This window comes from Dreissena polymorpha, chromosome 6 (assembly GCF_020536995.1).
Source record: "Dreissena polymorpha isolate Duluth1 chromosome 6, UMN_Dpol_1.0, whole genome shotgun sequence".
NCBI lineage: Eukaryota > Metazoa > Mollusca > Bivalvia > Myida > Dreissenidae > Dreissena > Dreissena polymorpha.
Window position 1 is genome coordinate 11,271,694 of NC_068360.1, and position 72,089 is coordinate 11,343,782.

Consider the following 72,089-nt stretch of genomic DNA (forward strand, 5'->3'; position numbering starts at 1 on the left):
AAGATAGGGTCATAGTATGTATTGATAACTTAAGGACTAACTATTATATTTAGAGGTGTAACATAAATGAAAAACAACAACCCGATTATAATTCATAATCTACAATAATAATATACTAATGCACCTTACAACACTTATCAATGCATTCATTTTTAGAATTTTCATGGAGATACAAAACACTCAATATTCACACTGGTTTGAATTTCTTGCAAGCACTTTGGGCGTGCTACCTGACCTCCCATAGGAAGAGAATCTGCCTTATTGGCGTCCTTGATATGTGTCTGTAGGTCTGTGACTCTTCTTGACATCTGTTGAAGCCTTGATGCATTTCATGCCTTTTCAGATAGTATTTTTGGCTTTTGAATGCTTGGGACGGCCAAGACTGTAGCATCTACAGGATTGGCACCTGCTTGTCTGCTTGCACAGGGTTGAAAGAAAAACTAATTGATGACAAATGTTGTAAAATCATTGATGTTTTAAAATAGCTAATAATGCAATCTGCAAACAGATATATGTTTAATGTTTATATATTGCGACCCAAAACAATAAAATAAAACTGAGATGCTTGATTTATTTAGAGCTTTGATTAAGAGACAAATATTCAGAAAAATACAATACCAAGTCTCTAAACTGATGAAAATGTACTTGTTCTTAGTGATAAACCAAAAATAGGTACACACTGTATAAGAAACAACTGCACACTGTCGAATTAGGATACTGTCAATTTTATAACTGAAATAGTATGACGCAATAGAATTCATTTTTCAATTCAGCGTTCAATACATTCTTAAGTAAGTCAGTTTCTGTCAACTTTCAGCCTTCAAACTTACATCTTTGTCAAACACTTCCTCAAGTCCCATAGCATATTTGACAACAAGGTTATTCTCCTGCAGGGTTCTCAATAGGCCAAAATGTGAAACCAACAGGCCTTCTAGGCTCCCCCGTAAAGTTTTAAAATTGAGCACTTGATTTTCTGCACTTTGGGCCATTTTATGGCTAATTTAATGGTCAACCAGGCACTTTAATTTGTGCATTTTTGTGTGCATTTTATGAATTTTAACTTTTTTAACTAACAAAAGATAAAGAAATGTATTGCTTTTGTAAAATTTTAACTCTAATTGAGAACCCTGTCCTGTTGTTGACATTGGTACAATTTCCTATAACTACTGCATCTGAATTCAATGCTCGCATAAGTATTCTCTAATTTCAATTAAATCTTGCCTTGGGCTGCCTCTGGAGCCTACCATATTTTTCGAGGTATAAGTCCCGACTTTTTTACAGGCAAAAGTAACATGCGTCGTATGCTCCGGAGCGTCTTATGTATGTACAAATTCAATTTTTCCAAAGTCAGAATGTCAAATGTTAAAGTCAGAATTGCATAAATCCGCGAGTTTGATAACCATTTCTGGTAATTTCTTTCGCTGTTTTTGTAACATAATTTTATTGACACCGAGTCGGTTACACACTACTAGCGATACTATTGGGGTACTATACAGTACTGAAATGTAAATTAAACAACGCAACAAAAAAATAGTCGTCTGCTAAATTTATTTTACGAGCTAACTTTACGATTTTTACAACAATTTGTAACAAAAAATAACAAAGTACAGCAAACAAACACAATATCAATGAGAAGCAGAGTATACAATTATACAATAATATACGGCACAATAACAGTTCACATCATTTATTGGTCGTCGACATCGGAGAATCTGTCAAACTCTTCATCCTCTGTGTCAGAGTTGAAGAGTTCGGCCAATGATGACGGAATTGTTTTCGCGATGGTGGCCAGAGGTATATTGTCCTCGTCGTCCTCGTCATCATCAGTATCATCATCAATGGGTTTGGCGGCAGGTGGCAGTATCTCCGCCTTTCTAAAACCATTGACGATACAAGGCACGCTTACTGCACCCCAGGCCTTCAAGACCCAAGCGCTGACTTCCGCAAGTGTAGCTTGCCGCAATCGGCCAGTGTTTGTGAACGAATGTTCCCCGGAGGACATCCACTGCTCCCAGCACTCCCGCATCACCATTTTGAAACAGTGATTAAGCTGATGTCGAGAGGCTGAAGGAGCTTCGTCAGTCCTCCAGGGATGATGGCCGGGATGGCGGTTTTTTGTGAGGACGCACTTCTTTACTTCATCAGTGATGTGTGCCCTCATGCTGTCCATCACAAGGAGCGCATTCCTTTGATGAAAAAATACGTCTGTACGCTTCACAAAGCACTCACGGAGCCATGCTTTCATTTTTTCCGTGTCCAACCAGCCCTTCTTGTTCACAGTTATGACAATGCCGGCCGGGAACTTTTCTTTCGGCATTGTCTTACGCTTAAATATAAGCATCGGTGGCAGTTTTGTCCGAGCCCCAGTCTCCACACACCATCAGCTGCACTGCCTTCTAAGGCTCTTTGAAGCCATAATATGGGTTGGTCATTTGTAAAATGTTTTACTTCTTATCTGCATTGCTATCATTTGAAAGAATTATAATTCACTTTGCTGCTCATTACGTCTTCTCAAAATAATATTGATATTCGTAGAAATTGATGATCTCCAGCCTTATCAGAACCTGTTTGTGGTCTAGACCTGGTGCCCCAAGGTAAGGGATGCAGATATCTGCATAGTCACACATGGCCAATCTGTTACCTGAGACCTGTACTGTCTTGCCCTGGTCGACAAATTCAAGGGCAATATATTTCTTGCTATAAACACACAATACTGCACGCTGAACAGGTACATTCCATAGACAGAGGCACTCGTCTCTAGATTTGCCACTGATTTCCACCAAATGCCACCGTTTGCCATGTAAAAGTGTGGCAAACGGTGAAAATTTTATGGAAAATGGTGAAATGCCATCGTTTTCCACTAATCGATGGAAATCAACCGTGGCATTTGATGTTAAACAGTAGAAATTTGATGGTAAATGGTGAAAAATAGGACTTAGTAATTTTTTGAAGTGGAAAATGTACATTTTGAATAGGAGAAAATGATCCCTCTTCAAAGCTTTAGTGAAGGATGAGGGACATTATTTGAGTAAAGCCGGAGGCTTTAGCATGTTTACTAAGCATATCGGGATGACGATATCGAGTGATCCGCATTTTAAATTACGCGCTTAAAACACCACGAGACTCACCTACATACCCTGATATTCAACCAGATTTTACCATTCTTTAAAACTGTTTTGTTGCTTCAAAATCGTACAAAAGCACAAAGGGAAAGGAAAAGATCAGTTGATCAAACTTCAATCAACCAAATAACCATATATTAAATTATATTCTCAGAATAGATAATATAATTTCATAAAGAAGGGTGGGAGTATACATGCTCAAGCCTCCGGCTTTACTCAAATAATGTCCCTCATCCTTCAGCTCCCACAACATGTCTTTTTATAGAGGTATACATTCACCACACAAAGTTCAGTTAAATAAGAATTATAATTATTACAACTCTCAACAGATATCTGATACAACTAATTCCCTTGCACAGAGTTTGGAAATTCTGCAATTTTGTACTGCCTTCTACTCTAAAACTCATCAGTACTTGTTGAATGTTAATTGCCTTTTCCACTGTTTGTTCAGCACGGAAACAAACAAAAAATGACAAAATGTGTTTAAATGGACAAGGGAACAAACATTTTAACACAAAACCAGGCAACTGGAAACAGGTTGACAATTTGTAATGTTAGTAATTTTTTTAGAGTACACATTGTGGTTTCGTTTTGACTGTATTGGTTGATCTATATACATTTTCCAGTTATGATTTATATATCATTTTGAAGACATTTATAGACAGAATATTATTATTTTTTCATAAAATTTCCGCCTTTGGGGATTCTAACTGCTATAGTACCTTTCAAATGCAACATTTTGGCAATTTATGATTGGGAAATAGTTTAACTCAAGTATTATCTAATCAAGCACTATATATATATACACTTGTATTCAACAATCTGCAGATGTGGAACGTTGTCTTGAAGAAGCTTTTTTTCACTTTGAGTTGTCTCCCTACTGCTAGAACATGAGACGTTTCAGTGTTTTGAGGAAAGAAATCAACTTCCAGAAACCGTTTGTTGACCCTGGTTTGGCTTACCATGACAGTATGTGAATTTCTCTTCCTTACTTTGATCCAACTTTTGCTTGACACTTGAATACCATTTACAACTATTTTCTTTACAAGTTTGTAGTGACTGTCAATTGAATGCCAATTGCCATTTTATTGATTTGAATTTTCAAGTTTACAAATAAATGTCCGTCAAGCTTATATTGTTTTTTCACTATACATGGTTGGTGAACTTTCCAGTTGTTGGATCATAACCTTGACCTTCGTTGACTTCCACTATTGGGAAGACTACGTCTTTGTTGATAAATCTGTGGAGCTCGTAATGCGCGCACAGAAGTAAATTGTTGGGATTTTTAAATGGTCTAAAATAAAGAGAATATGTTCTTTACACAAACTGTAAACTTTAAGGTACATGTCATTTAAAGTTTGAATGGGGGTTTTGAAAATTATGTTATTATATATAGCTCTAAAATTTACATTTTGATTTTTACAGTGAAATAATTTTTCGCTAAAAATATATGATATTGATTATGTTATAATAAATGATTAAAAAAAGTTTTTGCTTGTAAACAGCCATTTTTATTCATTTATTTTTCTTAAGCATTCGGTGATTGATCGAATATTTTAGTTGTGGTTGCAGATAAATGATCTATTTTCACTCCAATTGTTATCAATATTTATTTTATTTTACCACTCATAAAATAAAATAAAATGTGATCATACAACAAACACAAGAAACAAATTTCATCTCTTTGAACATTACAATTTAATTTAAAAACTGGTATATGTACCTTTGAGAATGTGGACTTCATCTACAAGTTTTGCACCGTAACTGTTGTATTTGCTTTAACGTCTGAAGTAGCTTCAACCATTTCGCACACACTTGCAGCCAATGTCGAGTTCATATTGTAAGAAGAATTTTTAATAAAATCACTCAGTCTAGATTCGATCTAGATTTTTTTTCTTTTCCATTTCTCACATATTTGCAGCCAATATCGAGTTTATATTGTTAGAAGCATTGTTAATAAAGTCACCGAGTCTTAATTCCATTTCGCTTTGTTTCTTTTAAAAAACTACCAAGGTAGACTCCACTTTTGCTTTTTCATCTTCTAACTGTGTTAGCACATGCATAACTTTGGCGTTAGTTTTTATTATTTCACTAAGTGTGGTTTCTGGAGCAAGTTCGTTTTTTTAAACATTTTCTAGTAACTGTTCCATGTAGTGGATCTCGAGCAAAACTGACTCGATGGCTCTCGTGCACACATGGCGACAAGCACGTTTAAAAGCAAATATAAACTCTTCTTCTGAGGGTGCATAGTGAGTATGTGCTACTTTGTTCAACAAACACTGAACAGCTGACTTTAAGCGTAAAACAGTTTGGTACTTCTTGGTCTGTTAAACTGATGAGTAAAATACAAAATCAAAGACTTTTGCCAGAGTATTTAAAATACTCCCGCAAAAGTCTTTGATTTTGTATTTTTATAAAATTAATAATAAAGAACATCTACTCTTGTTTACATAAACATGCATTTTGAAATGGCTCATCAAATAATCCGAATTTGGGCACTGTTGGTCCAACTGATAATTGCACAAGATGTGGATACCAATTTTTATGCCCCCCTTCGAAGAAGAGGGGGTATATTGCTTTGCACATGTCGGTCGGTCCGTCCACCAGGTGGTTTCCGGATAATAACTCAAGAACGCTTGGAGCTAGGATCATGAAACTTCATAGGTACATTGATCATGACTTGCAGATGACCCCTATTGATTTTGAGGTCACTAGGTCAAAGGTCAAGGTCACGGTGACCCGAAATAGTAAAATGGTTTCCGGATGATAACTCAAGAACGCATACGCCTAGGATCATGAAACTTCATGGGTAGATTGATCATGACTTGCAGATGACCCCTATTGATTTTGAGGTCACTAGGTCAAAGGTCAAGGTCACGGTGACCCGAAATAGTAAAATGGTTTCCGGACGATAACTCAAGAACGCATACGTCTAGGATCATGAAACTTCATGGGTAGATTGATCATGACTCGCAGATGACCCCTATTGATTTTGAGGTCACTGGGTCAAAGGTCAAGGTCATGGTGACCCGAAATAGTAAAATGGTTTTCGGATGATAACTCAAGAACGCATACGCCTAGGATCATGAAACTTCATATGTAGATTGATCATGACTCGCAGATGACCCCTATTGATTGTGAGGTCACAAGGTCAAAGGTCAAGGTCACGGTGACCCGAAATAGTAAAATGATTTTCGGATGATAAATCAAGAACGCTATTGCCTAAGATAATGACACTTCATAACATGTACATTGATCGTGACTCACAGATGACCCCTTTTGATTTTCAGGTCACTAGGACAAAGGTCAAGGTCACAGTGACAAAAATGGTATTCACACAATGGCTGCCACTACAACGGACAGCCCATATGGGGGGCATGCATGTTTTACAAACAGCCCTTGTTATGAATTTTTTCACTTGTGAAATATTATTTGTGCATATTTGGAAATTTTTCTTGAGTATTTGACGCAAATACGCATCGTTTTTGGATCTCTGACCACACATGATATAAACTTGGGATCAAAATTAACAGAGTTCCACTTACCAAGGGCCCGTTTATATCTGAGAAAACCTTTATGTCATAATATAATAGTTCTACATGTATAAATATAGATTTATAACGTATTTAAAATCATTACCTTTTTTTAACCTTCCATTATGTTAAACTATAGTAATCCAGGTTTTACTATGTTTATTCACACCTAGAAATTTGTTTCTGTACACGTCTTAACCCTAGCCGCTGAAGCCTCGTTATGGATTACCTGGCCGCTGCGAGCTGCATCCTTCATCTGTGGGGTCCTTAAGGGAGTTTATGTGTTGGATGAAATATTGAAGTTTTCACACGGCCAACAGTATTCATTAACCAACCAATCCAGTTAGCTCAATTTGCCGCAATAGTGAAACATAAGATTACTATAAGATTTTCCTAAGAAGACAATTAAAAACAACAAATAAAATGCTTTCGGTCTCCCCAGGACCGCCACAAAAAATCCATTATATATATTTTTAACACAGAAAATGGCTTACACAGGCCTAGGAAACAATCTTTTGATTCCACCAATGCCTACAACGATAATTTCCAGTTTTCGTTACCTATATTGGACAAGTGTGTACCAGCTGACCTTAACAAATCAGCCTCATCTACCATTATATAACTGTCATTATCCCCACGTTTTTCGGAGAAAAAGTGGGGATATTGTGATGTGCGTCTGTCAGTCCGTCCGTCCATGCCATCTGCTCCTCAGCACTAGAACCTTGAAACTTACATACATGGTAGCTATGAGCATATGTGCGACGGTGACAGTGGCGGAATTTTGATCTGACCCCTGGGTTAAAAGTTATGGGGGTTGGGGCGGGGCCGGGTCAGAGATTTTCACTCATTTTTTAATGTTATTTTACATTAACTTCTTCATTTCTGCACCGATTTACTTCAGATTGATGCTGAGCCTTTCTTATGACAATACGGTCAATCTCAACTATGCATGGCCCCATTACCAACCCTGGGGCACCCCGGCCATATAGGCCACGCCCACCAAACATTGCCTTTTACTATAATTTCTTCATTTCTACACCGATTCACTTCAAATTGATACTGAACCTCTTTTATGACAATATGGTCAATCTCAGCTATACATGGGCCCATTACCAACCCTAGGGCACCCCGCCCACATAGGCCACGCCCACCCAAAATTGCCTTTTACTATAATTTCTTCATTTCGACACCGATTCACTTCAAATTGATAACTGAACCTCTCTTATAACAATACGGTCAATCTCAGCTATGCATTCCCCCATTACCAACCCTGGGGCGCTCCGCCCACATAGGCCACGCCCACCCAAAATTGCCTTTTACTATTATTTCTTCATTTCTACACCGGTTCACTTCAAATTGATACTGAACCTCTCTTATGACAATACAGTTAATCTCAACTATGCATGGTTCCATTACCAATCCTGGGGCGCCCCGCCAACAAGGCCACGCCCACCCAAAATTGCCTTTTACTATAATTTCTTCATTTCTTCATCGATTCACTTCAAATTGATACTGAACCTCTTTTATGCTAATACAGTCAATCTCAACTATGCATGTCGCCATTACCAACCCTGGGGCGCCCCGCCAACAAAGGCCACGCCCACCCAAAATTGCCTTTTACTATTATTTCTTCATTTCTACACTGATTTACTTCAAATTGATACTGAACATCTCTTATGACAATACGGTCAATCTCAGCTATGCATGGCCCCATTACCAAATCTGGGGCGCCTCGCCCACATAGGCCACGCCCACCCAAAATTGCCTTTTACTATAATTTCTTCATTTCTACACTGATTTACTTCAAATTGATACGGAACATCTCTTATGACATTTCGGTCAATCTCAACTATGTATGGCCCCATTACCAACCCTTGGGCGTCCCGCCCATTATAGGCCACACCCACACAAAATTGTCTTTTACTATAATTTCTTCATTTCTACACCGATTCACTTCTAATTGATACTGAACTTCTCGTATGACAAACCGGCCAGTCTCAACTATGCATGGCCCCATTACCAACCCTGGGGCGCCCCTGGGTCAAACATGCGGCGTGGGGATACGTGTCGGCCTCTGCCGCGCCATTTCTAGTTCAATATATAACTTTTCTCCCTACTTCGAGTTTGAAATTTCTTTTAGCAATATTTACCTTTTTTCTCTTCTTGTCCATTAAGGGACCAGAATTAGAGAGGAAAAATGCCAATATCTCCTTGGCAATGTTGACGACCAGATGAACATTGTATCTAATACCCGCAATGTATTAAACACATATTTGGTAAATTAAACGTCCCCTTTTAATTAGTGTTTTACCCAGGAGGGCAAAGGGGCATGGCGCATTACTTTCAAAAAGGGCATTTTAGCGCAGTTTAGGCAAAAAAGGGCAAAAACGTTCCATGTTATTTGCTCCACGAAGCAGTTGTGGCAAAAATAACATATAAACAAGCACATTTAATGGTAATAGATGTATTTAACTTACTATGATTTATATTAATATATTAACCTTGCAATGAACATTTAAGTTCCATGCTGTTTCAATAAACTGTACAGCACGACAAACATAATAAAGCAATATATGCATATGAATCTGATTATACACAGATCCACTAACATATAAATGAAACCATGTTTGTCTTATCCCATTTTCTAACAATAATCTCGACAGATGTTTAAAATAACATTGCGAGTAAATTGATCTCTAACAATATGCAAACACTCGTTTCCGTGACATACATCCACCGAGTAGATTACAAATAAATAAATTATGTTGTTGCTATCTAAAACATTTTTATGCATCGTTAATTATCACAGACATTTCATTTATTCCTTCTTAATGTATAATCTCCATCGTTAGTTCGATCGTTTACGACGTTATTTGCCATTTTTGCCGAGTCACAATTTAATTCTGTATAATCCGCCATGTTGATAAAATGTCAAATGATGTAAGCGACAGGTGCGCATAGCAACGTTAAATTGTATACGCGATTAGTATTTTGTTAAATTGGTATACGTCTCGGTAATTATTTCAATAATTAGATCTAATTATCTTAAAGACGAAATCGATAAAGAATAAATTTGTTTGTGAATTTAAAAGTAATTATGCGTAAAAAAATATGTTTTGATATAACTGAATAATGCATGCAAAGCACAATTGCCACAAGAATAACATCGAGTTTTTCATCAAATGTCTCCGAAGTAATGATTATATCGTGGAGGAGTACACATTGCCGAGCGAAAAGTGCGCTTGGTATAACATAGCCTCCGGCATTATCGATTGATACTGACACGGGGTTATTCACGCATGACTAATTCACAGCTTTGGGGCAGCCAGTAAGACCTAATCGAGCACTGTTATAGATTAAATCTGCTCAATTAAATATAGTCGATTAGACGTTGACGCCTCTCGAGTAAATCAAGCACAGTCGGAGCGTCACAGACAATCAAGGAAGCTGATTTTGCGGATCAAGTTAGATCGTAAGGCAAATTTCGTGGCGAAATTTGCCTTTGAAAAAAGGGCGCGTGGCGAAATTTGCCTTTAAAAAGGGCAGCGTGGCGATCCGGGAGGGCGGCGTGGCTTTTCGCCACGCTAAAATGGCCTGGGAAAAACACTACTTTTTGTATTCGTTTGTCAAACTCGCATCAAGTTTGTTGAGCGTTTGACCTCTCTCCTCTCTCTAGCAGATTTGCACCCTCAAGCCTAGGTTTGGGTGCCTTCATTTCATGATATTGTGTCCAACCAATGCACTAGGGAATCCCCCACAATTCATAGTCTAGTTCCTGCAAAATACTTTAAACAGTTTCTAGTTCCTGCAAAATACTTTAAAACAGTTTGTTTTTTTGACAATTCTTTATAGTAGTATGTATTTTGATACGCTAGGGATTTAGATCTGCCTGCTTCCATATTTGTGCCCTCCGCTGTTCCTTATTCTGCCAGGTGGGTGGCGCCACCTATAATGAGTATTGTATTAGCAATTGGAATTGTTTACCTCACATTGGAATTGTTTACCTCACATGGGGCATTGTATGTGATTTTTAGCTTGGTTGTTTTCGGAGAAAACTCGAGGTATTGTCATAGCTAGCTCGTCCGCCGTCCATGTCGTGCTAAAACCTTAACATTGGCTCTAAAATCAAAGTGCTTCCACCTACAACTTTGAAACTTCATATGTAGCTGCAACTTGATGAGTTCCACATGCCACACCCGTTTTTGGTTCATTAGGTCAAAGGTCAAGGTCGATGTGACCTCTGATATAAAACTTAAATATATGCTCTAAAATCAAAGTGCTTCCACCTACAACTTTGAAACTTCATTTGTATATGCACCTTGATGAGTTCTAAGTGCCAAACCCATTTTTGGGTCACTATTTCGAAGGTCAAGGTCACTTACCTTTCTTCAGTTTCTTCTGGCAAGCTTTCATTAATTCAAATCTGCACCCACAGCTGAGCGTTGGCACCCGCTATGCGGTGCTCTTGTTTAGTTTATATAACTTGTTATCAGTTACCTGTTATAACAGACACTATGCATTCTGTGTAGGGACTTTATTCTAGGTAAACTTTTGTGTATTTTTTAAAGTGGTTTGTAAATTGTTTATTGTATTGTTGATATTTGTTCAAACATTATCAATGCAGTATGCAGGAAGCATTGTTCAGAAAATGGGAATAATCTTATGATGTTAGTTTACATGATGTTTTGATATAACTTGATTGGAGCATAGCTCGATCAAATCCTGTCTCTGTTACACAGCTTATAATGATGGTCAATTCAAAAATTTACTCAAATCTGCAGCTGTTACACTGAATGGTGTTTGGTTTCCATGTAGTTATAATTTTATGCAATATGTCAATATGTATTACAGTCAATAGTTGTGCGCTATTTTCTGATATTGTAAGTTATTTATCATCTTTGTATGCATGCCAATACAATAACATTTATGTAAGCAATATTTAAATGTTTTCAAATTTGTATGTCTGTCATATTTAGTGTCACTTATAATTAGTCATACACAAAAATTATAAGTTGATTAATGAATGTTTTACATTGCACGCATGGTATTTTGTGTCACAATGATATTAATATACATGTTATATGTTGTATTTTTGTGGAAGAATATGTCTTTTTTTGCAGATTAATCTATAACATGTTGCTTTTCTTTGTATGTATAATTTGCAGCTCGTTTAAAATAATTTAATTTGTTAATTTATGAACCAATGAATTATTTTAAAGACACATCTGGCAAGTGTATTTCAGTTGTTGCATTCTTTAAATGGTATATACTACTTGTTAAGTAATAAATCAAAGTAAAAAAAGTACCAATATTGGTTTAGTTTTTGTTATTACCCCTTGTATATTTAAACTGGCAGCATTTTGAACAGTGATTTTTTCTTTAATCAATGTAGCCTTGAATCTAGCCCTGATTTGAAGGAAAATTAACTTCAGAACAAATGTTCACTTCATGAGTCTCGGAGTGTCCTGCAAGAAACACATGGCTTACTTCAAGGTTATATGTTAATGTCAAAGTTAAAAATATCACTCTATTATCAGATCAGAAATGTTATATGCAGTGAAAGATTTGACAAGAAAGATCTTTAAACAAGAGGACCATAGGCCCTAAAGAGCTCCACTGAGCAACGAAGGAACTAAACTATTCTGACTTGAAATGTGACTTCTAGATGTAAACAATCTATTTCATTCATCCATGTGACATAAATATTCAGTTGACCCTATGTTCAACTCAGCTGAAATTTCATTTAATTTATGTTTTGACTTACCTTCATGAAGATTGAACAAAAAATGTGACTTTTAGATTGTTAACTAGGTTTCCTTGTAGTCATATATGGAAAACTGACAAGCAACCTGTTGGTCATGTTTTTTAACAGACCAGACACATTTTCGAACTGGGTCCAGATATATTACAAAAATGCTCTGACGAATTTAATGAAAATTGGATTAAAATAGTAACTTCTAGAGTATTAACAAGCTTTTTATCCAACCATATAAGAATACTGCCCTAGCCGTCTGGTGGCCATGTTTTTCAACAGAACCATTTTCAAACTCTACCCAGATATCATTAGAACAAATGTTCTGACTAAGGTTTATGAAGATTGGACTAAACATGTCGGTGCTTACGGGGTTTTACGACAGCCATTTAAGAAAAAGTGCCCTGCCCCCATGCGGCTAATTTTCACAAGGGACCAAAACCATTTTTTGAACTCGTTAAAGCTGTTTTGAAAATAAATGTTCCGACCATGTTTCATGAAGATTTGACAATGAATGTGTCTAATAGAGTGTTAACAATATTTTACTATTGCCATGTAAGGAAAACCGCCGCGCCCCCTGGCAGCCATGTTGTTCAATGAACCAGATACATTGTTGAACTCCCATACTGATATCATTCGGACAAATGTTCTGACCAAGTTTCATCATCATTGTACTATAAGATTGTACTATAAATAAGACTTTAGCTAGAGTGTACCCGAGCTTTGTCTTTAATTTAACCTAGCGACCTAGTTATGTACTTTACTTGACCCAGTTTTGAACTTGGCCCATATATCATTTGGACAAATCTTCGGACAAAGTTTCATGAAGATCTGACACTACCTATGGCATCTACAGTGTTAACAAGAAAAATAATTATGAAAATGAAAGGCGACCCAAATTGCTCAACGAGAGCATGTTGTGCTGAGGTGAGCTTCACAGATATACTGTGTTGATTTTAATTGATTTTGGTTGTTGCAAATGATCATTAATAAAATCAAAGTGTTATTACTAATACTGCGGTTGTTTTTATTATCATTTGAAAGCCACTTTACATACATGTATATTCAGATAAAATACTAACAAAAAGTTTACAATCTTTATAGGAGACCCTGATCAGAAAATTGTCATGCACAAAAATCATAACCCTACACTATCTTTAATAAGATTTGTTGCCCTTGGTTTTTTGTATGATGAATTTTTCCAGGGCAATACCTAAGATACCATGCAAGATTTCAACATGAAACTTCATGGGTGGGTTGATATTTATGAGGAAAAGTGCAATTCTTAAGACCCTTTATCCTTCACTGTCTTAAATAGGAGTTATTGCCCTTTGTTGTTTTTGTATGATGTTACTTTTCAGAGCTATATCTCGGATATAATACAATATTTCAACATGAAACTTCATGGGTGTGTAGATATTAATGGGAAAAAGGTCCGTGTGCAAGAACCATAACTAAGAGTAATATTGCGCTTTGATGTTTTTGAATGATATAACTTTTCAAGGATATATCTCAGATTCCCTACAAGATTTCAACATAAAACTTCATGGTGTGTAAATATCAATAAGGAGGATTGCAATTCATAAAAACAATAACCCTACTCTTAATTATGACCTATTAATATTTACGCTACAATAAATGATTATACTATAAATCAAGAGATTTGCACCGATCCATAAACATTTTTTTTCGGGTAAGGGGGGGGGGTAGAGTGATTTCAAATCAACGCATTGTTTTGTTAATTGAAAATTGGTTTAGCGACTTGACAAGTAATCATGTTGCTGGATGAATATAATCCGTCTAACGTCTAACTTAATGTCTCATATTGACATCTTTCATATCTGAAATTGAATTTGAAAATGCATATTTTACATGCAATACGTTTCTTTGGAAACTTGAATACAGGATTTTGCGAACTGGCTCCAATAATAACATGTTAACCATTTAACTTTAAGTTATTATGAGCACAAATCTGAAACCAACACGTTTACTCGCTATAAGATGCACAACCAAAATTGTGATGATGCAGGTTACAATACACTAAATACTTTTGGTGTTCAATGCTATACCCTCTAAAAACAAAATCTTCATTTATTTGAAGACACAATTCTCTGTACGGGCACTTGCCATGACTATTTTTGAATATTTCTGTGTTCATGTGGTAGGGAAAACATTGTTGTATACTACAAATTCCCTGTTTTGCTTTAAGTTGGAGACTACATAAGACTTTGACAGTTGGCGGGAAACCATCATCAACTGGAGAGATGCCGGTAAAAAGATGGCCATAAAACAGTGACCGCTGATTCGCATTGAGTTCTTTCTTACATATTGGATGACCTATGTTTTTTATTGTTTAAATCATTGCGGCTTGGAATGCTCTTTAAAAAAAAGGTATGGTTATGGGGGTGTCTACGCGCAAAAGTTTGACTTTATTTTTTGTTAAAGTTATTGCTTTTACATTGAATTTGTGCATGAAATCTTTTGGTATGTTGTGACCTGCATGAAATAGTGGGGGATTCACAAATGCGTTCATGCTTTACGCTTTACTGAAAACGAAAGATAGTCAACCAGTTTTTCATGTCGTAATTAAACACAATTTGAAGGCGAAACGAGACTAAGGTCTTAAATTTTGCCACGTGAAGAGTTTTTTAACAAATGCAAAATTTTCAGTTATTCATTTCAGCTTACTGGCGGTAAATTTCTCAAACATATAATTTGCTATTCTTAAGGTCTTTAATGTGACTCGACACAAACGCCGAAAGATTTCTAAGCACATATGTTCACCCTTATCATGATCAATGTGTATGTTGCATCAAAGGTAATACTACAGCAGGTTTTTTTTTGTAGAAATAAATATTATCTGCTCTGTAACTTTACAATGAATGGAAGGATGTCAAACATGGCGTAAATTTCCCACTATGGTATACAAGATAGGTTTTCCTGCTCAAGAACCCAATTCACCATTGTCCACGATATATCTAGTTGAACTAGCCTATTGATATTGAAGTTGTTTCTGTTTTGTTTAGAACAAATGTCAATTACTTTAAAATGTGGATGTACATAGTATTTGCTGATATGATTCCATATTCCACATTTCACCCAACGTGACGAATTGGTAACAATCCTATGTTAACAAAGTATAATGGGCTGAAATATTGCAATGTAATAATTAATCTTTTACACCAAGACCATCAGCGGACAGTCCTATCTGCACATGTGTACCCCTCAACGAAAGGCGCAGGGAAATAGAAATGGTAGGCGTCATTTCATCCCTGTATACGAATTATATCGTAATTAAACGATTACAAGATTTACGATCTCTAAAACTAATGCATGTGAAAGATATAAAAAGGTAATGGTTATGAGGCGACAAAAAAATGTTTGTTACTACTTATTAACTCGTAAAAAATAGGTAAGCTATGTATGTTAATTGATGTTGGCGTTAAACATTTTGCGATGTACCTTTAATTTCCATTTTTATTTAACACGCTTTAAAACGTTTTCGTTAATTAAGCGAATATGATGGAATGTATTCGTTGTATAAAACAAATATTACTGGAGATTCATGACGGGCACAAGCAAAGAACATTATGATTTGTAAAAAAAACATTTTTGTCGGTCGGGTTCGTGGAAACAAAGTAATTTCAAACCTAGAATCACTCTTTCACGAACTTACAAAATATATAACCGGTATTATCGTTTCGGTGGGTTTTCGTCTTCATAACACAACACCAGGCCAATACTTCAGAACAATTGATGCCAGAATTACCGTTCGGGGGCATATACAATTATATCGATTTGCCATGTTGGCGTTTATTCGCCTTTAAAACACGCAAACACGACAATTAAGAGGAACAAAGAGGCAAAATAAAAATAAAAAGAAAGACATATATATGTAATGTGGTCGTTCGGTACATCGGATGGATACTTGTCACGGGGTCTCTGAATTGTCGTTTTGGCTGTTGGCGAGTTTGAAAGGCGTAAAAACTCGTCAAGTCGACGAGGGCGTCAGTTTTACGTTTTTGCGGGTATACTCGTCGCTCTAGTGCGTTGTCAGGCTATTTCTCTTTAAAAAAAAACATGTCAGAACGATATGGCAGCGATAAGTCCCATAGTTAACACTGCAACATTGTATAGTTGCCATATTTTTGCAAATTGGAAAAAGCCGCCGTTTTTTAAATTGAATTGTTTTGAAAACATACCATTTGAGTATTTCCTATCGAAATTTACTTAACGTTGATTAAAAGAGTACAACTTGTCTTGAAAAATATACGTTTGCTAAGAACCCGAGAATCAAAATATTGGTATACTCATACTATGTTGTGATATCTGTGCCGAAGGATTCAAACAAGTCAATAATTAATGCGGGTCGGGTTGCGGTTCAAAGTGGAAAAATAAACTACCGGAATTTCGGATCGGGTCAGGATTAAAGGGACCTTTTTACGCTTTGGTGAATTGACAAAATTAAAAAACGTTGTTTAAGATTCGCAAATGTTCGTTTTAATTATGATATTTGTGAGGAAACAGTATTACTGAACATTTACTATGCTCTAAAATAGCCATTATATGCATCTTTCGACGATTTAAAAACCTGAAAATTATAAAGAGTCGCAACGCGAAACGATTGAAAAATTTGGAGAGTTCTGTTGCTGTCGTTATATTTTGTGAAACTACGAGAATTGCTTATATAAAGTATAAAATACGTCCTTTCATGCATGTGGTCTAAACGGTAGACTTGAACTCCAGGGGCCAGTGGTTCAAGCCCTGTTGAGGGTTTCTTTTTTTAAATAATTTTATTATTAATTTTTTACTGGAGCATTGAGATCCAATTTTTACATTTATCAATGTAAAGCATTTAATGACAAACTGCAATACACGTCAGAATCTGTGAAATGGCCCCTTTAAATGAATTTATTTAAAATGAAATAATTACGCGTTTTTTTTAAGCGGGTAACATTTTGAACTAATCACCAAGTCAAAAATATAGATAGTTTATCTTTAAAGAAGAAGAAGCATAATAAATTCAATGCATTCATCTTTTGACTTAGTAATTACTATTTAAAATTTATAATATATGTAAGTATTGTATTAAACGACTAAGGTCGTTCTTTTTTACATCATTTACTGGCTAGCACGATAAAAACACCAGAAGAAAACAATATGTGTTCAGCCTTAATTAAATCTTATCTTACTTTAAGTTGGATACAACGAATAATCTCTTTAATGTAAGCTTTATATTTCAAAGAGATAAGCCAAGAACTAAAGGAAAGAAATAAAATATTCAAAAGGCAAATTAATTTTTTTACTTCAAGCGGTCATTTTGTTCAATGGAGCAGAACCTTTTCATTTTTTGTTGGATGGATCATCCAATGAACATTTGTACATTTGTATGATAATATTTACAATTCGAACGAGTGTGTAAGAACAAATACTGTTTAGACATTTTGCTGTTTATAAATTAATATTATGCGGGGAAGCAGAACTTAGTTGTCGTGTTTTTGACCCCACACGATCCGGCTGCAGTATTTAACAGTGATAATAACAAGGTCGTTAGAGGTAGGCTTCAAAAGGTCCGATAATAAAAAGACGTATTGCTTGTGTATTTTTATACTTAACAATTTTAGAATCTAGATGGATCCGACAACCATTTTATCTTTAACAGATCCTCTCAAAATGCATAATTGTTAAAATTTTACCGAAGATTTATTTTAAGACCTTTGACTTATCCAGTTCCTTTAGACGATATAGGGTTTCATGATTGAAATCATTTCGGTCTAGTTATTGTGAATCCCTACACCAGAATAACTCATGTTAATTAAACATATTTGACCTTAGTTTATCTTCGCAGTTAAGATAAGATGATGAGGTTCAATATGTGGTTCAAAAACTTGTTAAGTTGATAAGAATGTTTTAGTGAGATGAATTTATGTTCTATCGTATATAGTCGGCCTTATTGTTTACGCCAAAACGCACGCTTGTCGTATTGGCCTATACTTCACATAAAAATTGCGTGCCTAGTGGCCATTTAGCGACTGGCATATGCGATTATTTATTAACGGTACAAACAGGGTTACACACATCTGGAAGACAGATACAATTATGATGTTCAGCACTGGGACAATATTTTTGGCAGCGTCTACAATCGCGCTGTTGCTCTGTGTGGTCGACAATGCTGTTTCTGGCAAGAAAGGTGTTTGCGCCTATGCACCATATATCCTGTGCGATGACTTTCGGGTACTGAATAACATATCGTGGTGGTAAGTGTTACATTTATTGTATGGAAAATCCAGATATACCAGGCTATTGCTTATAAAACAGTCAGCTATGAAATAACATTTTTACTGAATAATATTTAAAAATCATTTTTGCGAGGAGCTAAGAAGTTAAGATTATTTTCTAGTTTCAATTTGCAATTTTGGAATTATTATAGTGCCAACCAATAGCACATTCTTAAACGGTGACCTGTCCGTGTGTTTTTGTGTAAAACACCAAACTACTGAGAATATTTTACATTTAAAAAAACATTACACACATGTCCATGTATTCTGAGTTTACCTGTATTTTAGCTTTCAGTGTGTACATACATGTATATATAAGTGATACGATGATCATATTCATGTTTAAATGTCTACGCACAACAACACATTCATTTTTTATCTACTTTCATAAAATAGCAAGAACACACTTATTCTAGGTACGGATGGCGTGACGCCTACCGACTTTATGATCAGCACGTGACTCAAAAATGTCCATCCCCTCACGCGCAGATGCCAGAATTCGTACCTATGGTTTGGTCGATCCACAGCAATGAAAGTTCCCGCTGGATCCATATTCCGCGAGGCTCGCAGTTCGTGCTCGGATACAACGCCCGACCATGTCCCCCAAGCTCACATGACGCCCCAGGAAGCCGCCATGTACTGGCCTATGATCGAGAAGGCGGCCGTTGGCATTCCGCTTGTTGCTCCTGCGCCGGCGAGTCACGGCTTTCACTGGCTTGATCAGTTTTTCCACCTGTGTAATTCATGTCGGATCGACTACGTCGCTGCACATTCGTACTTGTGCAATGCTGATCAAACCATGGCTTATCTAAAGGTAGGAACCGAAATGTGTTTCTTTTACATGATGCTTATAGTTGTAGTCAATAGAACCTATGGTGCCATAGAACTGCATTAATTTCGCAACAACATTTCGCAAACAAAATCACGTGAACTACGTATATTTTTTTCAGTAGCTTTAATATTTCTGATATAATTAAATTACTTTTTACTTAATCAAGGTATCAGTTTTGGCAACCTGAACAGATAATTAACTGATAAAAATATAATGTGAACATCATCATGAAAACAGATAAATAACGCGATACTTAATTTGCAATACATATCGCGAAACTTAGGTAGTTTTTCACAATGTCGTTTTATGCTGCTAAAAAGAACCGGAGTGTTTTCATTGAAGGACACGGGGAATTCGCGGATCGATAACTTGACCCAGGATTATACTGTATATGATTTAAACAGAACTGTATTGAAATGGTTGTCGATTTAATGCAAGTTGGCCGAATACCGCCCTACTAAATGAGGGTCCCGACGCTTGTATATGCACGACCCGGTACTCTAACACCGTTTAAACGTCAGTGATATGCCAGAGCAATGTTCTATAACTGCTCGGTTGAACTAAAAACCGTCCGGCTGTAGGTCGAGCTTTTGACTTTTACCAAAATATTCGCTTGGCGCCCTTAAAGTTTAAGTATTTGATAAACTTCTTGCGCCATCCGAAATGAAAACGAGTAAGCTCTCATTCCTTGATCGAAACTGCTGCCCGACTAGCAACAGCCGAATTTGAGTATAACAGACGCTGTTTTGCGGAAGCTTAATTACTTATTTCAGCATATTTTATTTTCAAAATAAAGTATATATTGTAATGACATGAATACATGTTGAAGTTATACTACGGAGGCATTAGTTTGAAGATCTATCAACATTATAAATGTTTTTTTCCTGATAGGTAAATTTACTTATTAAAGCGATTGACGTGGCTTTGTCAAAAGTATAGTTTATACAAGTAAATCTAACAAACACGGAAACGCCTGTCGTCCTGTAAAATTGTTAATCATTATTTAATTAGAAATATTCATGTATTGTGACTAGGGCAAATAATTTTGAAAGCAATTCATTTGGTAGCAATTGAGTTCTGACGCAACATATATTGTCCCACAGTTAAACATAGTTATATTTTAAATTAACGGGATATTAAACTATATGCATCACTTCAAATATATTTCACTTTAACAGGCGATGTACAACCGCTACCACAAGAAGGTATGGCTGACCGAGTTCGCCTGCGCTCATACTCCCGACGACCACGTGCAGTTGGGTCTCATGAGAACACTGTTGCCAAAACTGGAAGCGGCTGAATTCGTTTATCGGTAAACAGTAAGCACGTATTTACGTCTCGCAAACGTCGGCTGAGGTCGGTTTTTCTGATTGAAGGCTGACTGAGAGGTCAAGGTATGCCGTTCCGATGCTTGTTATCAAACCACTCGGGCTTCGCCCTCGTGGTTTAATTCCTGCGCATCGGAACTCCATACCGTTGGTTATTACCGCAATAACCAACTATTACCCGTCGATTATTTCTTAAAAAACCACTGATTAACAAAACTGGGTCTTCTCTAATCTGCATCAGTACTAAAAAAGAAATCAAAATGGTATGACTGGTTACTTTAATCTTTTTCAACAAATAAGTTGTCTTTTTCTAAACGAATTTCAGAAAAATATTACACTTAAGGCTTCATTAAGACTCTATAACCACAAACTACTGGCCCTATGGTGTCAACGTCCTTAACAATGTAAACCAGGACTTCGAAGAAAAAAGATAACTTATTTGCCCATTATATGCTCACTATCTGTCACAGTTGATGGACATTAAACGTTAACGTGCACCTGAACATATCTTATAATGTTTGAAATGCATTATAACAACTGTTTGAGAGTAGGAAACTCCTCGTGTCAAGTTTGACATAATTAAAACATTGTGGAAAGTTATGTATGTGGAGCAGAACAGATGCCATTACGTGTTGGTAAACTGCAAAAAAAGTACATTGCTTTGTAGAAATGATTTGTTTTGTTGTCATTCAGCAACAAAATAAGCCTGTCTTAGGTAAAGCTGATATTTTTGTTGCTGAAAAACCATTTAGGGGATCCGAAAATGGTTTTTCGGGGATATAACAGAAAGACAATGCAGTCTGTCGAAAATGCTGTGCGCAATGTGTAATTGTTATAAGGTGTGGCTTCATCATGTTGTTATGATATCTTTTAAAGTTATGGCTTTAACAGACATTAATAACGATGACAAAAGTTACAAACAATCATTTAGTATCAAATATCTATAAATAAGTATCCATTTTATACGGATTAGAGTGACAGGTTAATAATTATGCATTATACAGAGAACAAATTTACATTTATAACAAAGATTCAATTCAATTTTGCGGGGACAGGCTTCCTAGATCTTCTCTAATTTTGCTGTCAAAACTTCTGTTGATTTCAACAATTCTACGGTAAAAAAATGTAAATAAAAATCAAGCGCTATCTTGAGAATGACTTAATCGAGAAATTAATAATATGGTGACTTGTCGGTTGCATATTTAATTCAACAATATTTTAACGCTTAAATACGAAGTCTCACTTGGGTCCTGGAACAAAATAATAAAAAACTTTTTGCGTCAAATAAAGTTGGTTGCAACTTATAGTACACTGTTTTTACTCGTCAAAAAAGATTGGTTGCGAACGCACCCAACGCACCCCACTGGCTACGGGTATGTGGCATTTATTTGCGGTTTGCTGCACCAAATTTCCACACAGCCTGTATCTCAAAAAGTGACCAGTTTGTGTTAACTTATAGTCAAAATCTGTAAATACTGATTTTCTTTTCAAGCTACTCCTGGTTCAACGGTAGAATAAAGAGCGATGACCCGACCAAGTTTGTTCGCCAATCTGCCAGTCTATTCCATAGCAATGCCTCCACTTTGACGATGATTGGTCAATTCTATAACGCCTTCCAGCCGGATAGTCACGGATCTTCCCTCGTTGGATAAAGCAATCGATGATACGCACTTAACTTAAATGTTCAATTTCACATGTCAAGGCAGATTGATGATTAAACGCCCTTTGATAAGAAGGGATATCTTCTTATTCAGTTGTTTACTTATATGTCTATTTCGCTTGTAATGGGCTCATTTTTACTACGCGTTTAACGACGTGTAAATTGAGTGCTTTATAATCAGGGAGGAAAACATAAATATTTCGCAATAATTTGTTACATACTTATTACAAATGCATTTAAAGAACTGCTCATGGTAGTGTTTTAATATAAAACGTTGACGATGTTTTACGTGTTCAAATGGAATCTTCAATCGGTAACACATGGCACCAGGACATGTGTCCCGTCAGTCAACGAGTCAACGAAAATTTGATATAGTTACCTTGCTATTACTGCTCCAAACTTTAAAATAAAACGGCGCTATCTAAGTGCGAGGTCGTTTCGTCTAAACGATAGACGTTTGTCTCCTGTAAAACCGATATAAACTTAATGTTTTGCTTTGGTCGTACCCAGGCGATAACCCCGGTGTGTGCATTTCATTTGTTCTACGTCGTTTTGAGTAATTATTGGTCACGTGGTAACGTGTCATACATAAATGACCTCGTTCTGAAAGATTCCTCTCCTGTTGGCGCAACTTGAAATTCAAAGATATACTTTGTATGTGTTATCATTTATGATTAAAGTAGTTTTTTTATGCCTCTTTGTTTCGTGGACATTTCGGTTTATGTCGAAAACATTTCGACGGTTTGGCAAAGTCTCTGAATGCACTTATTGTGTTGTCCATTTCGGACGCCCGTGAAAACCAGTATATATGTACCAAAACTTGTGCATAAAGCCGGGCACGTGCTTGAAAGGTATCATCCAGCCACGTTTATTTAAATTTTGTTATGGTTCAACTTTGAACTTCATAAATGAAATGTCAGTCATTAACCTGAAAACGCATGTACAATTTAGCATTAAAGAAGTCATAGTGTAGATATGAAGTGCTTTGTTGTTACGTTTTTTTTATTGCTAAGCAAGTCAGCTGTTGGACTCAGTTTGCGTTTTCAAATTGGGCTAATGACGCTTGAAGTTTTAATAACATAAAATGTGTTTTACAAGTAGGACTCAGTGACTTAAATTTATCACTCGAAAATTACTGACCAGGTGTGTATATATGTCAATATCAAAAACTATGTATACACGCATGCCATCTTGCTTATTTTTATCAGCATCGTATATATCATGATTACAGATTTTGTTTGTTAACGGATTGTAAGTATCACCTAACAGAACCGTGACACAAAGCCATTTCATACCATCATGCAACGCGCCAAAAATAAAGAATTACATAATTAAACTAATACCGCCAAAAAATGGTATCGAACTCTTCTCGTGCAAATGCATCCGATTTGACATTAAATTGTTACATATACATGTACCATACAGGTATAAACTTTAAAGGAATTTCCTGCTTAAATAATTATGAAGAAGTGTCAAATGTATTGTGTCGCATACTTTAATACGATAAATGTATTTGTTATTTGACGATTACACATTGATTAAATCTTTCTAATAGCATGAGCTTGACTATTCTTTCATCACGACAACATCCTTCACTTAAGGCAAGTGATTGATTGCCATACAAATAGAACAAAATAAGTATACGCTCCAAATGTTATCTTATACACGTTTAAGATAAGAACATTATCGTATGATTGAACTACTCTGGACATACACATCAAACGACCTGCTTTCAAACAGCCAAATTTATTTTGACTCGGGGCCGTCTTGTTGCCAGCGGTTTCACACGCTTTTCCGGCCTCAGTGCAAGATTATGTTGATTGTATGTGCAGTGTTAGCATTCGCGTCGTTTTTGCCTCTTGTTGAGAATGCTGGTTCTAGCAAGAAGGGAATCGGCGCCGCCGCGGCTACTTTGAAGTGCGATGATTTCCGTGTGCTGAATAACATATCCTGGTGGTGAGTTTGCGCTTTTTATCCCCCCGATAGGATGGCATATAACAGTCCGTCCGGATATCCGTTTTTGGGAAATTGTTTTAAGCAACGATTTCCAATATTGAGCTGATCTTTGTTAGGTGAGTCTACCTACATGACCTTAAACAGAACAGAACATAACATAACCGTTTATTTAGTAAATCAATGCCAGCAGTCCATAATGCATATACAATCACACAATATAATACGATTTCAAAGTTGTTTCATGTGTTTCTACAAATGTAAGATTTTACTTTTTAAGTGTTTATCGCCTGTTAAAGATTGAAGAGGATGACTGTAGATTGTAATAGAGTTGTCATTTTTCGAAGACATAATGTTGTAAACAAAATCGTTTAATGTCTACAGATGAGTTCCGTTCCGGTCCATTGATTTTTTGCTAAGTTATGGACGTTGGACTAAGAAATTTTCTCTATAATAGACGTTTTCCTAGGTGTTTTTTTACGCAACGCTTTCAGACGTTACGCAACGTTATTCATTTTGCTGGATACTTTACAGACGAAGCAAAAATACTGACTGCATACGGTAATGTTATATCGACAGTTTGTGAGATCCGTTCTTTATGAAGCCTAGTTTGTAATATGAACTGATTTCTATCATTCAGTTTAATATTTTCCTCAAATATCCACGTATTATTGTTGACAAGTTGATGTTTACTTAGAAATACGACGTTCAATGTCATAATATAACAGAATTAAACATGGAAACTAAATAGTTCGTATATATTGGTCTAAACAAAGTACATGTACTATATATTTCAAAAGCAGGCAAAGGACCAACCTTTAGGATAAAAGGCTTCTTACCATTAGCTCATGGTCATTCCAGCACGTGCTACTATGCAAGAATTGTTTGCTTTATGCATGCGCACACTTGTTTTCAACAAAAACAATTGATAAATAAAATTTATGATATCATTCCGCGTTATAAACGCGTTGTTATTCTTATTATATGCCCATTTTTAAAATTACATTTACCTCCCCAAATGGCAGGTACGATTGGACACAACATTTCCAACAGCTGACCAATCATTGCAATGCCTCTAACTTGCACGCGCCCGAATTCGTGCCCATGGTGAGAGTCCTGCATAGCAACGAAACCGCTCAAAACATCCACATTCCGCCTGGCTCGCACTTCGTACTGGGATACAACGAGCCCGACCTTGTCACTCTCAATAACATGACGCCCCAGGAGGCCGCCATGTACTGGCCTATGGTCGAGAAGGCGGCCGTCGGAATTCCACTTGTGGCTCCCGTGCCGTATAAACATGACTTCGTGTGGCTTGATCAGTTCTTCCAGCATTGTAATGGATGTCGGATCGACTATGTCGCTGCCCATACTTACTTTTGTAATGCTAACCAAGTCATGGCGCATTTGAAGGTATGTTTTCACAGACTGTCGATTTAAAATCTTATACAACTAGGAACAAATTAGATATTTTTCTGAAGTTAACGGTATAAAAACATAGGGAATATAGGAATGTTCTATAAAGAAATAATTATTTAAACAAACTGACCATGAACTGGCAATTTTACTTTACTTATTAATAATAATCACAGGCAACTGTTCAGCATTAAGACTTGTGAACTGGATTTTTTGCATAAAACTTAACATTTTGTTTTTCTTTATATTTCAATTAATTTAACATCAATTATATATTGTACACGTTTTGTACGGTTCCATACATAGGTTGTTAGGTTTTATACACAGTATAGGCAACAAGCATAGTTTTGGAAGGAGAGCCTATAAACCAAGCAATTGGTTATAATTCTGTTCTAATAAAACCATGCATCGACAAATACAAACACGCACAACAAGTTAAAAACATCCACTCCAGAATGTAGATATTTAAGATAAAATAATAGAGGTTGAGGGATGAAACTAACGCTACACTAATGTTGAAAAAACTATACTTCTATATTTTTATAAAACCGGAAGAAAATGTAATGCAAAGCAGTCAAAAACTAATATGAAGTGATGTGATTATTCACTATTTAGAGTAAGTAAACATAAGTATCATTCCAGGTTAAATATATTCCAAAACATCGATAAGAAACCTTTCACGGAACATTTTATACCAAGAGTACCCTGCGTATGTATTTAGCTGAAAAAGGAGAGTGAAAAGGGCTTTCAATGTATGTGACTCGCCCTTTTAAAATATGAGGCCCCTTCCATGGGTTTGCCCAACTTCTTTGCAATGCTTTTGACGACCAGAGTTAAATCAGTCGTATGATTTTCTTGTTTAGAGATATGAAATACATTCAAATAAGGGACACTGTGGTGGTTGTTAAAGCACACATATAATTTGTCATGAATAAATATAGAAAGAAATATAATACTGTATTCCAGACAAAGTAAAAACAGGAAAATATATGTCGAAATAATTGCACATTTCCAAATTAATTCCCCGGACAACGACAGTGCTCCCTCAGAAAAAAAGATCATAAGGAACAATTAGACGCATAATGCATATCATACTTGCAAGTCTACATTCTGCATCTACATCTGTGCATTACTTGACATTTAATAGAAAAACTGATTTTCTTTGACAAATTACTTGATCATGACATACTTACAGCCCCAGAAAATAAAGAGAGACGTCTTCCACATCAGAAGAATGTGGTGAGGTGATGACATAGTACATGTACATCAGCATCAGTCACATCTTGCTCAGAATTGTGTAGTATACAGATTGAACCCATAAATCTATAACATACTAAACATTTCAAAGGTGCAATGTAGAATAGGGCGTTAAAATGTATCTCCCAACATAAAACAGTAATAACAGGAGTTTTTGTAAGAGTTAGGAGGAAAACTTTTGGTCAATTTAAAGGAGGAGGCAAAACGTATCAACAGTTACAGCGTGTTGTCTTTAACCACAGTTACTGTTGTACGCAATAAAGTATATTGAGAACAAACGATCGAATATTGTCTATTCAAATACATAAAACGCGTACCTTATTGGCATTCATATTTAGAAAAGCTAGGTAAGGGATAAATACAAATGCTAATTTAGAAACCAGAACTACGAGCCTTAACGGTTTGTTTTTATCGTTTCGAATAAATTAACTCAAGTCACATGGTATTTTTGCATCCTATCATTTTTACATTTATCTTTTGTAATTAAAAAAATAACAAAAAAATTGGTGGACAAAAATAGAAAAAGCAAATTACGTAATCAACATGAATTAAATAACTTCACAATATGGCGCGTGTTTGCTGTTCTCAGTAATATTGAACTGTATCGTAGTTTCACCCAATGGGTATTGTGTCAATAATGCAGAGTTGATGGCCAAACGGCACATTTTAAACTTAAAATTAAATATTACTTGAACGTTTTCAGGCGTTATACAACCGCTTCCACAAAAATGTGTGCCTGACCGAGTTCGCCTGACCTCACACTCCCGACGAGCACGTGCAGTTGGTCTCATGAGGACGTTGTTGCCACAACTGGAGGCGGCTGATTTCGTTTATCTGTTTTGATCCTTACATGTGTTGCTATTTAAGAAAAAATATACTATTTTCATTTAACGATAAGCAAATGTATCTATGTGATATTATTGTTTAGTATGCATTATGCAAATACATCATAGTTAAATATATATGAACAGCAAGTATGCATAGGTATGGATTTTTTTGTTTTCAGTATACGTAAATTCATTTAATATGTTAAAGGCAAATGTGTGTAATATTTTGCATAGCTTGCTAGCTGATTTTAGTAAATATATAGTGGACGATACTATGTTATACGGCACAAATATCACCAATTATAATGAGTAAATAAGTGACTTACAAATATGTGTTGACATTGCGCAGTTTAGGAGTTTGTCTACTTTTGATATGTCTTTATGTATGTTCACGCACAGCTACTCCTGATTCGAAGGAAGAATAAAGAAAGATAACCAAACTGGGTTTGTCCGCCAGTCTGCAAGTCTGTTGCATAGCAACGGCTCTTCTTTGACCACGATTGGTCAATTCTACAACAGCTTCCAGCCGGACGGCCATGGCACTTTAATCGTTGGATAAATTGTTATCCGAAATAAGTTTCTGAATTTGTTTTTGTTGTTGTTATTTAATCCGATCATATGGCGTTATTTGGTTTTAGACAGAATAAATGTCGTTGTTTTTCAGTCGGCTTATTGTAACTTAAAACTTGGCAATTTATTGTAGAGATATTTGAATGTAGGTAGTAAAATAATGGAACTTCGCCGTTACGTTTACTTTTTAAGACTTTCAAAGTAGAATTTCGGTTATTTGCTGTTACCTAAATGCAATGGGTTGTATTGAGGGTTTTCATATTAAATATGTTATGTGTAGATTTATTATGGTTTTTCATGTATCATATTTACGTAAAGGACCCGCGTCTTTTAAAAATGGGTCTTATGTCATTTGCGGTCAGCGTAGCTACAGGCCAGTATTTGAGCATTCGCAAGCTGGCCAAGAGCTAACATGCCTTCTATAAAATAACATGAGATTTTCCGGTCTCATTTAGAGAATGGGGTAGCTCCTGGCCAGATTGCACGAATGCTACGCTTGTCACATGTGCGTGAGAATCATTTTCTGTTGTATGTATGTATTCGGTCCTGTATATGTTGTGCGTATGGGGAATGTTGTCGTGAGATGATAGGCCTTGGCACACTTTTCGCTTTTTTAAACCATACTAGTCCTAGTCATATGAAGATATAGATATAGTTCGTGTCTCTTTGCGAACAAGATAATAAAGCACGACACACTTCCTCCAGCAAATGTCTAATTGAGGTTATGAACGTGAATTGTTATACTTTAAGTGTAACATGAATACTGACAGGTGCACGATACACCTTCGGAAATACTAATTTTGTATGCATAACTTCACTATTTTACGCATGTTTTTTTCAAGACCCCTTAAGTAGGTCATAACGTAAAGAAGACATTTATGGAACGCATAGTGTGTACTTGCTTGACCAGCTGGTCACTGAGTTGATTCAACTTTTAAATCCAAAACGGCTAATCTCTACACATGAACTTTTAAAGGCAACATTTTGGCAACGTATAAGGCGTTGAAAACGACTGAAACTCGCAGGTTAAATGAATTGTATATGAAAAACGTCCTGAAATCGCACCCGTAATAAACCCGTAATCACACAATCCATTTTCCAAAATGTCTGCGCCTGATGGAAATGCTAAATTAAATATTCATTTTTGGTTTAACTTGCCATGGGTGATTTAATTGATTTTTCGTCTACAAATGAGCCTCGCCCATTATGAACATAAGTGTGATGACATGTATAATGATATGAATTATACATTGTGGGTAATGGTAATTTTTGACATATTGCATTGTTCAACAGACAAGTGACAATCAATTATGGGACAATGGAACACGAAGTGAATTAGGAACATTTAATAGGCACAAGGCCATGCGATTATTACATCAAAGGGCAATGTGTATATGTAGCACCCATTGACACATAACCATACCGATATTTTTAATGGAATCTGTCATGACAAAGTTTGAAATTCATTGTAAAAAGTCATTAAGTTAACTCATTGTGTTTGCTGACATTAATATACTCGAATAAATCTAAGAATAAGAAAACTGCAAACACATTATAATACGATAAATCCTTTGTACCATCCGCTTATCTCGAATGCAAGTGACCATTTGCTCACACATAAGACTTCGTGAAGTATCGTCTGGGTCTATCCTGTCCTCTTTAGGGGCCTTTAGGGGCCTTTTCACAGACTTTGGCATGTGTTGAAGTTTGTCATTAAATGCTTTAAATTGATAAATAAAACATCGGATATAAAAATCTCCAGTAAAAAAATCAAAAAAAAAAGTAACCCTCAGCAGGACTCGAACCACTGATCTCTGGAGTCCTGGAGTAAATAATCTACGACTTAGACCACTCGACCATCCTACCGAATACGATTTTAGGCGTATTTTATACTTCTTATTCGCAATCCTCGTAGTTTCCCAAAATATTACGACTACAACAGAACTCTCCAAATTATCAATTCGTTTCGCGTTACAACGCTCTATAATTTTTTTAATTGTCACAAGATGCATATAATGGCTATTTTAGAGCATGGTAAATATTCAGTATTACTGTTTTTTTCACAAATATCATAACGAAAACGAAAATTTGCGAATCTGAAACAATTCTTTTTCAATTTTGTCAATTAACCCAAACTTGAAAAGGCCCCTTTAAAGTCACACAATGTTTTCTTTCTGGCCTTACGCGCGGACATATGACTCCTCATCAAAGTATACAGATACAGAGGCATGTTAGGAGCTACATTGTTTGGATATGTCATCAGGCCAATTTGCTGTGTTGTCATGCGATACTCGTTTCTTTATCAGTTATATAAATCTGTTTTAGGAGCTTTGGCGTGTCTTAAAATGTGTGAAATTATGGTGGTTTTCTGTGTGCGAACTAGATTAATTACCATAACATACTTAAAGAAAAATCTAGACGATTTGGTGAAAGTGAATTATTGCATGTTCAAACAATCACGTTCAATCAAACAATTTTTTAAAGTTATGTTTTTTAAATACCTGATTTGGTACATATACTGCCATACAACCAAGAACTCGTCGAATGTACTTGCCGTTCGAAAGAGGGGGGGGGGGGGGGGGGGGGGGGGGGGGGGGGGGGGGTGGAGGGCAAATCAGATGAAAACCATTTATTCTTTTTAAAAGTGTTGAACGCTTTGACATAAGTGTTCATTTACTTTTCCTGCTTTGCGCCGATTTCATTAAGTGCAACTACATGTATATTATTTGTTAAAGAGTACTAAATGAACAGTCTACGGCACTTTATATTCATGCGTAGTAAACACAATAATGCTCGACAATGGCAGAGTCCACTGCACAAGTTATCAGCCGACGGGGACGCTCCCGTTCCGTGCCCGGACTGGAAGTCGTTGTAAAGTGCCCGAGCCGTGTCAGGGTGGCGGAGTTCGGAGCCAACATACTCATGGACGTGCGTACGAACCAGTATCCTTCTTGATCCGGGCCGTGAACCACGAGTATCTGCACATGTATAGTTCAATATTGAAATGAATACATCTAGAATTTGACAAACATGTACATGGTACACATTCACTGCATGTTATTATGACCTTAAATCTACTGTGTCATGATGATTTCAATGGTACCAATTTAACAGTATATTTCACAATATAGCTCTTAGATATGACTATGGTCACTTAGTTCTAAAACCTGAACACATAATCCGCCGCCTCAAGCTTGGGAAGCAACGCCTGCATCAGACGCAGCTGCGATTCTTCGTCTGCCATGTATGCGCAGCCGAACTCCGTCAACCAGATCGGCTTATGGTAGCGCGCGAAAAGTTTCTGAGATAAAAGCGTATGCAAAATACGTTATAGCCAAACACATAAGCATAATTGACACGACTAAGAGAGAGAATTCTCGTATATGTGTATTGTCTACATATCATGAATTGTATGATCTGCTTGTGGTAGCGGTTTATAAGTTTTGCAATGCCGACATATCCGACAATGCGCATTAAAAAGCAGTGTATAACGTGAGTCGTGTATATCGTTTGACATAATTAGAATTAATCTAGCTCAATAAAGCGTTTTAATCAGGCATATTGTTTTGAATGTCACTTATTTGGCTAGTATAGATTGTTTTTGTTATGATTTTGTAACCCAACTTAAAGGGGCCGTTCAATAGATTTGTGCGTCGTGCGACGCGAAACGATATTTTTGGGAAACTACGAGGATTGCTTATATAGGTAAAAAATACATCCACTCTAAGCATGAGCGTGGTTGGTCGAGTGGTCTTAGCTGGAGACTTTTTACCCCAGGGCTCCAGGGGTCAGTGATTCGAACCCTGTTGAGGGTTTTAAATTGTATTCTTGTTTTTTTACTGGAGATGTTTAGTTCAAATGTTTTAATTAATCAATATACAGCATTTAATGACAAGCTTCAATACATTTATGACATGCCAAAATCTTATGGACGGCCCCTTCAACGTATACTGACATTCCAATTTTTCATTAAGCACAGAGGACGATGACGATGACGATGACAAAACACAAAAAAGTTATTTACATTCTTTTTCAAATGCCATCCTTTACCTGAAGATACGCCATCGTCTCGTCTGCGTTACAGCTGTACAGATGCGCCGCAAAGTGTGCTACAAGTCTCCTGAGACACTTCAACACATGGTCCTTGAATGTTCGGGCTTGTCTGCGGTACGAGATCCTATCATCCGTGACATAGAAAGTGAGATCGAAAAATCCTTCCCATGTCTGTGGCAATCGTACACACAAGATCAGAAAGTAACTGCTCTCATTGATTGTACTGTTCTTTACAAAAAGCACAAACTTTCCAACGTAGAATGCCAGAGACTTCACAAAATTGATTTTCAATGTCGGCGTCTATTTTTTACATTGCATACGAAACGCTTTAAAATTTTTGAGTTGTCGAAAGGTGCTGCATCCGCGCGTCCGCTTAATACAATTTCAAAGAGTGTTTGTTCTGGGAATAGTGCTGGGAATTTACTGATAACTAAAAAGCCTGACGGGTGCTACAACTCGGTTGATCCACTAGGATCGTCAAGACTTTGAAGAAGAAGAAGAAGAAGAAGAAGATGCGACAGTTGTGGTACAAATACAAAAACGTGTCCAACCAATGGAAATTCTGCGCCCCGGGTGCCGGGGCCACGAGTGGAATCCCAACTGCAGCTTGCTCGATTAAGGGCCAGTAGTCCGCTGCTTCCTGTGGTGTCATGTTCGCCTGATCGCGATGATCCGGTTCGTTAAAGACTAGTACGTACTTCGAGTTGCTAGGTATGTGGATCCACCGGGAGACGTTGTTGTTATGCATGCTCCATACCATTGGGACAAACTCGGGCATGTGAGCCTGCGGGCTGGGGCATTTGCTGGTGACGTACTGGTTATACAAGTTGATTGCGTCTTCCCACCCTTAAGAAACAATTTATAAACATCAGAGTAGTCATTAGTCATACAAATCACGTCATTTGATGTAAATTGAACACATAGAGCATGTGCTATTTTAAATTTCAACTAGTGTTCGCTACGCTTATTACGTATTACATTGCTTATTACATTGAATTTAAATATCCTTTTATAATCAAATAGTTATTGCATCAAGAAACTTTCTTATGTTTCAATAATCTGTAAGATTATACATATTTTTTCCGATATAATTGTTACTTAAATAACATAAATGTTTTCAAGAAGGTTTTATGCTTACCACCAAGACATGTTATTTAGCACTCTAAAGTCATCGCACAGGAAGAAAGGCGCGTATGCTGATAAACCTTTCTTCTGAGAAGCAGCTCTAGAACGAAGAACAAGAAGTCCCAAACATACTAGAAGTAATACAGACCCTCTTGATTTAAGCATTTTGTTATTAACGCGCGACCTGTGGTTATTCCTAGATCTACAGCCTTTTAGATACGCCGTTCTAATTTATGTTCGACCGATCACCATGTACAAGTACACGAGTGTACTAGTTGACTAGGATAGATAGACGGTACGATGTATAAGAGAACAGTTTGTTTCAACAATCTTGTTTCTTTATCAGAACATATAGTAAGAGAGGAAGATGTACAAACGTTTTACCATCATAAACGCATACTTCTGCAAGGCCAATTGTAACTAAGCAATGTATTGGAATTACTTCTTTATGTCATCTATGTAGATAATAAAACTGGTTCATGTATCGTATTTCTTAATACACATACTTCTTTTTATATAGAGGTATCTTCACCATTTAATCGAAAGAACTACAAAAGGATGTTTGCTTCTGTAACAATTAATTATGTTGTAGTTATGCTGACTTAAAATAACTGTCAAAAAGGTTATTAATAATTGCAGGATTTTTGAGATTAAAAACAGTTTTAGAATGGACCGTGGTTTATTGGCCCAGTGTATAGTAATAAAATAAGGTCAACTTCATGCTTTTATAAAAGGGTTGTTATTATCTACTTCTTTCCATATGTGTAATATAACTTATATGAAACTAGGCATCCAGTTCTTCGACGACCAATGTCCTTTATTGTTTATAAGTGTTTGTAGAATGGTGTAAACAACCAGTGCCCCAGATAAGCTGCGTATCTGCGTCTTTCACCCTATTAAAATGTTTAAAAACGCAAAGAAATACAATATCATGCGTATTGAAAACGCACCCGATTTGCCTTTTACGCACATTCGTCTTATTTGATGCGTACAATACAATAGCTTTGATCGAAAATACTTTGCTCATTTTCGGTATTTTTTGTGATTATTTTTGTTACGCGGCGACGCTTTTATTCAGCAAGCGCCTGGATGACGGAGCAATAAAACAGTCAAAGCTATTCAAACGCTCTGCGGACTAGATTTCATAGTTAAATAAAGCGGCTGACCAAATTATTTACGACGACATACATGCGTTTTCAATCTGACTTAATCCGTCGTTCATTGTGCATGTATTTGTTAAGTGTCTGTACTTTCAGTTTCTAATACGATGCGTAATAAAAATGTCTAAGAGAAAGACGTCAGCAATTGTTGCGCCATAATATCAGTCGATCGCTAACTTTTTCGAACCAAGAAAGCAAGAGCCAATAAGTGCCGAATCATTCGTGTTATCGATTTTTTTTAAGTTTAAACTTTATTGACCGTTTCAAGGATTAAAGATGTTATGAAACATCAGTTAATTAAAGTTAATTATATTAGTTTACAGTTTTATTGAATCAATACAATTGTGTGCAGCTTCAACAGAAGTAAAGCAGCGATGGTTTTACTGTATGCATCTTATAACTCATTTCACCCTATTCCAAGAATGAAATCACCATATTTTTCAAAATCAGTGGGTGAAAACCCTATTTCCGAAATAATTATCTGGGGCACTGAAACAACATATTTAATATAAGATTTTACAACGCAAAACTTTCCATTTTATTACCTATTTCACTACATGATTTTATTTTTTAATAACACATTTTATAGTGTTCACAACTAAGTTGATAATAATAGTAACGAAACGTCAACGAACAACAATTAATGGCGTTCTCATTCAGTCTTGGTAAACCGTGATAAATAAAATTACATCACACATCAACTAAAGAATCGAACAAAGCAATAATGTAAATTAAGTTATGACGATCTAAATATCAAATACTGAAACCGTTGATTAAATTAATGCATCTAATTGATCTTTTAAAGTTGTCATCAAACAATATAAAATACCTGAATGAGTTGACAACCATTTGCCGTACGACTTCTTTTCTGTTATTTGCGTTAGGACAAAATTAAATCTGAATAACAGTAGTTAATTAGAATAAATATATTTTCATTGTTCAGAACTTGGGAATATTTTGTATAATGTGTCATATACATGTAAATTGTGTTAATAAATTAGAAGCTATGAATAAATTAGAATTAGCAACTACAACTTGGCCAATTTACAAAGGACTGGACCATTATCATTTCATTAAAAAAACATTTGCAGTTCATTCAACAATAAATTTAATCAAAATATTGTTAATTATATACTAAATTCAGAGTTGCTTTTTCTCAACAGCGTTTTGTTTTTGAACCACGAAGCGCCAAAAACATACGTTTCTGATAAGGAAGTACGATACATAATATAGGTACAGAGAATTCATCGCAATTAATTCTGCGCACAAAGTTTATACTAATCCTCAAAAACGTAAATCAAATGTCCCTTTTAATGGTTACAAGATGACATGGTAATAATATATGCATTGGTTATTTAAACAAATAAATGATATATATATATATTCACAAGGGTGTACGATTTTTATTGGACCCGATCGATATCGAGTGCGACATTTCGTCTGTCTAAATGATGTATGCATACAGTGTGCATACGGTGTGCGACGAGCAAATACAGAAAACAGTTTTACAACATTTTATTAGTTAAGTTGCTGCTTTAGAAATGGTTGTGAACAAACAAAACGACAACTCATCAGAATTAGGTAAACGGAAGCTGCATGTGTCAAATTATCTTTCGCTGTAAAGACATGAGTAGTAACTAAAGTATTATCGTAATGTTATGAGCCTTGTTCTGAGAAGACTGGGCTTAATGCATGTACGTAAAGTGTCGTCTCAGATTAGTCTGTGCAGTCCGCACAGGCTAATCAGGGACGACACTTTTCGCTGAAACTAGATTTTCGGTAAAAAGGGACTTCCTTTAAACGAAAAATACTATTCAAGCTGAAAGTTTCGTCCCTAATTAGCCTGTGCGGACTGCACAGGCTAATCTGAGACGACACTTTACGCACATGCATTATGCCCAGTTTTCTCAAAACACGACACATATTATAAATAACAACAACAGTGGACGCTGTTAACCAACGGGAACGCTGCCTTGTCCGGACTGGAACTCGTTATAGAAATGTCCGAGACGCGTCAGGGTAGGGGAATCCCGGGCAAGTAGACTCATGGACGTGCGCACGAACCCGCCCACAGCATCGTCCTTGACCCGAGCCATGAACCACGAGTATCTGCGTATGATATAAGACTTATTAAAATCTCTGAGGACACGATCGGACTTGACCGGGGATCAATTCCGATGAAAAAAAATGAGTAAATTTAATGGAATATGAATGAACTCAATTGAAATGATGCAATTAAATGATATTTTCAATGTTGTGTAAAAGTGTAATGTTTCTAGTTATGAGAGGCCAAAACAATTACCTGCATAGCCGTTACATTCTTAGAGTTGCTTCACGTTAATTATTCAAAATTCAAAGTTATTAAATGCACTGTCACTAACAATGCGGTAAACAAGCTTTTACATAAGTATATCAATAAAAAAATTATAAAAAACTAAAATTAAATGCTTGCTAGGTTTAAAATGCAAATGCCCCATTTTGAGATCGTGTTGCGACCCTAATCGATTGCGACCAAAAAAGCTGGAACACTGTCCACATGCATTTACATATACATTTGATGATGGATTTGTATAATTTAAAAAGGATATAAATAGAAACTCAAAAATTATATATTATTCAGATATTAAAATATCAGTAAGATAGCCGAGGTATTCAAATTTTATGTATCTTTCGGTGTCGTACTGGCAACAGAAAACTAGCATAAAATAAAAGACTTACGGCAGTTAGCAAGAATTTCGCACTAACTGTTTGAACTTTTCTTATCAATATTGTTTTGCATTCACTACCTGAAAACATAGTTTGCCGCCTCCAACCTTGGAAGTAATGCCTGCATCAGACGCAGCTGCGAATCCTCGTCTGCCATATATGCGCAGCCGAACTCCGTCACCCAAATTTGCTTGTGGTAGCGATTGTAGAGCTTCTGTGATGGAAACATTGGCAACAATTATCATGGATAAGCAACATCATTATAAGTAAGCCGCGTTTTTTTATTATACATTATTGTCAATCACCCACATCAGCATCAGCTTAAGGTAGCAGCTGTGCAGTTTATGTTATGCAACCAAGCATAAGAAAACTGGATGAGGAGTGAGATGTAATGTGAGAATGTATAGCAATGAACATTGTCTCCGTTACTAAGAGCTGTTTATGGTATGTTTATGCTAGCATAGTTTTCAGTTAATAGGAGGATACATGAACTCAAGATGGATAAGCATAAACGTTGACATCAGGAATAATATATTCATGTTTTAATTATCCATTATGATATGAATATACATTGTTTGAAAAGTGAACTAAACTTTATATACGATAATGGTGCTTTATAAACGAAATGTTTAAATAAATCATGTATAAATATGCATAAAAACAGTAGGCATCTGCATCAACCAAAGACGATCTGATACAACAAGAAGTGTTAATTTCACCCATCGTTTTAGGAAAATAATTTACTAACCTGTAGATACGCCATTATCTCGTCTGCGTTACAACTGTACGCATGCGCAGCTAGGTAGTCAATGCGACAATTGTGGCATAAATGCAAAAACTGATCTAGCCAATGAAAATTCTGGGCTGCCGGAGCTGGGGCCACGAGTGGTATGCCTCCAGCAGCTTGCTCAATTAGGGGCCAGTAAGCTGCTGCTTCCTGTGGGGTCATGTTCGCCTGATCGCGCACATCCGGTTCGTTGAAACCAAGCACGTATTTCGAGTTGCTAGGTATGTGGATCCACCTGGAGACGTTGTTGCTATGCATGCTCCAGATCATTGGGACGAACTCTGGCATGTGAGCCTGCGGGCTGGGGCATTTGTTAGTGACGTACTGGTTATATAGGTTTAAGGCGTCTTCCCAGCCGTACCTGTGGAAACAATTAATCGATCACATGGTCAAAAGACAGTCAAACAACATTATAAGATCGTAGAAATGCGTGCGTATGGAAATTCCAATCGATACTTAACATTCATTTCAAATGTTAGAAATAAATCTCTAAATTATATTTTTTGCTAGGCATACATAATGATTATAAAATGCCGGACAGCTCTTCTTTCAAGTTTAAGACACAATTGCGTCATGAAATGTTCATGAATTTAAATAATAAACATCTATACACAAACAGTTGTTTTAATTGGGATAATGTTGAAAAAAGGCCTTGGCAAACAACGTAGACCCAGATGAGACGCCGCATGATGCGGCGTCTCATCAGGGTCTGCGCTGTTTGCTTAAAGGAATTTCTGTAAGAAATATTCTAAATATAGAAATAAATATACTTGACATCCCTAATTTTGGAAATAAATTGATCCAATTTAGGAGGATAGTAGAGTCCACTAGGCATAAATGGGTTAAAGACAGTAAATACAGTTTTACTTACCACCAAGACATGTTGTTGAGCACCCTAAAGTCATCGCACAGGAAGAAAGGCGCGTATGCGGACAAGCCTTTCTTCTGTGAAGCAGCTGCAAAGTGGGAACCCAGATATCCCAAACATCCTATAAGAAGATATATAGAAGGACTTGCTTTGTACATTTTGCTAAGACATTTGATTGATGCTATGCATATCTATGACTGAGATTGGGGACACATTTAATATTCACAATTGACCGAACCAGTACATGTTCGTGATTTCCATTTTACTAGATGACAACAGCGTTCATCAGATAAGAATAATTTGCTGCCTCAAGTTACACAGCGGAGAACGATACTAAAGAAGTATTTATTAAGAACGTGTATGTAAGATGTTAAAAACATCCTCAGATTAATAATATTTCGAAAAAGTCTTAAAGGTGAATATTTTTTCAAACGCATTCTACGTGATTGTGAATATGCACATTAAAATATTCTACCAACGTATTTACTTAGTACGTATATATGATCTTATTAAAAAGTTGTCCCATATTATTATGTGAACACTGTGGCTCAAGTTTGATGTAAGATGGTAGATTTTCTGTAGATGTTCAGCAGAAAGCATAGCTATGCACTGTATCTACATGTTGTTCAAATAAGAATTCATCGGTATACAATATATTTTCATCAGATGTTCTAATAAGAGTGCACAGCTGTGTAATAGATCTTTATCAGACGTTCACATTAACCCATTTACGCCTAGTGGACTCTTCCAACCTTCCAAATTGGATCAATTTATTTCCAAAATTAGGGATGTCAAGTATATTTATTTCTATATTTAGACTATTTTTTACAGATATTCCTTAAGCAAACAGCGCCGACCCTGATGAGACGCCGCATCATGCGTCTGGGTCTACGCTGTTTGCCAAGGCCTTTTTTAAGACGCTAGGCATACATGGGTTTATATAACGTATTGCTATGCACTAGATCTTCGCCAGATGTTTAAATAAGAATGCATAACTACAAATAAGATCTTCGTCGGATGTTCGAAACAGAATACCTATGTGCGTTTGGAACTTCTTTAGAATTTTAGAAGAATAGACATACATCAGGAGATCTTCATTACATGAAAACATGAATGAAAAGGTACGTGTTCGATCTTTATAAGATGTGTAAATATGGATATCTATACTTAGGCCTTCACCAGATGTTCAAATGAAAATGTATTGATAAGAATTAAATCGTCATCAGATGTGTAAATCTGATTGTAATGGTACGCCCAATATAGTCATAAACAGTGAGAATCTAAACACATAGCTTTGCGCTTGATCTTCATATTATGTGCAGGTCAAAATACATAAATTTGTTCTAGGTCTACAACGGCAATGATACTAGAGATGCTAGAGAGACTAGCGCGTATGCTGATAAGCCTTTCTTCTGAGAAGCAGCTCTAGAACAAAGAACAAGAAGTCCCAAACATAATAGAAGTAATAAAGACTCTCATAATTTAAGCATTTTGCTATCAATGCGCGACCTGTATTTATTCCTCGATCTACAGCCTTTTAAATGCGACGTTCTTATTTATGTTTGATCGAACAACATGCACAAGTACGTGAGTGTACTGGTTGGCCAGGTTAGAACAGCGATAGATAGACGTAGGATGTATTAGGAAATGGTTCGTTTCACCATTCTAGTTTCTCTATCAGAACATATAGTAAGAGAGGACGAGGCACAAACATTTTACCATCATAAACGCATACTTCTGCAAGGCAAATTGTAACTTAGCAATGTCTTCGAATTACTTCTCCGTGTCCTCAACGTAGCTTATAAAACTGGTTCACGTATCGTATTTCTTAAAACACAGACTTCTTTACATATAGAGGTATCTTCGCCATTTAATCGGACTAACCACAATAGGATATTTGCTTCGGTAAAAATGGTATTGTAGTTATGCTGACTTAATATAATAATTGTCAAAAAGATTATTTATAATTGCATGTTTATGACTTGTGAGATTTAACACTTCACTATATGATTTAATTTATTAATAACACATTTTATTATAATGTTCACAACTAAGTTGATAATAATAGTAACAAAGCGTCAAGGAACAAAAATGGCGTCCTCATTCAGTCTTAGTGAACTGTGATAAATAAAATTAAATCACAGATCAACTAAAAAATCGAACATAACAAACTTTTAAATTAGGTTATGATTATATAACTATCAAATACTGAAACCGTTGATTAAATTGATGGCTTTAATTGATCTTTTAAAGTTGTCATCAATTTTTTTTATGTACCTCAAAGACAACCAGTTGCCGTACGACTTCTTTACTGTTATTTGTGTAAGGAAACACTCAAATCTGATTAACACTAGTTAATTTGAATAAATAGTTTTTAATTGTTCATAACATGGGCATTATTTGTATAGTGTGTCATATAAGTTGTGTTTTTAAATTAAAAGCTATGAATAAATAAGAATTTGCAAAAGATACAACAATCTGGTCAAATTACAATGGACTGGACCAATATCTTAAGACGATTATCATTACACTCAAACAAGGCATTAATAGACTTTGAAATTGAAGTTCATTCAACAATAAATTTAATCAAAATATTGTTAATTATATACTAAACTCAGTGTTTTTTTCTCGACAGCGGTCTTACTACGTAAGCGGCGTTTTGTTTCGATAATGAACAACGAAGCGCCGAAAACGTACGTTTCTGACAAGGAAGTACATACATAATGCCGGTACAGAAAATTCATCGCAATGGACTTTTCACACACAGTTTATACTACTCATCAAATACGCAAAACAAATATCGTTATAATAGAAATACGATGGCATGGAAATAATATATGCATTGGTTATTTAAACAAATAATTATATTATATATTCACAAGGGTGGACGTTTTTTTGTATTGGACCCGATCGATATCGAGTGCGACATTTCGTCTGTCTGAATGTTTTGTACATACTTTGTGCATACTGTGTGCATACTATGTGCACACTGTGTAACGAGCAAATACAGAAAACAGTTTTACATTTTATTAGTTAAGTTGCTGCTTTAGAAATGGTTGTGAACAAACAAAACGATAACTAATGAGAATTTGGTAAACGCAAGCTGCATGTGTCAAATTACCTTTCGATGTATAGACAGAGTAGTAAATAAAGTATAATCGTTATATTATAAATCACAACAAAAGTGGACGCGGTTAACCGACGGGAACGCTGCCGTGTCCGGGCTGGAACTCGTTATAGAAATGTCCGAGACGCGTCAGGGTAGGAGAATCTCGGAAAAGTAGACTCATGGACGTGCGCACGAACCCGCCCACAGCATCGTCCTTTACCCGAGCCATGAACCACGAGTATCTGTATACGTATATTAGAATAATTCAAATCGATGAGGACACGATCGGACTTGACTGTGGATGAATTTCGATGTAATTTTTTTTTTAGAAAACTTGATTGAATATGAATGAACGTAGTTGAATGATGCAATTAAATGAATATTTTGAATGTTGTGTAAAATTGTAATGTTTCCAGTTTTGAGAGGCTAAAACAATTATCTGAATAAACCGTTACACTTTTAAAGTTGATTAACTTCAATTATTCAAAATTCAAAGTTATTAAATGCACTGTCGCTCACAATACGTCAAACAATCTTTTACATAAGTATATCATTAAACAAATATAAAAACTAAAATTAAATGCTTGCTAGGTTTAAAATGCAAATGTCCCATTAGTAGGTCGTGTTGCAACCCTAATCGATTGCGACCAAAAAAGCTTCAACACTGTCCACATGCATTGACAAATGCATTTAATGATGGATTGTTATAATTTAAAGAAAATAAAAATAGCAATTCATGACAACAATTATAAATTATTCAAATATTAAAATATCAGTAGTATATCCGAAGTTTTAATAGTTTATGTATGTATTCCAGTGTCATATCGATAATAGAAAACTAGCATAAAATAAAAGAATTAGTTTGACATTGATTTGCATTCACTACCTGAAAACATAGTTTGCCGCCTCCAACATAGGAAGTAACGCCTGCATCAGACGCAGCTGCGAATCCTCGTCTGCCATATAGGGGCAGCCGAACTCCGTCAACCAAATTTGCTTGTGGTAGCGATTGTAGAGCTTCTGTGATGGAAACATTGGCAACAAATTAAGTTAACTGCGTTTTCATTATACATTGTTGTCAATCAACCACATCAGCTAAAGGTAGCAGCTGTGCAGTTTATGTTATTCAACCAAGCATAGGAAAAGTGGATGAAATGAGAAGTGAGATGTAATGTGAGAATGTATACCAATTGTCTCCGTTACTAAGAGCTGTTTATGGTAGCATAGTTTGTGGTATATAGGAGGATACATGAACTTAAGATAGAAAAAAATAAACGTTGACATCAGGAATAATATATTAATGTTTTAAATATTCGTTATGATCTGATTATACATTGTTTGAAAAGTGAACTAAACTTAAAATACGTTGATCACGCTTTATAATCCAAATGTTTAAATAAATAAATCCCGTATATATATGCATACAAAAGAAGGCATCTGCATCAACCAAAGGCGATCTGATACCACAATAAGTGTTTATTTCACCCATCGTTTTAGGAAAATAATTTACTAACCTGTAGATACGCCATTATCTCGTCTGCGTTACAACTGTACGCATGCGCAGCTAGGTAGTCAATGCGACAATTGTGGCATAAATGCAAAAACTGATCTAGCCAATGGAAATTCTGGGCCGCCGGAGCTGGGGCCACGAGTGGTATGCCTCCAGCAGCTTGCTCAATTAGGGGCCAGTAAGCTGCTGCTTCCTGTGGAGTCATGTTCGCCTGATCGTGCACATCCGGTTCGTTGAAACCAAGCACGTATTTCGAGTTGCTAGGTATGTGGATCCACCTGGAGACGTTGTTGCTATGCATGCTCCAGATCATTGGGACAAACTCTGGCATGTGAGCCTGCGGTGTTGGGCATTTGCTGGTGACGTACTAGTTATATAGGTTCAAGGCGTCTTCCCAGCCGTACCTGTCGAAACAATTAAATAGATGACATGGTCCAAAGACAAACAAACTACCTTATAAGACCGTAGACATTCGTGCGTCTTGAAATTCCAATCATTAAATACTTAGCATTCTTTCAAATGTTATTAATATATCTCTAAATTATTTTTCGCTAGGCATATATAGTGACAATAATATGCCAGAAAGCCCTTCGTTCAAGTTTAAGAAACCATTACGTCATGAAATGTTCTTCAATTTAAGTCATAAAAATCTACACCCAGACAGTTGTTTTTATTGAGATAATGATGACGCTAATTACTGAAACTTAACGATGCAAGACAGTAAATTCATTTTTACTAACCACCAAGACATGTTGTTGAGCACCCTGAAGTCATCGCACAGGAAGAAAGGCGCATATGCGGACAAGCCTTTCTTCTGTGAAGCAGCTGCAAAGTGGGAAACCAGATATACCAAACATTCTATAAGAAGATATATAGAAGGACTTGCTTTGTTCATTTTGCTAAGACCTGCGATTGATGCTATCTATATCTATGACTGAGATTGGGAACAAAATGTTTGAATTCCGGGCAGTTATTAACATGGCAAAATGTTTCAGTTCATATACAAAGAGATTTGATAGCAAACGGGATAGAAAACTACTTTACTTTGCCTGCAAAATATACGTATTTGTTGCACTTAATTATATAGATAAAAGTTTTAGTACATATAAAAAGAAGTTAGGTAGCAAAAAGGATGAACATACAAATTATGCACATGATCACAAAATAAGTGTATTGAAATCTTAAGTAGGTCATGCCATCGGGACGAAGACGCACGGACGGAGTAGATATTTGTCATGTGCGCCCTACCCAATATACTTTATTATTTTCGACAACATGATGTATATAAACATGGGTAATGAGAGCATACAATAACAGTCTTATCGCGTATATATAAAATTAATATTCACACGTTATGTACACTATAATAAGGGGTTGCACTAGGGTACCAGATAGATGAAAGTGCGCACGTTTGCATCTTCCAGTGATGTATGGAAGTTTATTGACTGATTGATTTCCCCTTTTGTTATAGGGAGCTAGCTACAGCTCAGAGTGAGACGGAAAAGGAGGGTCTCGCGGAGCCCTGGATATGTTATTTATAGCGTTTGTGTTATAAAGATAGAGTAGAGACCCTCTGTGGTGGTTGTACGTCCTATTGGTATTCGTATTTGAGAAAATATACCCTTCTGTCATTTTAGTTTGTTTTTAGATGGTTGATATGGTATAGAGTGAGGTGTTGTTAACTAGTTAATTTGTTTCTAGACACATGTTGGAAACAAGACATTGGTAACTGGGTTTTCGGCCTTGATCTACCTAAATTCAGACATTACCAATGCCTTTCTTAGCGGTTTTAGAGATAGAGGAGATAGACGTCGGCGAGACGGTGTACGAAATACACCTATGGCAACCGGTCACCGAAATACTGCTCTGTGCTTGTATTGTGCTTTGAGAGTATATTATAAAGATATAATTCACGATTTCTTTTGTATCTTTGTTTGATGGCGTTATACTGTTCTGATCGTTTTTGACTTGGAGCATGAAGTTGGTGACTCGGCGTGCGGCATACACCTAAGACAGCCGGTCACCGAGAACATGCTCCGTTTTTTATTGGTTAATATGATTTTGTCGGCAATATGAGAGATATATGTAACATTTGTTGTATGGTTGCTCTATGTTGTTGTATGTTAGGTGTCTACATCCACTGCAACATAAACGAGCCGAATATATATGCAGGATTTTACTAAACACATTCCTAAAGTATCAAATGCTCTAAAATGCTTAATAAGTCATTTCCAACACGAAACATAACTTACCGTGTAATTAAAATTAACATCTCCATACTATTTACTTGGCAAATGTTGAACTAAGGGAGGTAATTATAATGTTGCAGTGAAGAAACATAAAGCATCTAATTCGACCATGACACCTTTGCCGTCCTTGATAAACCAATGCTAATCTGAGACGACACTTTACGCACATGTGTTGAACGCCGTTTTCTCAGAACGAGGCTCAAATATTATATACTCTGTTTTATGTTATCTATTGATGGCTTTATATGGTATTGATTTATCCATAATTCTTAAAGGCCCATTTATAGTCCGGCAGAAAAGTGACCATATTTCACTTTACCCGACATTGGGGTGTATAGTAAATGCTAAGGTGTTATTTGTTAGGGGACATGCTAATGATTAAGAATCCAAATGATGCTGATCTGGTATCTTTTGGGGTTTATAGAAATTCAAGATGGCGGCCATTTTTGGTCTGTTTGTTTAAAAAAATAGAAATGCACCATTGTATGTATTATAATTTCTTGTTGATATAGTAAACCATGTAAAATGAGTAAAGAAATTCAAACGTGTGTTATAAAAAAAATGAAGATGGCGTCCAACATGGCTGCCGGAATCGATTTAGCTGCTCAAAAATTGCTCATAAAACCAACATCATACCCAAATGTTCACTTAAAATGATAAATATGAAAAAATAAGACAATTTAGTAGCAATTAAGCGTTTAATAAGTGTTCGTTTTAATGCCTGTCAATAATTCATATGCAGAGTATAGTATAACAAGAACATATTTACATAATATTGACCATTGGAGAAAAGTTGTACTGTGTACAGTAACAGCAAATTCGTCATAAGTATGATTTAAATTATGAAAATACACCGGTGTCATCAATGTCATAAAGCACATTAAATATCAATTGAAACACCATAAAACGTATTATTCCACATGTGTTCACTAAGGTCATGATAAGGTCACATTTTTCTAACGTCATGCTATAACGTAGTATGTATAGTAGTTTAGCTCATGTTGGGAGCTGTTGTCAGGCATAGAGTGATGTTCTAATGTAAATATTATTTCAGTTCCCATGTTTGTCTTTCGTACCAACAATTACATAACGCAATATACCATTATTCCCCATCTTTCCTTCCTCATGGACAGAGCAAGTTATCTCATTAGCTTGTTTTGTCTGCTCATTGTTAAATTGTTTTATGTCAACCTGAATCTTTTGACGAGCGCAAAAGATAGTACATGATAGTCGCGCTTTTTACACGTGCACTCATGTGTTAAACATCGGCTATCGCGTATACATCCACATTTTATTATTTAAAGCACATTGAGGGGAGCTTAAGCAACATTTGATGCTACTGTAATTGATCAGATCTGGGGGCCTGCATCTCATGCGTGTGAACCCGTTTCACATTTGCATAGAATGCTTCCGTGGTTGGCGACAAGGGGTGACATAGACTTACCCTTCTTCCCTACCCTGGTTTCCCAAAGGTTCTGTCTTGTAATACACGATTGCTCTGTATCAGTATTTCCATAGCATTCTGACAAATATTCCCTAACATTTTCGTTCATACAAGCTGTCATATAGCCTAACAGTGTGATGCAGTTGCCTGCGTTCAGCATCTGAGTATATGTTCCCTTATCGATACCAAACTATCCAGCCTCCTTATTGCATCCAAACAGCTGTTGTTCGTTCTCAGTGACATCTTGTATCATAGTTTGTGGATGTAGAGACATGTCACCCGTTAGATCGACATCTTTGCTACATTGGTTTGTCTACCCGACCTCGCAACACTTTTGGTGCTGAACCCTATGTATCTGCCAAACACTACGTAGACATCGCATTTATTCAGATTTTGTTTTATAAGAAATAATGCCTTAATCAAGCAATCAACCAACAATTTAGACGTACGACTGGTCCATGATATGCTGTTAAAATTATTCTTTAAGTTAGTGAATACCTTGCGCAACAATTCCTCTATCACTATTCGTAATGCCCGTACATTCTGTGGATATTTCTCCCAATAAGGAGCTTGGAGATGCAGCTCTTCCAAACAATTATTTGACATAAGCGTTCCCACTGACCCCACAAGTAATTTTTAAACACTTTTCACTCATCAAATAGAGGTAACCTTGGTTAACTGTTATTAAATGTTTTTGGAACATAGTTAAACATTATAATTAATTCATTTGCTAGTCTATGCTTACCCGAGGTTAATCAAACGGCTGTAAATCGTTTGTGCTTAACGAATATGTGTACATGATGTTTGCACCTAGTGTTTTATGCAGTAGCTTTGTATGTTAACTATGGTTGCTTAGTTTCCTTGTCAGTAATCTCTTCTTGTTTAGGTAAAATAATACACGCAAGGGTTTTTAGAGGGTATTATTGAATGGTCTTTGCAAAATACCATTCAGAAATACAATTATTTCAGTTTGTATAGCATGAAATTTCGATTTAATGTAGTGGAAATGGAATTTTAACGGCAATTATTTGCATAAGTAACCATATTGGCAGCAATCTTGCGTATACTCTTTAATTTCATTTCAAATAAACCACTTTAAAAACATAAATCATCAAAACATCATTATATTTTAGGCTGAAAAGATCCCAAGAAATGGATTAAGTAATTATTATTTCTCCATATACGTTAACATTCTGAAAACGGCGGTCATCTTGGACGCCATCTTGGATTTCTCAAAATCCTTTAAGATACCAGCCTGGCATCATTTGGATTCTTCATCAGTGGCATGTTTTCTAACAAAAACACTTCAACATTTACTATACACAACAATGTTGGGTATATGTCATTTTCTGCCGGACTATTATTCCAACATTTCGTTTATTTGAGATGCCCAGTTATTTGTATTGTAGTTTTCTCAAATTGTTTGGTAATATATTTTTTTATTATGAGGTTTTCCTATGCGAATTAAGAATTGTAATAAACGCCGTACATTATAAAAATTTATTTACATAAGGTTAGTAAGAATGTCAATATTTTGTTATCATATAAAAATTATTTTTAAAATATACTCAAAAACATAATGTTGAAACTGATATAAATGTTACAAATAACAATCTAAAAACATTCCAAGGCATATTTTGTAAACTTTTTGAGTACCAGCTGTTTGCAAATGGAATGTATACAATATATAATCCCAGTGAATTGTTCTTATGGAACTAGTTGGCATAATTGTGTAATTGACTTATAAAACATTAAGTCATTTAATGATTGTCTATACAACAATATGATATGAACAGTGCAAAAAAAGATTATATTGACGTCGCCTCAAACTTCCTCTGTAGTACAGTTTGCAAATTTGATGAGACACTTAAAGAATATCGACCCAGTGTTCATGAACACATGAGCTTAATATACGCTAGCGTTTTATATGATGGCTTTTATTGATAGCATCTCTTCTTGTACATTCGGTGAGAACAATGTTTTTCATTTGCAAACATCAACACTATCACACACAAATAATAATAATAAAACTCGGGGATGCAAAACTAGATAAAAAGCGCGCAACACGCACTGCTCGCATTGAACATTGCCTGATGGTATTTCGTCATATAATTTTAAATTGTTTGGTCTTTTATAACGATATGCGTGAAAAGAATGTACACACAAGTAATGGAGAGTAAGTTGGTTCCTTTTCCTAGTTCCTTATTCCTTATTCGAATAAGGAATAAGGAACTGTTCCTTATTCCTCATTCACGCGTTACAAATTTGTAAAAATTTCTGAAGTAAATCAAACGAAATAACTCGAATACATTTACTTTATGTATTACGTTACATATTCATGTTTCTCCTTCGCGCTTGCATAGGATTTCTTGTTTAAACCGAACCGATATTTTCTTATTCGAATACTAACTTCACCTCAACAAAACTTAAAGCATTTCTATTATGTTTTAAGTTATGATAATCTAGTTCCTTATTCAGTTTGAATGAGGAATAAGGAACTGGTTCCTTATTCCTTATTCAAATCGAATAAGGAACTGGAATGTTCTTTCTATAAATTATAAATCAAAATGAACCAACGAGACGAATAACTCATCGAAAATTATTGCAAATGTATGTCGGGTGTAAAAATATTAATTGCAGTACGTTTCTACTTTGTTTTGTTTTGTTATAACATAGTTCCTAATTCGGTTTGAATAAGGAATAAGGAATCAGTTCCGTATTCCTTTTTCAATCCGAATAAGGAACTAGGTTATCATTCAATGAAACTTAGTAGAAATGTACTGCAATTAATGTTTTTGATACCCAACCTACATTTACAATGATTTTCATTGATTTTTTGGTCTCTTTGGTTCATTTAAATATATGATAAGTATGAAAATGCCAGTTCCTTATTCGATTTGAAAAAAGGAATAAGGAACCACTTCCTTATTCCTTATTTGCACTGAATAAGGAACTGTGTAATTATTGAAGAATACTAGGTAAACATATATTGCAATAAATATTTTTAACTTCGAACCTACATAAACCATGATTTTCATCGACATTTACTATTTTTTGGTTAATTTCAATTTATGTTTGAGTAAGGCAATACCATTGCCTTATTATAGTCTTCATAATACTTGTTTTCAGCGTGTATCGTCACATAGAATATAAAAAGAAATGTGACATAACCCACACACCATCTAAAATATAACATATCCGAAAGTGATTGTTCGAAATACAGGCATACGAATAAGGAACTAACTTAATGCCCAATTCCTTTTCAGGGGCCATAATTTCGGATACTTAAATTCGGATCATTCTAGAATAGCACAGCTTCATATTCTTTATTATTGGCGATGTTTAGTGTAAGATTTGTTATTTATATCTCTGGTACAGTTCTTGAAGTCTTATCTGACCCTGAACTTTAGTCAAGACTATATGATAGCTGAAAACTAAACATGTTTTTTATATCTTGTTCCGTTTTCATACGAAAGGAACCCCACGCACTCCAATGGACATTTACTTAAACATAAAGGGAATACATAGTATATATATATTATATAATACTTTGTTTTTGTAATATGTCCTTGCAGTATATAATACTTTGTTTTTGTAATATGTCCTTGCAGACATAACGGTTTTGAACCATAAAGCCATTAATACGTGTCTGTCGTTCGCAATTATAGGTATGTTAAAAATTAAGTTGTAAATTGTAAAGACACAAATTATACATTTTGCATTGTTTTAAGTCTGTTTATAAATGTAACTTACAAATAAACGCGCCTCATTCATTCATATACAGGCTATTGATAGTGCTTTGTTACGACCAATGTCGAGTATGTGCTCAGTTTATGTTAAGTATTAGTAAATGTTCGAATAGACCAAAATTTAAATTCGTCCCTGGGACTCGGTAAATGTTGGGCCCAGTTATGACTTCAATGACTTATAAACATTTAAGGCTGCCTTACTAAATAAATATACTTCCTATTATCACACAAAGTTTAACACATACATGTACGCTCTGCCAAGTTTCAACCACTTACGTTTCTGATATCTGACTGTTTTTAGAGTTGTACAACGGATTTTTTCGATTGAAAAATACTCAACGTCCCATAATGCAACTTAAATGCAACTCTTTAAACATAAAATAGCTCGACGAAAATAAATTTGTTTAGCAGGAACATTGATTGTGTATAATATTGTTTTTCTTAACTCTTTGTCACCTAGTGATAAAGCACCTAACGGCGTAAATAACATAAAGTCCATTTCGTTCATTTGCTTACCTGGGCACGTCTGCGTGTTGCAGTTATATGTTTCCGTGGTGTTCCCGAAGCACTCCGAACCATGGGGTGCTTCCGGATCATCGAATATGCAGGTTCTAATCCTTGTAAGCGTGCCGCAAGCACAGGTCACACTGCACGCAGTGAAGTTTTTCCAGTTCGACCAGTGACCAGCAACTAATGTGCAAGCATACGATACGAATCTTCATGCGAGTGTTATTTTGAAAACACGTTTTATATTTAAAAAAATATGTTTATTAACACACCTTATTGGTAAATACATATTGACTATACATACGCATTATACAAAAGTAATTTTGCAAGAGACACTATTGGAAAATTTGAGTTTAAATGTAAATGAATAAAATGAGTGACTTACTATAAACGCAACTTTCATAAGCCGTTATGATTCTCGCTAAATACATGTAGACTACTTGTACTCAATAATGGATAATTCTTATGCACTGGATGCACTGTATAAAAAGTGTTTATATTTACCGCCATATGTACATAATAATGGAACACTGCCCCGCCTGCCATTTGTTGGTGCCTTATAAAACACATTTAGTGTAGCGTATCTAAACTGATTCCGCCCAAATGATTACATATCAATAAAACATTGAAACCACAATGGTCCTCAATATTTGTGTGTAGCATCGTATCGAGGCCATCTACACAGTTTGTTAAAATCATGCGCCTGTGATCACAACTGGCAACGATATAGTGATCACACGATTTACATAGACCTACATACAAAATAACTTCTTCTTAGAAACCACAAGTCACAGAGCTTTGTAAGAAGGTACGTATCACCAAAAAGAAGTAATTTACAATGTTTGTACCAATCATCCCCCCCTGAGGTTAACACTGCCTACGCCACAAGAATGGTAATATTTGGCATTTAATACGTTTGAGATAAATATTTTTTTTATGTGATTATAAAAATCATATAAACTCATATTTCAACATGCATCCATTAATCATACATATTTGGTATTTGCTAAATGACATCATATTGTGGTCTTTTACAAACATTGTTCAAATTATGGCCCCTTAAGTGAAAACAGACCAAGCCTGATTGTACACAAAGTGGGGCGAAATAGGTGCATGTTGGCTGTCTTGTTTGCTATGTCATATAGCATAGAAGCGTCCTATTAAGTTTTACGATCAGATTTCACAAAAAGTGTTAATGACTTTTTTCCATGTCTGTCGGTTATTTGATATTTAAATTGAATTCTTTACATTCATAATGCCAACCTACTTGGACATTTTTCTGTATTGCATCTTATGGTTTCATCTAAGGAACCACTGCACGGTTTGCCATGTGGAGCGGTGGGAGGCGAGTAATCGCAAGTGCGATGTCGGCTTTGAGTTCCATTAGCACAGCTTTTTTAACATGCGTCCCAGCTTCCCCAGGCAGACAGCTTGCCATCAACTGAAGAGTGGTTTAAATTATAAATATCAATACATTGTAACATATAAAGTCACCTGGTTTAAAATGTTACGGGTTACACTCATAAACTGTTAAATAAATAGGTACATTTGTGTATGTATACATTGATGCAAAACTATTAAGCTATAACAAGAAATAACAAATAATATTTTGGAATTGAGACTCATGGATACATGTGATTTGGAAATTCTAACGCATCGGTTTCCCAACTAATAAACGTACCTAGGGACATGTCTGACATGTAGTTAGATGCTTGTCTGCCAAACCTCTATACCATCGCGATATTAAAAGCCTTGATTTGTATTTTTGTCAATGTTTTACTGATGCAACAAACCAAATGTTTCATTTCTTAACATACTGGCAATATAAATCTACCTGCATCGATATTTATGCTAGTGCATTTCTCGCAATAAAGGTACATTTAAAAAAAGTAGGCACCGGGTGTGATTGTGGTGTTTGTGACGTCAGTCCTTGAGGCGCTGGATGGCTTGACTTCGCAATAACCAACCGACATATTAATGTCATCTACAGCAATGTCACCTTGATAGCCATTGCCAATTATCCCACTTAGGAGAATCTGCGAAAGATATATGTGAACTCATGCATGTTTTTGATTTTCCAATTCGTTTGTGTAGACAATTATCTGAATAAAACTTGTGAAAACGGTCAAATACTTATTCCAGCAGTTCTTACCGAATAACTTTGATTCGAATTAAGTGGCACTTGTCCTTCTTTCCATGAGTTACCTTGGTCGCCAGTAAGAGACCAAACAACCTTGCCAGGTAACCCACAGCTGGTAACTTGGTAGACGTTTAGTCGACCTATCGAAGATCCATACATGTGGTACCAGAACCGAAAGCAATGCACGGGGTCTGAAGTCACCTCAATCTTAGGACTTTGAATCCAAGCTGTATCGAACAAATTTCGCGGAGCACTTGACTCTGTGAATATGTACGATCCTGAAAGTCAATATGGAATAGGAACTTAAAGAATTTGAATTTCATCATTCATTCTGGATTGAATTATTTTGTTATTAAGTGACATTAAAAAACAATGCAAAACCCAGGTCACTAGAATGTTTAAGCATTCATAGTTTATGTCTGTCCTTTAGTACAATATATGTAACGAATGGACATTCTACGCAACATGTTTTATTTGGAGAAGGTTTTAATTAAAAAAATTACAAAAATCTTTTAGTTTTTCGGTATTTTTAATTTAAATGTAAGACATAAAACACGTAAAACACCACTGTTATTCATGCGGCTATCCGTCAATGCATGCTCAGAAAATTAATATTTTCCGTTTAAACCTACTTCGTAAGTGAATTGCTAATGTAAAAAAAATGAAGTTTATTAATAATATAATTAAATTCATACATAAATTAAATAAATGCCTTTTTAATTGACTTTCAACATCATACATGCAACACAATTATCGACAGGAAAGGTGGTTTCATATTGCGTCCAATGTATCAACCGTAACAATTTATTTAAAGTGACATTTCGCGGAAATAAACTTTACATTAATTCATTAAAATATATTGTTTATAGAGGTTGACACTGATTATCCGGTTGAAATCGGTTCGAAACAAACAATATAGCGATATTAATGTTGTGGTTGAGTACAGTAAAGTACAAAAATGACTTAATTAATATTCATGATTCGACACGTTAAATCAAACCTAAACAAACAAAATTGCGGATACGGGCGAATTTAGCGGAGAGAAGGTAAGAACAAATGCAAATACATCTGTTACAGACGGAACCTGATTTGCAATGCTACGTTTTTGCTAAATCTATGTATTCATCTTTCATATGCTAATAATGTTTAGCGAAAGCTATTTATAGATATAATTTTCATAACTCGCGCCGCTGCAATGATTTCCGCCTATTGCATGTATTTATGAACATTTGTATATTATTTTATCGATTCAAACCCGACTTTGAAAAGGTTTTCGATGTCAACCTCTATAAAAAATATATTTAAATGAATTTATGTAAAGTTTATTTCTCGCTATACGATTTATATGCAAAACAACGATCTATTCAGCGAACTGTCACTTTAAGATTCTGGAATTCTTGAGCAAAACCTTTTTAAACGAACGTTGATTTAATATTAGGCCTTGTGACCTAGTGTTTGACGCATGTTGTCCAGATTAAAAGACCAATTAATTAAATTAATGCTCCAAATACAAATATTAACAAAGTTTCATGAATATTGAGTCATAGATGTGACTTCTAGATAGTAACACAATTTGACCTGGTGACATAGTCTTTGGACACACGTAACGAAGATTCGAACTTGGCCTATATAAACAGTCTTAGAAAAAATAATAATTCTCCATGCTCATAACGTTGATGCTATACACATATGCATTAAACGTCGTGGAAATATTACAAAAAATATAACGCGACCAGAGGAATTGCGTGTTGTATGATCGAAGTCTGGCCCCGTGTCGTCCGTGGGTGTTGATGATCGATACAAAACCCAATCAAAGTCATCGAGATCGTGCACGTTGCGCCACGAGCACAACGAGTTGACATCGAAGTTACACTGCCTTTGATTGAGGCTGTCTGAAACAAAAACAACGAAGGAACAGCTATACTATTATTATCGCATTTTTTATCATTATTGCTATCACGTGTACCAAAACTAGAGGATTTTTTTCCCCCAAATAATTCTAACTTTACAAATGTCGACAATATTATTATTAATTCCATGCGGAGTTCGAGTAAGAGAGTCGTGATGTTACATTACCGAGCAGAAAACGCTTTTGGTAAGTGTTGTGGTTGGCTTCGGTTCCCTTTGGCATCCTGATTATGTTTGCTGATAATAAATATATAGGAGACGCACTGACTATAATACGCACTGTTGCAAATAAACGTACTTGTATGACGCTTATTTAATTAATGATAATTCCGTTTTCGCAAACAGCTAAATACGGAGCTTGGACGGAATTAAATGCTTTGATGTTCCCTTACATTTTACCGAATCTTTTTATAGATTTATATTTGTGTCCGTAGATCTCGATGTCAGTGTTAGAGAATGAGCTTAAATAGGATTTCACAATTTTAAAGAATAATAAAGAGTTACTTACGTTCAATTTCTACTCGGTCATTTGGGCAAGCTATCAGTTTCTGTATTTTGATATAATAGTCCTGAAAATATAAAACGGGAATATTGTCATAGCATTAGCATGCTTTCGAAGGACCTAAAATGCATTGATCAACGCAGATAAATGAGAGACTTAAGATACCTTAATATAAAAAATAATTAGAGTGGGTTAATGCATTTGTAAAACTAGTCATTATTGCAACAAGAGAGACATCTCCACACAATAAACGCAAAGCTGGTTCATAATAAGCATTAAATGAAACAGCGTTAACTTATCTCCCTAACAGCCTATACATGTTATGAATATACATTGTGATAATACGCTTATAATATCATTCTTACCAAACTGCCTAACAACAAAAGCCAATCCTTTCCCTTTACCACATCACCATGCAAACACGTGTTTGTACTGATATGACCAACTATTTCGGACAACGAATCTGATTTTCCGTACACTGGTGTTGCTTCATGGCTGGGTGTGCAAACACATATAGAGGCCATGACACGTCCAGCACTGGGCAACAGTTATACTATACATGTTAACAGGCCTGTAAAGATAAAAACAAAATCGACATGCATTTGTATTAGAAACTGTATAAAATATATAATATTATATAAAAATATATAATCACATAAAGAAATAAAATTTACCTATTAAAGTATCCAAAATCATACTCGCAATTTAACGCTTTCACGCTACTTTAGTTTATAAACGCTATCTTCCCGACCTGTGGGTCCGTGATCTCTAGCGTGACCACATTTTAAATTAAACATCTCTTATCTTTCTCACCACTGGCAGTTAAAGCAGTTCATTCGGTCCTTGTTGAATATTGGGTCATTTTTGGTTTGTGTTAGAGATACAGCGGTTTTAATACAGATTAAAAAAAATCTAACAGTTTTTGTCAAAAGTAGTGTTTCCCTGTTATTTGAGATTTTCGATGTTATGTTTAGTTGAATCATATTAAATGTTAAAATTCAAATTGGATCAACTTGTAAACGCAGTATAGTGAATGGAAGTAAGTCCCACAACGTTGGTCCTTGATATCCCGTATATTTATTCCTAACTAGTTTATATCAGGCTACTAGGGAGTATCGTGTCTGCGTTTAGAAAATTTTCGTTTTCATGGTTGGGACCATGACTATCATTTCTTCTAACAGAGTCTGGTGTGCACTGCAGTATCTGGTTCGATTCTTGGTCCCATCGGTACAAGCCTAATCGCTTGCCAAAAATTATTTCTAAGGAGAAGAAACGCCGTTCTCTAAAACGGTATAACATGTAAATATAAATCATAGTATGACTTCATTGTAAGCCTTTGGACAAAATCATTTTGACACACTTCCTGACATAAACCCGTTGAAAGGCATACAAACCTCTCGTGAGATACATAATGTATTGCAATTACCGGAGGTAATCTCATTTCAAATCATAAAATAAAGTTTTACAGGAGTATCTATTCAAATAAGATACAACTTCACGTTTTTTTAAATTGTAAATCGAAATTATATATTTGCAACTTTGTGATGCACTATGAAGTCATAACAAGTACAATTGAAACATCCAGGCTTGTTAACAATATTTAAAGACAACTGCACGGTTTTGTTAGTGATCCGTCTTGAGGGAAAGTGCTGTACCTATCTCGTATGAATGCTACCACCGCATGTCCAAGAACTCCACTCCCCCAGAACACAGGTGGTTAGCGTGTGGCTATGATATTAATTAGTGAAAACATCATTTTGAATGATAAATAATCATATTATAACGAAAAATTAACTTTTCTGAAAAAAAAAATTTCACTATCAAATATATATATAACAAGGTATGCAACTCAAAATCAGCCCAAAACGGGGTGCATCGCTTTGAACAGCCATATCTTCATCAATTTTGCAGCGATTTTCACGATCTCGGTCTTATTCAACGCAGAAATGAATTTCCTTTCTGGAAATGTATATGTCTTGCAATATTTTTACAAATGCTGGGTCAACTTTTAAGAAATAACACGATACACAACACGCATGACCCAGTTGACAGTGATCATGCTGTCTTTAAGACTGAAATCTTCACGGAGTAAAGGGCAACTTCCCTACAAAGTTCATGTAGTTCGATACCATAATTCAATAAAACGTATGAAAAAACATTATTACCGTTCTTGTCGTTACATTCTGCATCAAGACTAACTGTCCAGCGCCGTTTGAAACCTTTGTTTACATACATTTCAACTAACTGACATTTTAAACATACGAGTGATTTCATTGGTCCAATGCGGAGGTGTGTCTTTACAACTGGAGATTTCATTCATAAAGAATACATGATCACTGTCAACTGGGTCATGCGTGTTGTGTATCGTGTTATTTCTTAAAAGTTGACCCAGCATTTGTAAAAATATTGCAAGACATATACATTTCCAGAAAGGAAATTCATTTCTGCGTTGAATAAGACCGAGATCGTGAAAATCGCTGCACAATTGATGAAGATATGGCTGTTCAAAGCGATGCACCCCGTTATGGGGTGATTTTGAGTTGCATACCTTGTTATATATATATTTGATAGTGAAATATTTTTTTTCAGAAAAGGTAATTTTTCGTTATAATATGATTATTTATCATTCAAAATGATGTTTTCACTAATTAATATCATAGCCACACGCTAACCACCTGTGCCCCAGAACGCGATGAAAAGTAATGACTGAACGTAATAATACGAAACAATTACAATATACCATTTTGTCATGCCTTGAATTCAATTTATTTTATATAAAGCAATGTACCAATATTGTCAGTTTTATTTCAGTCGACTCAGTTTACCGTATCTTACCCAAAAATAAAATGTTATGTTTGACACTATTTAAAATAATGTGTGTATTGATGATCTTTTAGTTTGGAGGATATATACAGAAATAATATCTTATCTCTTCATATGTTAGGTCAAAACATGGATTGACATACAGGTTAACATTTGATATATGGGCATGATTCATTTTGACGCGTTGTATAATCGACCGCGATATCATGACAATATTGTTCTTGTTGTACAATGTCAGAGAATTTTAGCTCTCGTGTCCTCTGCTATATTCCAGAACACAGGTGGCATCGCGAACATTGTAGAAACGCCTCGCTTACATATTATTCTATATAATGTGAAATGAAAAATATGTTGAAAAAACTATACGGTAAAGGTGTAGTCCAAAATGAGTACTCTACAAAACATGAACAATGAAGGCACCATACAAAAGCATATGACAAGTAATAAAGTAATCTAGTTATGTTGAAATATGTAACATCAATAATAATCATGACATTAAAGCGTGAATAGAGGTGCAGGTGCATTTAGAGATTGCTTGTGTCTAAAGTGGCAACGATAACAACGAAAGCATTAACAACAACAACGTGATATTCATTCTAAACAGTAATGCATTCTGTTGAAAGGTAAATTATTTTCAATGATAAATAATGAATAACAGAACGTACTTTGTTCAGATCACACTTCTGTTTCTTATGTGTAATGCATTATAGATCTTTATATCATTGTGATAGAGCTTGGCATTCCATTTCCGTTTAACAACCAGTCTGTTAGCCTTGCCCTACACGGTCATGAGCACGTGGTTTCCTCTGCTTCAACAGACACGTGCGTTTTCTACATCTTTATATTCATCGAGAACAAATGATATCTGCTAAATGGCGAAGGAATATTCATCCATTCACGAATACGCTCCATTCAAGTCCCGTAGACTATATGTTCAACTCGTCACAGAAACTGTTCATATTACTTGGATATAATCGTTTTAATGACAGTGAAATTTTAAGTTATGCGCCATGTAATTATTGTGTAATACACGTGTTTCACGTGCGATAGAGCTTGCGTTCAACTACATCTGCTTTTTACGAGTGGTCAGTCTACAATTGCATTTTTATCAAATATTTAAACAATAAATTGTTCTTCGGAAAAATTAACATATAAAAAGAATTATATGCAAAACAAAACCAATACCGTTCGCATACTAACGTACTTCCATTTGCAAGAGCTTCACGAGGAAGCCTTCCCGCACGTGTTCTAGAAGTTTTAGAACGTCATGGATAAATGATGTTAATCCAACTTTGTAAAACAATGTTTTAATATACGAAATGTAAAGTTGATGTTTGGATCCCGTTATAACGAAGGAGAATTATACAGATATATATAGAAATGATGCATAAGTAATCCCGTTCAGAATATTAGCTGGTTAGAAACTTACACGGCAAACATAGTTGATAATATTACAGAAATAGCCGCAATCAAACCTCGATATACAGCTTATTACTAATAGGAAGTTCAGATAGAAATTGTATAATGAAGTTGAAGAAGTAGCTCCTTCTTAATCGAGCAAACGTTCATATTTTACGTCCCAATTCAGTAAATTACAATTTAATGCTAAATACTGCAGTGTTCAACGTGCCCATTGCAAACTTATTTATTATGTCGACAGTTATAGCAAGTGATTGTTTTAATAATAAGGACACGATCCCATTGAAACGTCTGTAATGTTTGCAAATCAATACCATATTTGCATCGGTCAGTAGACTTTTCTACATATTTTTGTACATCATGTATTTTTTTAAGTTGTAAATAATGGTCATGATATGTTATTGTGTTTTGTTCAATAGAGATATAAATACTATTATGTTGATATTATTTTGCTAATGTTCTAGGAATTGAAACACGAGGGTTTTAGTCACACGCAAGAGGTGGCATTCAAAAAGCTCCTTAACGTAAGCAGTTATAAAAAAAAGAGAAAATCTGAGCAAATTTCTACAAGAAGTCCAATGTGATCAAAGTAAACACAAGTACAATATTAATTATGTATTATACGTTCTTACTTTATTTGTGTCACGATTGCAATTTTAGTCTTGAACGTAAGCCTTTCGTGGTGATACTATCGGACTTCATCAGTTATTACCAGTTTGTCAGTGCAATTTCGCCTGTCTATTGTGTTAATCATGGAAAATATTTTATAAATAAACTGCGCTAAATTGTAAAATAAGAAATAATCGTATAACATTGGGTGAGATGTATTGTATCGTTACTGAAATCTTATGTATTTGTACTTGCACCTCGTGGCGATCGCAGTAAAAATTAAAAGACGTCACGTCCTGGTAAGATATGCTGCTTTCTCAAACATTGAAGTCGATAGTCCATTCCGCTGTAATTATATATTATGGGAACAGTTTAGGCTCTTAAAGTTAGAGCAATCAATACAATCGTTAAAGGTATCGCATAAAAAATCGTACCATATCGCTAAGGAGCGCATTTATTCTTGGTAAACGTATGACAACTTATCACTTCGCCCAAGAACTAACCAAACATCTCAGAGAAAGACCGCGATCTGTATGGAGAGTAAGTTTGTTGCTTTTTCCTAGTTCCTTATTCTTATTCGAATAAGGAATAAGGAACTGTTCCTTATTCCTTATACACTCGTGACAAATTTGTTACAGGGTTTTAAAGAAAAATAATGCAAATATTTATTCAGTTAATCAAAACAAAATAATTCGAATACATGTACTTGATGTATTACGTTACATGTGCATGTATCTTTTTCGCGCTTGCATAGGATTTCTTGTTTAAATTGAATCGATATTTTCTAATTCGAATACTATCTTCACATCAATAAAACCTAAAGCATATACTTATATTTTACATGAATGTGATATAAAGTACATTAACAGCGAGACTATACGATTTTTATATGTGTTAAATTATAATATATTGATAAAAATAAGTTACAAAAACACAAAACAGGCAACACAAATTATACATTGAAGACGAATTTCATAAAATGCATCAAAGACAAATTAGCGCCCCGAGCCTATTGTGACGAAGATATTCCGTACATATTTTCCTACAATAACCGAAGCGTTCGTCTTTTTATTAGGATCGGAGTTAGTGTACGTGTGTCGTATGAATATGTCTCGTTGCAGGAATTTCAAATGAACCGTTAAACAAAATTAAGATTCACAACGTACATGCATGATGTACATGCTGGCGAATTCGACTGTACAGACATTTTCAGAATTAAATATCTGACTTATTTCGCATTTTTCGACACATGATATTAATTCCTTTTTTTAATTTATATTGATATATATGTATAATAAGTTGTTTACACATTTTATATAAATTCATAAATATTTGACAAAATCGTATAGTCTGGCATTAAACCGAATAAGGAACTGGCATTTGCTTATTTCAACATCAATGAAATTGATCCAAAGTTAGCCACACATAAATGCACATTTTATATGTATATATTGATTGTATATGTGAAATAATAATTGAAATACATTTCTACTATGTTTAAGTAATGATAATACAGTTCCTGATTCAGTTTGATTTGCAATAAGTATTTTTAATATACAACCTATACAAAATCATGTTCGATTATATATGGTTAACTATGGATCAATTTCGTTGATGTTTAAGTAAAAATTCCATATGGATAATACATAAAAACAGACATGTTGAAATGTACAAGATTGCACTTTTGGTATTCGAATTAGAAAATATCGGTTCGGTTTAAACAAGAATCCTATGCAAGCGCGAGGAAGAAACATGAGCATGTAACGTAATACATTAAGCAAATGCATTCGAGTTATTTTGTTTTGATTAACTGAAGAATTGTATGCATTTTTTTCTTAAAAACCCTATATAAAAAATGTTAAGCTTGAATAAGGAAAAAGGAAAAGTTCCTTATTCCTTATTCGAATAAGGAATAAAGAACTAGGACAAAGGAACCAAATTGCTCTCCATACACAAGTATTGTATTCTTTCAACTGTCAACACATTAACACATTTCCTTTATGAATAATGGGTTTCATTTTCATTTGATCAAAACTTCAGGTACTTTCAAAGGCCATACTACTAGAGAATAACATAATGAATACTATCTAGAGTGTAAGTCGGACATAATTATTCACATGCCGTCCTGATTTTATCTACAGTAAAATAGAAAGTCTAGTCGGACATCACCATTCACATTCTGTTTCCAACAGTCTGATGTCACGCATCAGAAAAAGGTATCACTCAAATGTTTCGCCGTTATTTTTTTCGCCTCTATAAACGATTTATAAACTGTTAACAACTACCAACATGTACGTCATTTTTTTCTAACAAGGTAAATGTATATCATTGCACTTACTTTCACAATAATGTAACGTATATTTATAAACTTTTTAGTTCAGAAGTAAAAAGACGCGTCAACATAAAATGATTATCGTTTTCTGTTAAATGGTAAGCACTTATTTTGCATTTTCTGTCTGCGATGTATTGATTTTAATAACGTCCTTGTTCAATATCTAGGTTGTGATGATCTTAATTCTGTTTTGTATTAGTTTTGTTTTATTTAGAAAAACTAAGGTTCGATATCAAAACTAGTTTTAAATATGCAAAACGTGCTTAGCCTACAAGAATAAATAGTAAAGCTGTGCGAGTCCTGCTTTAATTGATATGAATATTGGTCTTGAGTAAATGCATGTGCGTAAAGTGTCGTCCCAGATTGGCCTATGCCGTCTTTTCAGGCTCATAAGGGATGACACTTTCCGCTTCAAAGGCATTTTTGTTTACATGAAGTCTCTTCCTTGCGAAAATCCAGATAAGGCGGAATGTGTCGTCATTGATACGCATGTGCTATTCGGAGACGGCACTTTACGAACATGTCATCAAACCCAGAACGAGACTCACCTATAATATCATCAGAATGTTCTGTTATGATGGCTTAATAGGGCCATGGTTAATGTTCTCTAATGATGGCTTAATAGGGCCACGGTTAATGTTCTCTAATGATCGCTTAATAAGGCCATTGTTAATGTTCTCTTATTATGGCTTAATTAGGCCATGGTTAATGTTCTCTTATGATGGCTTAATAGGGCCATGGTTAATGTTCTCTAATGATGGCTTAATAGGGCCATTGTTAATAATCTCTAATGATGGCTTAATAGGGCCATGGTTAATGTTCTTTAATGATGGCTAAATAGGGCCATGGTTAATGTTCTCTAATGATGGCTTAATATGGCCATGGTTAATGTTTTCTAATGATGGCTTAATAGGGCCATGATTAATGTTCTCTAATGATGGCTTAATAGGGCCATGGTTAATGTTCTCTAATGATGGCTTAATAGGGCCATGGTTAGTTTTCTCTTTTGATGGTTTAATAACGCCATGGTTTATCCATTACTCTACAAGGCCAATTTGTTCCAATATTTCTGTATTTGAGATGCCCAGTTATTTGTATTGTAACTTACTCCATTGTTAGCGCCTGTTTTAGCAGCAGATATACCTTTGATGATGGTGTTTACCTGCGAAATTATTATGTTTGTATGAACCTCAATATAATAAATACTACTCACATTATGTAAGTGTATCATGTCAGTATTGTGTTATATTATAACATCACTGTCTATATATAGTAATCACACACTGTTGTTACTGATTTAAATTCTAAAAACCATGGACTAAAGCATTCCTATATTTTTTTGTATTTTTTGTTAGTACTGTTCATTGCAAATGGAATAAACGTATGTATACAATACGTGATCACAATTTATCTTTTTCATAGACCCAGTTTGCACTTTTTTGTAATCACTGTTAAAATAATTAGTAATATAATGATTATCTATAAAACAATTAAATACGAAATGCACCGCAGAAAAAAACAACACATATTGATCTCGGCCACTCCTCGCCTTAACATGCCCCTTAAGAACGATTTGAGAAATTCTTAAGACACTTTCCGAATATCAAAGAAGTGTTTTAGAAGATCTTTAACACAATAGCTTAATATGCGTGAACTTATATTATATGTAGGCTTTTATTGATATCATCTTTTAATAAACATTTGTAGAGAATAAAAGTTGTGATCTTCAAACACTTAAACTATCACAAACAAAGAATCATAAAAGCTCGGAGATAAAAAACAGGATGAATGGCGCGCAGCACGCATTGTTCTAAATGAATATTGCCTGATGTGTTTTCGTCAGATAATTTAATTCATATCGGTCTTTGATAACGAGATCAAAGCTAAGAATCTACAAAGAAAGTATAACATTATTTCAGTAAACTGTCATCAAATTTCCCTTATGAAACATCGGTTTTCATTTTTATTTGATAAAAACTTAAGATTCATTGATTATTGTATGCTCATTATTTTCTTTCCAATTACCTTTATCTGAAACAGACAATCAGTCAACCAGACGTCTTTGCGTGATAAGGAAAACATATAAATATCGTCAGATTTAGTATCAACGTTCATTCTGTCAATCAACAAACAGTGAGTATCTCGCTTAGTTATTATTAAAGAAATTATTGGGCGATAATTGTTTACGGTGATTTAAAACATACACAAACATATTTTGTATTGTGCTAGTTTGAATTGTCCCACACAAGTTACATACTTTTAAGAAGTGTAAATATCTGATCTTTGCTCCACGATACAATGGATAACGACACTGATAATCTGACATACTGGGATATATATGAAATCCCAATTGGAAACATTAATTTATTCTTTATAAGCTTGCTTGCTAACATCCAAATCGGATTGTATTCACTGATTTGGTCGGCATCCATTATTGGAAATGGTCTCATATTTGCCGTCGTTATGTCCAAACGAAACAGTGAAATTTCAACAACGTATTTCCTGTTTGGAACTCTGTCAATTTTCGACATGCTTGTAACAAGCGTCTATTTTTTAAATTTATTTATACAAGTTAAGGGTTTGTGGTCGTATATATTGCGCACCTTTTTTGTGAAGTTGTGCGTGGATCTCAGCGCCTGGACTTTGGTTCTCATATCAATGGAGCGACTAGAGAGTGTGGTGATTCCGTTAAAAGTAAAGGATATCGTCACTACTAAGAGGGCAATTATAGCCGAAATCGTAATGGCTAGTGCCATTATTGGCATGGCGTATTTCCAGAACATACACAGTGTCTTATTCGCAAATGGAGAGACATTTGAGGACTACAATTTCATCAAGCGTGTCTTGGATATGTTTCATACCTTAACACCGTTCACTGTCATAAGTGTATCTAGCATAATTATCGGAGTAAAAATTCGTGCCTCCATTGGCAGAAACGAAAGTCTAATTAATTCTGTTACAAGGAATCTTCTGGCAGTTAACGTGGCGTATATTATTACACAGTTCCCGTATATAATCTATATGATCATGGTCAAATCGTTTATGTTTGCTCGATTCAAGGAGCCAAACTGGATAGCAGAGAATGGGGTTTTAATACATTTCTGCATTTTGATACTGAAATTGTCAACTCACGCTATAAACTGCTTAGCATATGTATTGTCAGGGAAGACCTTCAGGAATGACTTGCGGAATGTCATCTGTAGACGACGTAATGTACGATGAACAAATACGAGAGAAAGGCAATGCTTAAATCATTAGAAAGACATTCGGCAAAACTGCGTTTGAGAAAAAGTCATGTTAGTTATTTATACGCTTTTTATTTTTTTAGTTTACATAAATCGAAATATTCCAACTGTCAAAAAGAAAACGAGGTCACAATACTTATGAGTAAAACACTTTGTGATTGATGACAGGTTAGATTTTTTACCATAAAACTTTCTATGCTAATGCTGAATTATGCTTAAATGTATGCTGCACTATTGCATTTCGTACTGCAAGAAAGTATAACTTAAGTGATGACCTGGTTTAAGGAAATGTATAATTTTCCATGATTTGTGCTGTGTTTGCCTGTCTATTCACACGATCAAGGCATAATTGGCGAGAAAAGCCACCTTGATAAGCCAACAAGTATATTATATTATATAACTTTAAAAGTTTATATCTGGAAGGCAAAATATTGAATACAACGCAGGTTATACTAACATGTCGTCTAGGATGATGTGTGGAAAAATATTGTGTGGATTGTGTATTCTTCAATGAAAGGGCATGTTTTGCTTTATGCCAGGTGAGGAGTAAATAAAATTGTATAGAATTACTTTTATTTCCTCCATCTGTAACGTGTTAAAATCAAATGATATACGATTTTAAAATATAGGTCTCATTTGAAACGGTTTTTGTTTTACAAACGCCGTCTATGCAATTAAAGCAAAATTAGACGCGATACAGCGCACTTTGTTTGTTTCATACCATTAGGTTATTGTTAAATGCATTAGATCATCAACAAAGGTCCATGATGACAAATGTTTTTATTTATAAGTGAAAATCCTATATGCGTCTATAATCTGAATTTGTAAATTTGGTGAAAATATAGAGTATGTCGTGGCTCATTGGAGTAAATATTTTAAAAGGCATCTGCTGAACCCTTTTCAGTCTTATAAATAACCAATTAATATATTCCTGACGTTATGACTATCGTTTTGTATTAATGTGCGTGCAAATGGAAGTTTGTTTCATAATCATAATTAAGTTTTTGGTAAACGTACGTCAAACATATGTAGATACTTTCTGTACATTTTAATGAGTATGGCATGCTCTCCTTTTCCCCAAAATGATAACATTACCAAACAATATCCGTACCAAAAATGCATACGTGAATTAAAGTGTAATAGAGATTAATTAACAAGATTAGAACGAATTGTGACGTCCAAATGTTAGTTAAGTCACACAAATGAAGTGCTTGTTTTGTTTCGTGACCACTTTAAGAAACGTGTTAACATGTTCTTCACTTTGAAATTCAATATGTCTATATATGTTTGTTGTTAAATTTAGTATCATCTTCACGTATTCTCAACGATGCTCTGTATTATAAGTTGGATGCTATATTATAATGTTTCGTTGCCTTGTGCTTCGTGTTTTTGTTGTGGTTATATATAAACAATTGTGTACTAGGAATGCTGGACGGGCTACAGCTACACGATGTATCACATGCCAACTTATGTCGTGGATTAAGGCGTACGGAAATCAATATTTAAATATATCGATTGAATAAAGTTCAGAGGTTGTAAGTTATACTTTCCACGCCATCAGTTTGTTTGTGTCAAAAGATAACTTTTTACAATGCGATTAGCCAAACAATTGACTGATTTGTGATACATATTATTTCAGAAAGCTATATTAATGCTAGAATCGGATAAGGCCAGTCTGAGCGGATTATACAGAGGATGATTATTGCATGATATGCCATAAGTTATTATATAAATAATACGTTATACATAATATATTACGTGTAGATATATACTGGTTGTTTATTAATGTTATAATGGTTACATTTCTTTTTCATTATTATTATAGTATGTCAGTCTGCTAAACGATATATTTCTATTCCAATATTTATTAACGTTAAACTACAACTTAACTGTTTTATACCTGTGTGTCATTAATGTTAATTATACAAACAAACCTATCATTGTTTCTCGATAGTTATTGCAAATATAAAACCGAATTTTGTTTTGAAAAATATTTAGATGTGATTACTAATGACAAGTTACGAAAATTATTTACAAATGTACGATTTTGTTCTCATAGTTTAGAGATAGAATTAGGAAGATATAATAACATAGAACGAGATAAAAGATTGTGCAAGTTATGTTATCAAAATGCTGTAGAATCAGAATATCATTTCATTTTATGTTGCTCAAAGTATAGATGTATAAGATTAAAATATATTACAAATTGTTCATGGCCTACTGTTCAAAAATTCAATATATTAATGTCAACAAAAAGTAAAAAAAGTATGTATAATCTTGCCAAATATATAAAAGAATCTCTCTGTTTAAGACACAATGCTCTTGAAAACCTAACTGGTCTCTGATCAAAATGTAATATTCTGCTGTGTTCTTTGTCATATGTCTATGAAATAAGTTCAATAGAAATTTATTTCAATATATGTTTATGATGGTCTTAGCCATAATTTTTTTGTAATTGTAAATGGCCAAAGGCAAATATTTTGCCGATTGCTAATAAACTGAAACTGAAACATTGTTTCTCTATTTTTCTATACATCTCTTTTCTTTTTCATCTGTTATTACAATGTTTACATCATTTATACATAATTGTTTGTTTATAAACACTGGAAGATGTGTACATAATAATATGTACATATAAATGTTTTTTCTAAGCCTTTTTCATCTGTTAATATAACTCATACATCCTTGATTTCCCTTAAAAACTGGAAAACGTTTTTTTAAATTTTCGCAAAATTACATGCATTATAAGGATAACGTTAGATGTGATCCATTTTTTTCTTATAATGTATGATTGCATTAATTTTTTGTATAACTGTTCATATTGTTTATGTATTTGTTGGCAATCTTGAAATAAAATGTGTTATTCATAAGAAAAAAAACTGTTTGAAACCTTGCTTAAAAGTTTATCACGATTTAATAAACAATACAATGTGAATGTTTCATAACACATTGCAATATGGTTATAAATATGGAAACGATTTTATTTTTTATACATTATCTAGGTACACCAGATTTGGACCGACAGATTATGAACCACTTTGACTTTCTAAGAAACATTGACGATATCCTTCATTATTAACATGTATGGTATTAATGCGCGACCTTGAAAATAAGATTTTCTGCGGTTGGTACATTGTAGACGTATACCAGAAAGACTTTATTACATGCCAATCACGTAATTTCTTAACTTCGAAAATGAATATGTTCATATCCAACCTTTTGTCCAAATAACATGTCTTTGGAAAAAAAGTAATATAAACAAGAATGAATATTTTTACAAATTGTTGTAACACAGCTTGCCATATTCTCTGTGGCAAACCTTTTAAAAATAATGGTTAAACTTAAATATGTACATTTTGTAATACATTTTTTTATATAAAACAGAAGTATACAAGAAACTTCAATTGGTATGACAAACACATTTAATTTATGTATCTTTTGGTGTTAGTCTTTTTTTCATGTTTAGACTTTTTATATTGTTTGGATTTTGTAATACGAGTTGTACTTTTTGTTATGTATATTACTCATGACGTGTGTTTTGAACATAAATCCTGTATCAGTCTATATCGTACATATCATAGTTTTTTTATATTGTCATTTAAAAAATAATAAAACACTTATCTAAATAGTACCTTAGATGTCAACCACTTAGAAAATCGTACTCATGTTTTCAATTGCTTATCTATAGTATAACGTAACTTTCTTAGTCAATCTTTAAAGTAAACACTTAATTATTGCATACCTTTTAATAATGTTGTGGCAAAACAAAAAAGACAGATCCCTTATCTTAGAATAGCAATCCTGATTTAGTAGAGAGGGGTTGACGTAATCTCTTGAAAAAACAAAACACTTCATTTATAAATTATTTATTTTTTTATATTTTATTTTCTTATGACAACAATTGTTACATAATGAAATATAAAAAAAATTAAATGATAAAATAATATTACATGGTTATAGAGTACAAAAGCGTAACAAAACATGTTTATATTCTCACCTTGGTCTACAATAAAGCATACTCTTTGAACCGAAGTTTCTAAAATTTGAAAAATGCAAGCCACTCAGATACAAATAATAGACGGCTGACGTAATACATGACCCAGTACTTTAAACAGTCATATCTTCAAGACCATCTGATTAGTCCAAAGTTCCTCGGGCTATAGAACTAGAAAAATTCAGTGACCTATGAACTTGACGAATAGGAACATTTGAACTGCTTACCGAAATATACACTGCGGAGGTTCCGGAGATATTTTATGATTGGATATTCAGAAAATATGCTAATTCCAAGCCCTACCCATACTTATTTAATCGTCCGCACTTCTTTTAGAAACCACAATAATCTATACTCTTTTACAGTTGGGATATACTTATTTACATTTCGATATTTATTTTTTGCTTGTAATATCTTACTAAGTGCGGCATTTTATAGTTTAAGATTTATATTAATTTTATTTCGATTTTATTTTGAAATTAATAAGTGTATCATTATATAGCTGATTTAACAGGACAAATTGTTATGTAAACATCAATATTATGTAAATATTATTACTATTTTATAGATTATTTGTAACAAAAAATTGCATGCAACTTTATATACAAATCATGTTTGGTATATTATAAGAATTGATATTGTGCTCTTCTCTTTTAAAGAATTAAAATCTCTACTGCTTCTGAATTTATATCATTGATTACAAGACAATGAATGTATTTGAACGCAAGAAATAAGACTTGCGCTTTACTGTTTAACGCATGATCTACATATAGGAATAATGTACATTCATCATAAAGATCAAGAGTCTGTAAAACTGAATCTGTAAGAAAGCTACGGACATTATATATCGAGTGAAACGATTAAGATATAAATTTCGAGCCATTAAAGAATGGTCATAATCCGTCCAAATTGTCGTACGAGACTTGGTAAGTTATTGAAGTTGGCCTCTATTTGGTGAAGATCAGATCAGATCAGCTAAATGGCGGTTACCAAAAAGTGCGTTCAGACTGATTATTTGACGGACTGACGGACAGACGGTGCGGAAAATGTAGGACTTTCATCTTTTTGCACAAAAACTTGCTTAATAAGACCTGCTGGTTGGTACATAAGTTATGCCTTATTAGTGATTGAAATAGGCACAATTATTCAATCAGTGTTTTACATTAGGAAGCTTTTTTCGTCGCTTCAGGTTGTTTTCCGGTGACATGGGTTTATTATTCTGCGTATTACATAATGAACAACATTTGATTTTGAATCTAACTTGAATATATGTAATGCCGAATATCAATCTGCGAAACGGTGTTACATTTTCTGAACAACCT

General features: G+C 34.9%; 3 protein-coding genes and 2 long non-coding RNA genes across 6 annotated transcripts; 3 read left to right on the forward strand and 2 right to left on the reverse strand.

The window, feature by feature from the left end:
* Nucleotides 1-18,266: 18,266 nt before the first annotated feature.
* LOC127834652 (uncharacterized) lies at nt 18,267-22,594 on the forward strand. The gene is made up of 4 exons (XM_052360674.1): nt 18,267-18,664; nt 19,102-19,499; nt 20,696-20,829; nt 22,338-22,594. The coding sequence occupies exons 2-4, from the start codon at nt 19,215-19,217 to the stop codon at nt 22,495-22,497; spliced, it is 579 nt and encodes a 192-aa protein (XP_052216634.1). The 5' UTR covers nt 18,267-18,664; nt 19,102-19,214; the 3' UTR covers nt 22,498-22,594.
* A 1,455-nt stretch (nt 22,595-24,049) lies between these two features.
* LOC127835085 (uncharacterized) lies at nt 24,050-28,621 on the forward strand. The gene is made up of 3 exons (XM_052361333.1): nt 24,050-24,461; nt 25,484-25,871; nt 27,835-28,621. The coding sequence occupies exons 1-3, from the start codon at nt 24,196-24,198 to the stop codon at nt 27,883-27,885; spliced, it is 705 nt and encodes a 234-aa protein (XP_052217293.1). The 5' UTR covers nt 24,050-24,195; the 3' UTR covers nt 27,886-28,621.
* A 2,521-nt stretch (nt 28,622-31,142) lies between these two features.
* LOC127836057 (uncharacterized) lies at nt 31,143-33,957 on the reverse strand. 2 transcript variants are annotated; one of them, XR_008028571.1, is made up of 4 exons: nt 33,720-33,957; nt 32,579-33,427; nt 31,696-31,829; nt 31,143-31,506 (listed from the first exon to the last, which is right to left on the reverse strand). It is a non-coding gene; the product is annotated as an uncharacterized LOC127836057 (long non-coding RNA). The 2 variants fall into 2 exon arrangements; XR_008028570.1 differs by lacking the exon at nt 31,143-31,506 and having other exon boundaries at nt 31,530-31,829.
* A 2,409-nt stretch (nt 33,958-36,366) lies between these two features.
* LOC127836308 (uncharacterized) lies at nt 36,367-53,191 on the reverse strand. Its single transcript, XM_052362834.1, has 6 exons — nt 53,063-53,191; nt 51,805-51,978; nt 44,587-44,671; nt 38,321-38,720; nt 37,653-37,786; nt 36,367-36,975 (listed from the first exon to the last, which is right to left on the reverse strand). The coding sequence occupies exons 3-6, from the start codon at nt 44,595-44,597 to the stop codon at nt 36,819-36,821; spliced, it is 702 nt and encodes a 233-aa protein (XP_052218794.1). The 5' UTR covers nt 44,598-44,671; nt 51,805-51,978; nt 53,063-53,191; the 3' UTR covers nt 36,367-36,818.
* On the forward strand, nt 40,157-40,771 carry LOC127836313 (uncharacterized). Its single transcript, XR_008028709.1, has 2 exons — nt 40,157-40,348; nt 40,575-40,771. It is a non-coding gene; the product is annotated as an uncharacterized LOC127836313 (long non-coding RNA).
* Nucleotides 53,192-72,089: the final 18,898 nt, after the last annotated feature.

Coding starts and splice junctions, on each gene's coding strand:
- LOC127834652 (XM_052360674.1), top strand. CDS start 19,215: ATGAAAGTTCCCGCTGGATCCATATTCCGCGAGGCTCGCAGTTCGTGC. Junction 19,500..20,695: donor AAACCATGGCTTATCTAAAG/GTAGGAACCGAA, acceptor TCACTTTAACAG/GCGATGTACAACCGCTACCA. Junction 20,830..22,337: donor GCGGCTGAATTCGTTTATCG/GTAAACAGTAAG, acceptor TTTCTTTTCAAG/CTACTCCTGGTTCAACGGTA.
- LOC127835085 (XM_052361333.1), top strand. CDS start 24,196: ATGATTGAACTACTCTGGACATACACATCAAACGACCTGCTTTCAAAC. Junction 24,462..25,483: donor CTGAATAACATATCCTGGTG/GTGAGTTTGCGC, acceptor CCCAAATGGCAG/GTACGATTGGACACAACATT. Junction 25,872..27,834: donor AAGTCATGGCGCATTTGAAG/GTATGTTTTCAC, acceptor GAACGTTTTCAG/GCGTTATACAACCGCTTCCA.
- LOC127836308 (XM_052362834.1), bottom strand. Junction 37,787..38,320: donor AGATAATGGCGTATCTACAG/GTTAGTAAATTA, acceptor TTTCCATCACAG/AAGCTCTACAATCGCTACCA. Junction 36,976..37,652: donor GCGGCAAACTATGTTTTCAG/GTAGTGAATGCA, acceptor TATCATACGCAG/ATACTCGTGGTTCATGGCTC.